This window comes from Lynx rufus, unplaced genomic scaffold (assembly GCF_022079265.1).
Source record: "Lynx rufus isolate CCGP_SWC_20201006 ecotype Redwood Valley unplaced genomic scaffold, mLynRuf1.p SCAF_16, whole genome shotgun sequence".
NCBI lineage: Eukaryota > Metazoa > Chordata > Mammalia > Carnivora > Felidae > Lynx > Lynx rufus.
The window spans coordinates 14296211-14365837 of record NW_025814830.1 but is presented as its reverse complement, the minus strand read 5'-3'; the positions used below and the strand labels follow the sequence as shown (position 1 = coordinate 14365837).

The 69627-nt window shown below is 50.3% G+C and overlaps 5 protein-coding genes and 1 long non-coding RNA gene across 6 annotated transcripts in view; 4 read left to right on the top strand and 2 right to left on the bottom strand.

Moving 5' to 3' along the window:
- The window catches only part of LOC124511243 (uncharacterized), a 13450-nt gene extending 2577 nt beyond the window's left edge, over positions 1-10873 (top strand). Inside the window, exons 2-3 of the long non-coding RNA XR_006961846.1 lie at positions 4500-4669; positions 8684-10873. This is a non-coding gene — a long non-coding RNA (uncharacterized LOC124511243). The remainder of the gene's footprint in view (positions 1-4499; positions 4670-8683) is intronic.
- On the bottom strand, positions 9597-13802 carry LOC124511242 (protein FAM187B-like). Its single transcript, XM_047078257.1, has 2 exons — positions 12801-13802; positions 9597-10041 (listed from the first exon to the last, which is right to left on the bottom strand). The coding sequence occupies exons 1-2, from the start codon at positions 13568-13570 to the stop codon at positions 9654-9656; spliced, it is 1158 nt and encodes a 385-aa protein (XP_046934213.1). The 5' UTR covers positions 13571-13802; the 3' UTR covers positions 9597-9653.
- A 15972-nt stretch (positions 13803-29774) lies between these two features.
- LOC124511758 (protein FAM187B-like) lies at positions 29775-30487 on the bottom strand. The gene is given in 2 exon segments (XM_047079126.1): positions 29775-30085; positions 30088-30487. Coding segments are annotated over 2 exon segments (711 nt in total).
- Positions 30488-40891: 10404 nt separating this feature from the next.
- LSR (lipolysis stimulated lipoprotein receptor) lies at positions 40892-54460 on the top strand. The gene is given in 10 exon segments (XM_047078255.1): positions 40892-41009; positions 42201-42349; positions 42351-42546; positions 47795-47914; positions 50251-50397; positions 52671-52832; positions 52998-53057; positions 53157-53288; positions 53599-54224; positions 54315-54460. Coding segments are annotated over 10 exon segments (1737 nt in total). The 5' UTR covers positions 40892-40900; the 3' UTR covers positions 54351-54460.
- Positions 54461-55591: 1131 nt separating this feature from the next.
- On the top strand, positions 55592-64839 carry USF2 (upstream transcription factor 2, c-fos interacting). The gene is made up of 10 exons (XM_047078253.1): positions 55592-55678; positions 55943-55989; positions 56097-56215; positions 56351-56551; positions 56975-57125; positions 57248-57335; positions 57627-57685; positions 63716-63810; positions 63964-64092; positions 64189-64839. The coding sequence occupies exons 1-10, from the start codon at positions 55617-55619 to the stop codon at positions 64276-64278; spliced, it is 1041 nt and encodes a 346-aa protein (XP_046934209.1). The 5' UTR covers positions 55592-55616; the 3' UTR covers positions 64279-64839.
- A 93-nt stretch (positions 64840-64932) lies between these two features.
- HAMP (hepcidin antimicrobial peptide) lies at positions 64933-68592 on the top strand. Its single transcript, XM_047078254.1, has 3 exons — positions 64933-67185; positions 68242-68301; positions 68386-68592. Exons 1-3 carry the CDS (start codon positions 67099-67101, stop codon positions 68488-68490), a joined length of 252 nt encoding a protein of 83 aa, XP_046934210.1. The 5' UTR covers positions 64933-67098; the 3' UTR covers positions 68491-68592.
- Positions 68593-69627: the final 1035 nt, after the last annotated feature.

Sequence of the window (69627 nt, the reverse complement as noted above, 5' to 3'; positions counted from 1 at the left end):
ATTCTCATAATTCAGTGTTGGGGGGGCGGCAAGGAAAGCCTATGGAGAGTCAGGAAATTGAGTCCACTGCTGTGGAAGATGCTCAAATCAATGGTGGCTCGGGGCATCTGGGTGGCCCGTCCGTCAAGAGTCCCATTCTTGTTACTGGCTCAGGTCGTGATCCTGCCGTTCTGTGTCAGACTCTTGATTTCAGCTCAGGTCATGATCTCAGGGTTCCTAAGATAGAGTCCCACAGCGGCTTTCAGCTGACAAGTGCGGAGCCTGCTTGGGATTCTCTCTCGTCCTCTCGCTCTGCCCCTGCCCCACCTCAAAATAAAGAAATAAACATTAAAAAAAATAATGTCGGCTCAAATCGGGCAGAAGCCTGGATCTTTCTTGGTGACGGTGCCCCTCTCTCCTGCTGGGGGGCCAGCCGAGGGTGTTGTCCTCAGTGGCTCACAGTCGCCAGGTCCAGGGAGGAAAGGCAGGAAGGGGAAATGGAGATCTGTCTGTGGTTGGGACTTACAAAGCTAACAGAGAAACCAAAAGGGATGACAATTATAATAACGACAATAGCCAGCATATACCCTTACAGGAGGAGCGGCCCTCTTCCAAGGGCGTTACAGGGTTCATCCCTGTGACCCTCACGACCTTGTGAGGTAGGTACCTGCTGTTGTTCTCATTTCCGGATGTGGAAGCTGAGGCCCAGGGACGTTGAGCCGAGTCATTATGTCAGGAAGGACACGGCATGAAACGAATCCCCATCCCCCGGGGCCGGAAGTCAATGGCTTTGCGGGTGACACTGACGAATCAAAACCCAGAGGCATAAACATCTTAAGAGTTGGGGAGATGGTGATGGAAGGGTGACAGGCCGCCGTGACTACTGCTTGTGTCTGGAGGGAGGAAGTGGTGGAGGGTGGGTGAGGGAGGGGGTGGCAGGCACGGAGGCCACAGCTGCTATGTCAGGAAATGAGGCCTGGGGGCGCCTGGGTGGCTCAGTCGGTTGCACATTCCAACTTGGTCTCAGGTCATGATCTCACGGCTCGTGAGTTCGAGCCCCACGTCGGGCTCTGCGCTGACAGCTCGGAGCCTGGAGCCTGCTTCGGGTTCTGTGTCTCCCTCTCTCTCTGCCCCTCCCCTGCTTGTGCTCTGTCTCTCTCTCTCTCAAATATAAACATTAAGTAAATAAATAAATATTTTACAATTTAAAAAAAAAAGGAAATGAGGCCCGAAGGCGTGAATCTGGGAGTCGGGCAGGTTCTGCGCGTGAGCTCCCCAGTGTCTGCCCGGCTCATTCACGTGAGCGTCCACACCCACTGTCGGCATCCGGGATGGGGGTCAGCAAGATCAGCGCCGATGAGCGAGGCCGGTGGAGCCGGACAGCCTGCCTGCAGGGAAGACCCCGGCTGGACGCACCAGACGAGGAGCGGCCCACAGGGGCACAGCCACAGGGGCCTCTCCCAGCATCAGGCCAGTTCCGCAAAAACCACCATTGAAGACAGCAGCACCAGCTGCCGCCACCAACATTCGGAAGCACGTTTCTAGCCAGGCGCTGCTCTAAGTGTTACAGGGCCGAGAACGGATTCCAAACTCGGGGTCGGCTGCTGGCCGCTCTAAAGCCAGACACAAGTGAGGGTGGGAAGGCAAGGTGGCTTTATTCAGGAAGCGGGCAACCCGGGAAGATGGTGGACTGATGTCTCAAAACCACCTGCCCTGTCCAGGGGGAGCCGGAGGGTTTTAACGCGGAAGGCACAGGAAGAGGGCAGGGGCTTGCGTGCGGGAGAAGCTGGCGGCCAGGCCATTCGGCGGAGGTCCACGCGGCCCTGAACAGACTCGGCATCAGGGACGGCTGTTTTCAGATGTGGTCATGCCTTCTCTTCTGGGGAGGTGTGGGCCTTCACTTCCCAAGGCCAGCGGTCTGCAAATCTCGAGGAAAGTTGCTTAGTTCTTCTACAGAACAAGGGACTTAGGTCCGCAAGCCAGGGGCTCGTGGACTTGAAGCAGGTTATCCCTTAAGACCTGCTGGAGCGCTGTTACGTAAGCACTACACATGCATTAAGTCACTCGATCCTCCCGGCGACAGGGACGGGGAGGGGACCCGGAGGCACAGGGCGGGAACCCATGAAAGGCCGTGGCACCGGGGATCCCCCGGGGGAACCTGCGGCCACGAAGGGTCACTGCAGCGTAACGTTGGTCAAACATCAGCTTGCCCGAACGTGGACAGTTACGTGGCTCACTTCCAGTGCCCTCGGCTTGAGTCTCAGCCGCAGGAGCCACATCGGCGCACAAGTGCAGAGCGAGCCACCGTGGAGGAGCCACCGGGCACGCGCCTGCATCGGTAAAATGGCAATAGTAGGAGCACTGCACAGAGAGTCCACTGAGGCCGGCGAGCTCCTCGTGTGGGGAACTCAGGGCCCCGCTGGCCCTAAGGCCAGTTAGCGTTAGCGCTGTGATTCTTGCCTTGATAGAAGGTCAGCGAAGGAAGAAGGAAGGAGGGGAAGAAGGCAGGAAAGAGACGAGAGAAGAGCACATCTTCACATTGAAGGGGAAAGAAGGCAGTGAGGAGGGAGGGGTGGGATGAGGGACAGAAGAAGAAATGTAAAGCGGGTGGAATGTTCCCGAAGGTTCCCACGAACAGCTAAGCTTTGTCCTCAGTGGGGTAGATGGGTCCCGACCACACAGCCGAGCAGGTTTTCTGAGCGGGTTAAGAGTCTTCCTGGGTCCATTTCCAGCTCTGCCATGTCCCAGCTGAGGCGACGAGCAAGTGACCTTCTCTCTCTGCGCCTCAGTTTCCCCGTGCCAGCAGGTTGGGAACCCGAGGAGCCCATGTAGCCAAGCATGCTTGCTGTCTTTGTTAAGGGGCGGGCGGTGACGCCCGGATTCTGCTCATGAGATGTCATTACATTCACCCAGTTCTCAGTCGGCTGACAAATCAAAAGCATATAAATAGCCACGTTCGGTTTCTCATAAATGCATTAAAAAATGACTTGGCGTGACTGTTTTGCAGAGATCTAACGGGTGTCAAGGTCACGGGCTCAGAAGGAACTGCAGCTGCCCGGTGGCACCAGGTGTCGTCCCTCTCAGCCCATGCCCTCCTTGGCACAGGCTCACGCCGCCACTCCGGGCCCTGGCAAGCCCTGCCCGGTGACTCAGGCCCGGCCACTGCCCGTTTGCCAGGACTCAACCCTCTGGCCCAGCCTGCATTAGGTCAGTCTGTTCACAAGCGGGTTCCGGGAAGGCTGTGCCAGGCCGTGGGTGGAGGGGAGAGCAGGGAGACACAGACACGGTGAGGGGAAAGACTGGGCTGTCCTGGGGCCCCCCCTCCACCTCCCTTCCTAAAGTTCTCGGAGGCTGACCTCACCCCTGGCTCAGAAGAGGGACGCTGGGGACAGCAGACACAGCTTCGGGACTCCACTGTCTGGATTCAGTTCCTCGCTGCCCCACACGTGACCTCAGGCTTATTCACCCTATCAGTGCCTCACCTTCCCCATCTGCAAAATGGACATAATAACAGTGCTACCCCACAGGGTTGCTGGAAGGTTTAAATGGTTCAATGGATATTATTACCGTTATGTCCTGATGTTCTCAACAATGTCAGGCACAGAGTATCTTCTCCGAATAAGGCTTGCTATTATGACTCCTTTTCTGTGAAGTAGTTAAGAGCAAGGAGTCTGGAGCAGCCTCGTTGGGTTCAGCTCCCGGCCTGGCCACTCATTACCTGCGAACCCTTAGACATGGATCTTAATCTCTGTGCCTCAGTTCCCTCATCTGTAAACTGGAGATGATGATAACCTCATGGGGTGTGAGGACTAAATAAGTTACCACCTGCCAAGTGCTTAGAACAGTGCCTGGCACACAGTGAGCACTCTGCCGTTGTCTCTGTCGTCGTGAGAGGTATGCTCTCCTTCCACTGCGATGTAATCCTGGAGCTGCCCTCATCTCTTGGGAAGCATCTGCCTGAGGATTAAGGCAATGCAGAAAAAAAGGGGAGTGAAGACAACGTGGGAGGACACTGTTTGAGCACCTGGATCTAACTGTGCCTGAAGCAGAACTACTCTTGGACTTCTCCACTCCAAGAGCCAATACACTCCTTCTGAGCTTGAACCACTTTGCCTGGATCTCTGGTACTTGCAGCCAAAGGTGTTCTGACTGATACAGAAGGCTATTGGAGGCTCAAACAACACAGAGGGGAAACACATGGGGTGGTGGGGAAGCTAAGGAAAGGAACACGAGTGATACAGCTGGGAAGACTTAGTTTCCTCCTCCTGGGTTAGAAGCCCAGCCGTGTTCCTTGCTGCCTACGTAAAGCGATTACAGAAAGGATGCAGCCCATCGCTCCTCCCTGTATGCATTCTGCCAGTGTGACTTTGCTCCTCTTCCCATCAAAAGATGGAGTCTATTTCCTCACGCTTACAATCTGGGCTGACCTTGTAACTTGCCGCGGCCAATAGAACACAGAGAAAGGGATGCTGTGCTACTTCTAAGCTTAGCCTGTGCAGCTTCTGCTTGCTTTCTTGCAGCCCTGCCATGACCTCGTGAACGTGTCCAGGCTAGCCTGCTGTGGGTAGGAGACCGAAGGCTCCCCAGCCAACTGCCACCCAGCCCCCTGAAGCAGAGCCATCTAGCTTCCGGTAGACCAGAAGAACTACCTAGCTGAGCCCAGCCTGTTACCGACCTACAGAATGGAGAGGTAAAGAAATAATCGTATCAAACCGCTGCATTTTGGATGGTTTCTCCTGCAGCAGTAGATAACAGATCTTATTTATTTATTTATTTATTTATTTTTCAACGTTTATTTATTTTTTTGGGACAGAGAGAGACAGAGCATGAACGGGGGAGGGGCAGAGAGAGAGGGAGACACAGAATCGGAAACAGGCTCCAGGCTCTGAGCCATCAGCCCAGAGCCCGACGCGGGGCTCGAACTCACGGACCGCGAGATCGTGACCTGGCTGAAGTCGGACGCTTAACCGACTGCGCCACCCAGGCGCCCCAACAGATCTTATTTAATCCAGCCTCGCCCAGGGGTCTTTCCCAAGCCTAACCTTCAAGGCACATGGATGGCAAGCCAAGGCCACTCTGCCCAAGTCCCTGGTCAAATGCTACCTCTGAGCTTGGGCCTCAAAAGGCCCTGCAGCTTCTGTCCACTTTCTTGGACCCTTCCCACCGCCTTGTGGACAAGCCTGGCTCTCTGCCTGCTGGAGGATGAGACCACGTGGAGAGCCCAGCTGCCCCAGCCCACTGCCGGCACCTGGTCCAGCCTGGACGGCCGACTCCTGCACACGTAAGGCACCTCAGCCAAGACTGGAGGGCCAACCCCAGGCCGCTGTTGATCAGAGAAGCACGAATAATCCCAGCTGAGACCCGAACTACCCAGCTGGTCGCTAGACTTGTAAGCAATCATAGACTCTTACTATTTTAAATCCCTGATTTGGGAGGATGTTTTTATTTTGCAGCCGTAATTGATACACTAAGTGTGTATCCATAGGCAAGTAGATTTACCCTTCTAGCCCTCAGTTTCCTCCTGTGGGGGAAAACAAATCACTTGGGATGGTCGTGAGGATGCTGTGCGCTCATGACCCTAAAGCTTTTGGCACAGTGCCTGGCAGAGACTAAGCACTCAACTAAGGGAAGTTGTTTTAAAAGAGGTAAAACGAAGGGCAGACAGCGGACAAACACCCCCTCACTTTGCATCTCCCCGCCTTGTCTGGCCAGCTGTGGCTCATTCCAGAGATGACCAGTGGTCCATAGATTCCCAAGCCTTTTGTCCTTTTTTTTTAAATTTTTTTTTAACGTTTATTTATTTTTGAGACAGAGAGAGAGCATGAACGGGGGAGGGGCAGAGAGAGAGGGAGACACAGAATCCGAAACAGGCTCCAGGCTCTGAGCGGTCAGCACAGAGCCCGACGCGGGGCTCGAACTCCCGGACCGCGAGATCATGACCTGAGCCGAAGTCGGCCGCTTAACCGACGGAGCCACCCAGGCGCCCCAAGCCTTTTGTCCTTTAATGTCACCAATGCAGATATTGGAGGTAGGGCTGAAAACCCTTGAGAAGGTAGTTTAACACCTAGCACCCCAAGGCCTTCCTGTCCAGGAAAGGTAGCCACACAGTACTCAGAACAAGTTTTGAACGGAGACCTAGGTTCTGATCCAATCGCTGCCATTTTCCTGCCATGTGTCACTGAGCAACCAATGCAACCATTCTGAGCTTCCATTTCATCCCCGTAAAATAGCGATAATTATACTGACCTCCTAGGATTATGGCTCATTGATTTCTTCCTTCAGTCAATTGACACTCTTGCTATGTTCCAGCTGTTTCAGGAGTAGGAGATACAGTGGGGAAACAACAACAAAAAATATCCCTGACCTCATGGAGCTCTCAGTTCAGTGGGTAAAGAAAAATATTAGCCCAACGGCGACAAAAGCAAGTGAAAAATCGCAGAAGTGACAAGTGTTTTGGAAGGAGTGTGTGTCAGTCAGGATAGGCTGCTTATGCTGTGGTAACAAACATCCCCCAAGCCTTACGGCTTATAATAACAAAAGTTTATTTCTAACTTATGTGCCATGTGTATTGTGAGTCAGCTGGAACTCTGCTCATACCTCGACCCAGGCTGGCAGAACACCCTCCATCTCAAGGGCCATGGGTTCTGCACAGAGGAAAGAGGACTCCAGAGTATTTTGCTCTGGAATTAAGTGCTCTAGCTTAGAAGTGACTTGGATTACTTCTGCCATGATCTCATGGTTCGTGGGTTCAAGCCCCACGTCGGGCTCTGTACTGACAGCTTGGAGTCCAGAGCCTGCTTCAATTCTCTGTCTCCCTCTCTCTCTCTGCCCCTCCCCTGCTCATGCTCTGTCTCTCTCTCAAAAGCAAACATTAAAAAAAGAAATTCTTGTTAAAAAGAAAGTATCAGCAAGGAGCTAGGAGGTCTGAACAACTAGATGGAAATTTGAGAACCAAAAAATACTTTAGCCAAAGGAAAAGGCTCACTGGACGGACGGAAGAACACAGCAGAGAGGACCCAGGGAGGTGACAGCAAACTTGATCAACAGACGTTCTCTGACCTGAAGAGAAGATGGGGGGGGGGGGCGGTGGGGAATCAACAGCCTCAGGGACCCGTGGGACAGCAGCAGGTCTAACATCCATGTCCCAGGAGACAAGAGGGGAACATGTGGCTGAGAAAATAGTTGCAGAATCTAATCTGGGGAAGCGGAAGTGAGGGAAAGCAAGGCCCGAGAGGGGCTCACCTGATGAACGGGCATGGATGGGCCGGTTGCCGCTGTGCCCACCTGAAGGTCGGTGTCACTGAAGAGCCTGAGGGAAGGTGTTGGATGCGCCCCAGACCTGTGGCTCCCACCGCCATCCCTCTTGGGTAAGGATTGCTCCCAGGGGCACCAGCTGCCCAGCTGCCGGCCTGGCTCCTGAGGGGAGGCAACTGTCTGCGTCACCGCTGAAGCTGCAGGGGACCTCAGGGGGACCGGGGGTTATGGGGGGGGGGAGTTTGTTGCCTATCGCTGCGTAACAAATGGCAGTACACTAAGTGGCTTAAAACCACACACGTGCATGATAGCCCAGTGTCCAGGGGTCAGGAGTCCGGATGCGGCTCCCTGGGGTCCTCTGCTCAGTCCAAGTGTCGGTCAGGCTGTGTTCTCATCCGGATGCTCGACAGAAGAACCTACCTCCCGCCTTACTCAAATTGTTGGCAGAGTTTATTTCCTGGGGACCGTGTGACTGAGGCCCGGGCTGTCACCTCCGGTCCTAAAGACTACTTGTGGCTCCTAGAGGCCGCTCACGGTTCGCACCAAGCGGGCTTCCGTGCCATGGCTGCTGACCTCACCCGGCCAGCGAGCCTCTCTCTGCATCCGGGAGGCTAAGACAGAGTCTCATACAACGTAGCCTCATCCAGGGGTGACATTCTGACCCCTTAACAGTAAGAATATGAATATGAATGTGGTTAGAAGCAAGTCACCGGTGCCATCCACACTGGACGGGAAGGGGAACCCCACAAAGCGTGGACACCAGGAGGTGAAAATCACTGGGGTCACCTTAGTGTCTGCCTGCCGCCGGGGGACGTGGACTGCCTTGGCTGTGGACTGTGGTCCTCAGGCCTGGGGGCAGCCTGTGCTTGGTGCTGGCTGTTCCACCCCCGGCTACCGCGCCATGTGCCGCCGCGGGTGCAGGAAACCGGGGGTTCTGGGGAGCTGGTCGGAGGGCCCCAAGGTCTTCCTTCACTCTCCCGTTGCTGGCCCCATCTCAAGTTTGCTGTGTGACCTCAGGCAGGGTGCTTGAGCCCTCTGTGCCTTGATGTCTTCAACTACAAAACGAGGTTTGGAGGCGCCTGGGTGGCTCCGTCGGTTAAGCGTCCGACTTTGGCTCAGGTCATGCTCTCAAGGTTCGTGGGTTCGAGCCCCGCGTGGGGCTCTGTGCTGACGGCTCGGGGCCTGGAGCCTGCCTCGGATTCTGGGTCTCCCTCTCTCTCTGCCCCTCCCCCGCTCGAACTCGGTCTCTCTCTGTCTCTCAAAAATAAATAAACGTTAAAAAACCATTTCAAAACAAGGTTGGGAGGAACCCCAGCCTCATGGGTGGCTGGCTGTGAGGACATAAAGTTCATGAAGGGTGTGAGTTCTGATCATGCCAGGAAGTTCACAAATATTTGCCATTGCTGTCATCATTATTCTCTGCCTCTGTTTCCCAACGGACCCTGTTTAGTTCTCCACGAATGTCCTCCCGATTCTGCAGGAACCTTTGTGTCTGTGGGCACCGTGAGAAGCCTTAAGTGTTTTGGCAACAGTGTCTGGTAAGCGAGGAGTGAGCTCTGCCCTCTGCTCAGGGGCAGAAGCTCCGTTCTGGAAGTTTCAGATTTGTCCAGTGGGATATCAGGGCAACGAGTTTTACGAGGCATTAATATTTTATTTCTCACTCTTGCACTCTGCGGAACAGTGTATATAATTTCTGGGAACAACTAGGCTTGGTGACTCCCGTGGGTCAGCTGGGCCAGGCCTGGCGCCTTGTCCTGGTAGAACGGGTCTGTCTCTCCTTCTTGGGGCTCTCTCTCCACTGCAAGAGCCAGGAGGGGTGACACAGGTCCGGCGGCCCGGGGCTACGACCCTGGGAACACCCTCTGCCTCGGACAGATATGGCTAAGCCTGAAAGCCCTCAGCACATCTGAGGGAGTGCGGGGCAAGGACGACCAAGGAAAGGCAGAGCCCAGTGCGGAACTGCAGGTCGGGGTGTGACACCCCCCCCCCCCCCCCGGCTACTCCCTCCCATCCTGTCTCAGCCCTTGTCCTCGGGGGAATGCAGTAAGCTGCCTAAGGTGGCTACAGTTTACCAACTCCCAGAGACTCGCCCTGAAAACGGTGAGTTCCATCTCTCTCATCCTCCCCGTGAGGAAAACAAGACTTGAGCTCAAACTGGAGCGCCCCCACCCCCCACCTTCCAATTACTGGACAGTAGTTGCCTCAGTTTCCTCATCTGCGGGATGGGGATTGCTAAGGGGTTAACAGAGCAGGACCTGGAACAGGGAAGAGCTCATCAGCCTTCGCTGCAGCCATGGGCCTGTTCTGCACCTGCGGGCACCGCCTCTGCCGCCCCCCACCCCCCCGGAAGTGCCTTGGGAAGGACAATTAAAGTGACGGAGACACAGGAGGCCAAGTGTCCTGGGCACAGAGGGCTTGCTTCATTTCACCAGCAGCACCCGGTCACTGCTTTTGCCCTGGGAAGGGTGGAAGATCTTGAGCAGCACCCCCAGCAGGCCCAGGACCGTGCCCAGCAGCAGCAGCAACTTGAGCCCCTTGAGGATGGAGCTGGCCTTCCCCTCCTGGGTCTTCCCTTTCCCCCGGTGTGGCCCGCCTTCCTCTTCCCTGAGAGTCTCCGCCGTGCCTGGAAAGGGCACGGGGTTGAACCGGGCCATGAGCTCCTGCTGCACGAAGCACTTGTAAATGGCCGGCTGGAAGACCCGCAGTTGCTTGCCGCCGTTGGAAGGTTCCAGAATGGTGTCCAAGTCCTGGCTGGAGAGCTGGCTCTGCCAGGTCAGGGGGATGTTGTCGGCTTCCCAGAGGATGGGCCTGCAAAGGAGGACAAGGTCAGCTGCTGTGGCCCCGGGGGGGTACGTGGGGGACTGGTGTCTGAGAGGAGATGGGGACAGCGGCGCCCTCCTCCCTGGGGAACAGCGCACAGGGCATGTCCTCCAAGAGTGCTACAGAGCAGGGGGAAGGTGGGGACGGGTGTCGGGGAGCTCAGAGCCCCACCCCCACTCGATCTGCGACAGGAAAATGCCTCTAGCTCTTCAAGCCTCCCATTGCTCATCTGAAAACCGGGGGGTGTGACTATACCTGCCTCTGAGGGTTACTTGGAGGAATCAGCAAGAACGCACACCCCCACTGCCCCCTGCCCCACTTTCCTGGCCGGGCCTCATTTTCCCCACTCTGTCTCTCACTTAGGCTGCCCCAGCCACATTGGCCTCCTAGGTGGTCCTCCAGCATGCACCTTCCTGCCTCAGGGCCATTGCCCTGGCTGTTCCCTCTGCCTTGAGGGCTGTGCCTCGGCACACAGGGCTGGCTCCCTCATCTCCTTTCAGTGCTGGCAACTTCTCAGCCCGTCGTGACCGAGGAACAGAAAGGAGACCCAACAGACGGCATTGACAGGGCCGGTCATCATGCAAGCGAAAACGAACACCCACTAGAGGGTGGGGCTTTGCGTCTGGACAGGCATTTGCCCCTTAGACATCACAATGAGCCCGTGAGGCCGGGACCACCAAGACCTCTGTACTGAGTTGGATCGTGTCCTCCCCAAATTCGTGTTCTAAACCTCAGGACGTGACCTTCTTTGGAAATTGGGGTGTTGCAGATGTAATTAGTGAAGACGAGGTCAGACTGGAGTAAATCCCTGGACCCTAAATGCAATACAACCTGTGTCCTTTTGAGAAAGGGAGAAGAGGGGCACCTGGGTGGCTCAGTGGGGTAAGCGTCCGACTTTGGCTCAGGTCATGATCTTGCAGTTCATGAGTTCGAGCCCTGCGTTGGGCTCTCTGCCGACTGACAGCCTGGAGCCTGCTTCGGATTCTGCGTCCCCCTCTCTCTCTGTCTCTCCCCCACTCACGCTCTGTCTCGAAAATAAACATTAAATAAATTTTAAAAAAAGAAAGGGAGAAGAGACACAGACCCAAACAGACAGGGAAAATGCCGAGTGATGACAGGGACAGATGGGGGGCGGGGGGATGCAGCTACAAGCCAAGGTAGGCCAAGGATTGCCTGCCACTCCCAGGAGCTAGGCAGAGGCAGGACAGATTCCACCCAGCATCTCACAGGGCGCGTGGCCCTGGTGACGCCTTGGCTTTGGACTTCTGGCCTCCAGAACTGCAAGAGAATACATTTACATTGCTGTAAGCCACCCAGTGTGTGGTACTGTGTTGTGACAGCCTTAGGAAATGAATGCAACCTGCATTCTACAGACAGGGAGACTGAGGCCCAGAGGGACACCACAGGCCCAAAGTCGCACAGCTGGAAAAGCGGCAGAGCTGGGATTGGAGCCCAGGTCTGGATGAATCCAGAGTCCAAGATGTAAACCTCACAGGAAATGCCACTCCACTCAGCTCCCTTGAGACCCGGCAACTCCTAAAGCCTCTGGGGACCTCCCTTGATTCTTATCTCAGGTCACCAGTGACTGGCAGCCAGGGACTCCTTGTCTGGCAAGCGGCGTGGAGTGGGTGGCCCAGTCCAGGTAAGAGGAGAGACTCGTGTGCCCTTTCCTGCACTTCTGAACTGGGTGGCGGGGGAGGGTTATAGGGAGTAGCTGTTACTTTTATACTTAAAGGAGGAGGGGAAAAGGAGGAAGGGACACCATGGAGAGAGGGTGAGAAGGAGAAGAGGTCAGAGGTCACAGCTGGAACAAGGGAGAGCAAACCAGATGGAGGTGGCGGGTTCACACTGACAGAGCCTGTGGCTACAGAGGCCCCAAGGGGTTGCTGGGGCCCCCACCTTGCAAGGGAGGGGCCATCCCTGGCACGCGGGGCTGGAGGCCACAGGGACTCTGCAGCCAAGCTTGCAGGATTTAGGGCCACCGTGGATCCCCCCCCCCCCCCCCCCCCGCTCCGGGCAAGGACTGTGCCTTCTGAGAGCTGCAGCTTCTTCATCTGTAAATGGCCCCCCTGGGGCCCACGGCTCTGGCTCTGGGGCTGGGATGCAGCCCGTGGCCAAAGTGCAGGGTTGTGAGTGGTTGTAATTCTTCTCACCGGGGTCAGGGTCATCAGTGCGGGTGGCTTAGGGAAGACAGGCCAAGGGGAGATTTCCCAGGGGCTCCAGGCAGGAATATAAGAACATGAGTGTGCGTTCTGCGAGGCAGACCCTGATGGGTACCCTCCCGGGGCAGCCTCCTCTCCTCGGGGCTCTCTGATCCTCCCCAATGAGCAGAGGTCTCAGGGTCCCCCAGCGTTCTGAGCTTCCCCCGGCATAGCCTCATTACTCACGTGGGCTTCTCCCATCCCAGCCCTGACCACCCCGGGCTGTCCACCCCCCATCCCCACCCCCAGGCTGGGGGCTTCCGCAGGGGTGTCTGATGAGCGCCACATCCACAGCATGGCCGACCACAGGAGCGGCCACAGAATCAGCCAAGCCTTCCCGAAGGGTCAGCGGTCCTGTTCTACCTGTGTGACTCAATTGTGTGTGGGCTCCAGGGGGCTCTTACCAAAGGCACATCTGAAGAGGCCGGCAGAGAGCAAGCTGACCATGTGGGCCCCCTCCCCTCTGCAGGAATTCATCATGAAGGCTCCCAGCCTGGGGGAACCTGGCTAGGAGCCAAGGGCAGGGCTGGTGCCTGTCTCCATCACCTGTAGACAGATCCCAGGGGGCAGGTGAGCCACACGGATCCCGACTCCTCAGTGATCTCAAAGTTGTCAAAGGGGACGTAATCCAACGTCAGTGCCGTGCACGGGACGTGGCAGGCGTCCACCTGCATCTCGGGCCGCATGCGGCTGGACCACACCTTCCTACCTCCCAGATACAGCCAGCAGGGCATGGGTTCCTGCAGGGGATCCTCGATGTAGCAGTACCCCAGGCGTTTCCGCTCGCCCAGCCCCCCACAGCGGTTACAGTCCTGCCAGGGCTCCCAGCGGGTGAAGACGATCCCTTTGCCACCCAGACTCAGGCTCTCGTTCCGCAGGGGCTTCTGACCCAGTCCCTTGTGTGTTATGTGCAGGGTGCTGACATCCTGGAAGTCAATCTCATACTGTACCACTTGGAGGCCGTCCTTGTCCTGGCAGTGGTAGAAACCCGTCTGGGAGGGCAACGGACTCCGAATGAGAACGCCGCTGTCAGGTATGATTTCTATGTTGGAAGCACTGGAGAGTGTGTGGGACCAGCTGGTCCCGTCTTGCAGGAAGAAGTACCACTGTGACCCAGAAGAGTTGCAGGGCAAGAAGACGTCATTGTCCGAGAGGAGGGCTCTTTGGCATTGTTTCTCGTTGGGACAGCTGAAGGAGACATAGAACCCTGGCAAGGGGACAGCAAAGCTGAGCAGCAGCCACAGGGTGGTTAGCATGGTGGACTGGGACTGTGGCGGTGGGCAGGGCACCACGCTGGCCATTGTGAAGTCACCCATGAAACCCAGGCCGGCCCTCGGCAGCAGGCTGAATTGTAGCTCACCTCATGGCTAAGTGAGGTCACAATCCCTGTTTGACTGGTGACAGTTTAACAACTCTAATATCTATTCCAAGCCCTCCACTCTGCTGGGATAGGAGGAAACTTAATTTGTCCATTCAGGATTTTCTCTACCATTCCCTGCTCTGGCATTAACGTGTCACATGTGAACGTTCAACACATTTTTCTTGAACACCTACAATGTTCTGTACACAGTTCTTAGTGCAGGGGGTGGAGAGGTGAATAAATTCTGTCTGGTTACCATTCTTATTTCCTACCCCTCTCCCCCAGCCTCTCCTCCCCAGACATGCTGGCCTCCCTGCCACCTTCTGAAAACATCAGGCAAGCAAAGGGCTCCTGCCCCAGGACCTTTGCATGTGCTGGTCCCAGACTCTTGCCACAGATATCTGCACGATTCAACTCATCTTAAACAAGCAAATATTTTTCTCAGTGGTCCCCTTTCCAAACCCTTTCCTAAACTCCTTCTCAGTACTGAAATTAAAAACAATTATTGTGCAGGCTTGATATGCCATCGCTCACTCACTTCACAAGTTTCCTGAATGCCTACCATGTGCCTTATTCTAATCACAGCCCCAAACAGGTTAGACAAAGCCTCTTCCCTCTTGGACTTACCTTCTAGTGGAACAGACAGATAATAAACAAATATATAATACACAATACCAGATACAGGTGATTCTCCTTATTCATGGTGGTTATGTTCTATAAAGTTGCTGAATTAGCAAATACTGAACATTGTTTGTAGGAGACATACAGACTTAAGCAAGGTCCTACGAGCCTTTGGTCATAACATTTTCTGTCAACTGCTCAACATACAACTTTGCTATATGTATATTTTTGTTTAAAGGCCTCTTAGTTAATATATATCGTTAATTAATTAACAATGAACTTGTATACAACAGCACTATTAACTCATGCCTGAACAATGCTTCTCTAACACATGTGTTTTCTTGACCAGACATGTCACAGCCTTCTCGTGCTTAGGGACACTGGCTAACATGTCAGCACTGCCTGGGAGCCATTTTAAATAGTGAAATCATCAACAAAAAGTACAAAAATGCAACAACAACAAAAAAAGTGGCACTAAGCAGACCATGAAAAAGGATACTTGTTAATAGTATGATAGCTGATGGGGCGCCTGGGTGACGCAGTCGGTTAAGCGTCCGACTTCAGCCAGGTCACGATCTCGCGGTCCGGGAGTTCGAGCCCCGCGTCGGGCTCTGGGCTGATGGCTCAGAGCCTGGAGCCTGTTTCCGATTCTGTGTCTCCCTCTCTCTCTGCCCCTCGCCTGTTCATGCTCTGTCTCTCTGTCCCAAAAATAAAATAAAAACGTTGAAAAAAAAAATTTTAAATAGTATGATAGCTGAAACCAGAAGGCAGTGTCTCCCTGTTCAACCTCAGCTGGGAATGTGCATTAAGTGATTCGACTGTTTCACTCCTCTTTGCATGTCCACAAATGACTTTGGAACCACTGTGGGGGTTGACCTGGGGCTACAAATAAATTTTAGCGAGCGGGTGAATTCACAATCATGGAACCCTCAGATGATAAGGACTAATAATCACTAAAGATAAGAGTAAAGCAGGGGATCGCTTCTCAGCCTTTTGGCTGAGATCAAGTGAAGAGTAAAGCAGGGAAATGGGCATAGAAAGTGAGGAGATGGACGTGAGCGCGAGCTGAGGGAGGTTGGTCAGGCCTGTCTGAACACTCACCGAGGAGGTGAAGTTGCACAAACACCTGAATAAATTGACATAAAGGGCCATGTGGGTTTCTGGAGGAAGAATATTCCCAAGAGATGGCTAGACCCTGACATGGCTGCCATATTTAAAGGGTGTAGAGGCCAGAGCGGCTAAGGAGCAGTGGACAAGGAGGAGAGTGGTGAGTGGGTGAGGTCAAAGTTCCATCCAAGTCTTTGCTAAGACATCCTGCCTTCCTCTACCTGGCTCCTTATGACCGGGGGCTCTCTCAGTCATGTCCCTGTCCCATGTGGAGACCTCTACAGGCTGTGTTTGGCATAAGCTGTACGCTTCGACTCTGGAACTGCTGCTTCCATACCATTTCACCACCACCACCTTCACCACAGGAGTGGGCCACACATCTCCTCTGTTCTCGGATCTGTAAAACTGTTCAGAGTTTTTGTCTGCTCCCCAGGACCTTCTAAAATCCCTCTCTCTGAGACACATTAACAGTCGTACTTGTGTTGTTTCCCCTCCAGCTCTCTCCCTCTCTGTCTCCTCAGCCCAGGGGATCTTTTCTAAACACGTAAGCGGGGATATGGGGCCACTGTGAGATAGCCCACTTCCGATTTTCACACGGTCTAGGTGAGAAGTAACAGACTGGCTGGATACAGCCTGAATAAATGTTTGAATTGGCCTCCCTGGTGGAGGGGGTTGGGTATTTAAATCAGTGGCCAACATGTAAAAGCCAAGAGATTTCACATGAGAATCCAGATTCCCTGCTATTCTTTAATAATGTGGGTGGGGTTTCCGCTTACTACTACAACCGAGAAGCTTAGATCAACACCCTTGCTAATAACAACTACAGATTTTAAGATAACCATGATTAATATGTTCAGGAGAGGACAAGAAGAGGATTTTGAACCGGTAGAAAAGAATCAAATGGAAATATTAGAACTAAAAAATAAAATTTGTGAAATTGAGGATTCTCTAGAAAGGATAGCAATCTATTAAACACAACAGAAAAGAAGATCAGGGAAATGAAAGATGGGACCACAGAAAAATATCTATACTGAAGTATACAAAGAAAAAGTGCAAGACACATATAAGACATAGCAAAAAGTTCTAACATTCATGTAAATGGAGACTCAGAAGCACATAAGTAATATTTTAAGGTACTGAATGAAAACTTTCCAAAACTGACAAAAAACATCAAGCAACAAATTCAAGATGGCCTTCAAATCCCATACAGGGTAAATATAAATGGAGCCACACCCAGGAACTTTATAGGAAAACACTGCTGAAAAGCAAAGAAGAAATAATAAAGATGGCCAGAGAAAGGGCGCCTGGGTGGCTCAGTCGGCCGGGCGTCTGATTTTGGCTCAGGTCATGATCTCACAGCTCATGAGTTCGAGCCCCACGTTGGGCTCTGTGCTGACAGCCCGGAGCCCAGAGCCTGGAGCCTGGATCCTGCTTCGGATTCTGTGTCTCTGTCTCTCTCTCTGCCCCTCCCTGGCTCATGCTCTCTCTCTCTCTCTCTCTCAAAAATAAATTTAAAAAATTAAAAAAAAATGTTTTTAAATGGCCAGAGAAGAAAAAGATACAAACTTTGAAAGTGATAATCCTAAGACCCTACACGGACTTTTAAAAAGAAATGATGGGAAAAAAAAAAAAGAAATGATGGAAGCTAGAAGACAATGCAATGCCACCTTCAAAGCACTAAAAGTAAACGACTGCCAATCTAGAATTCTATATATAGATTTCTATAGACCACAATTAAAATATCTTCTAAAGACGGAGGCAAAAAATAATGATATTTTCAGATGAAAACTGAGAGGATTTACCATAGCAGAGCATACTAAAAGTAATACCAAAGAGAATTCTCCAGGCAGCAGGAAACTGATCCCAAATGAAAGCAAGGCAACACAGGAATAAAAACTACCAGAAGAGTAAATATGTGGGCAAAATTAAATTAATATTTAGAGTATTTAAAAATAATGTCTTATGGGGTTTAAAATATATTTAAAATAAAAAATACTAAGCACAACAGACGGAAGCATAAATGGAGCTAAAAAGTTATAAGGTCTCCACATTGTCGAGGTAATGGTACAAGTACAAATTTATATTATATTATATTCTAATGAGTGAGAATTAATTTTGTAATCTCTAGCGAAATCATAAAAGAATGCATACCTAATAAGCTAATAGATGGGGAAATGGAATAATTAAAAAATACTGGGTAAAAAAAAAGTACTTGGTGAATCCAGTACTATGTTGAATGAAAGTGGCAAGAATGGACATCCTTATCTTTTTCTTGACCTTAAGGGGAAAGCTCTCAATTTTTCCCCACTGAATATAATGTTCACTGTGGGTTTTTCATATGTGGCCTTTGTTGAGGGCTTTTATCATGATTGGATGTTGTACTTTGTCAAATGCTTTTTCCGCATCTATTGAAAAGATCATATGGTTTTTATTATTTCTCTAATTAATGTAATGTACCATGTTGATTGATTTACAAATATTGAGCCACCTTTGTATACAAGGAATAAATCCCACCTGATTGTGGCAAACAGGATAGAAAACCCAGAAAAACCCCCACAATTATATGATCACTTAATCATCAAAAAAACAGGAAAGAATATCTAATAGGAAAAAGACACTCTCTTCGATAAATGGTGTTGGGAAAACTGGTCAGCGACATGCAAAAGAATAAAACTGGACCACTTTCTTACACCATACACAAAAATAAACTCGAAATGGATTAAAGACCTAAGTGTAAGACTGAAACCATAAAAATCCGAGAAGAGAGAACAGGCAATAGTGCCTCTGACATTGGCCTTAGAACGTTTTTCTAGATATGTCTCCTAAAGCAAGGGAAATAAAAGCAAAAATAAACTATTGAGACTACATCAAAACAAAAAGCTTCTACACGACAAAGGAAACAGTCAACAAAACTGAAAGGCAACCTACTGAATAGAAGAAGATATTTGCAAATGACATATCCAATAAAGGGTTAGTATCCAAAATATATAAATAACTGATACAACTCAACACCCCAAAAACAATAATCCAATTAAAAATGGCAAAAAGACATGAACGGACATTTCTCCAAAGAAGTCATCCGGATAACCAACAGACACATGAAAAGATGCTAATATCACTCATCATCAGGGAAATGCAAATCAAAACTGCAATAAGATATCACCTCACACCTATCAGAATGGCTAAAATAAAAAACCCAAGAAACAGCAAGTGTTGGCAAGGATATGGAGAAAATGAACACCCTTGCACTGTTGGTAGGAATACAAACTGGTGCAGCCACTGTGGAAAATGGTATGGAGGTTCCTCAAAATGTTAAAAATAGAACTTCCCTATGATCCAGTAATTGCACTATTGGGTATTCACTCTCAAAATACAAAAACCCTCATTCAAAAAGATATATGCACCCATATGTTTATAACAGCATTATTTAAAATAGTCAAATTATGGAAGCAGCCCAAGTGTCCACCAATAGATGAATGCATAAGGAAGATATGATATCTATACAATGGGATGTTATTCAGCCATAAAGAAGAACGAAAGTTTGCCATTTGCAACAACATGGATGGAGCTAGACAGTATAATGCTAAATGAAATAAGTCAGAGAAAGACAAATTATTTCATTCATAAGTGAAATTTAAGAAACAAAACAAATGAGTAAAGGAAAAAAAAAAAGGAGAGAAAGGGAGAGGAAAACCAAGAAACAGAATCTTAACTATAGAGAATTGATGGTTACCAGACGGGAGGTAGGTGGGGGGATGAGTTAAATAGGTGATGGAGATTAAGGAATGCATTTGTTGTGATAAGCACTGGGTGATGTATAGAACTGTTGAATCACGATATTGTACACCTGAAACTAATATAACATTGTATGTTAACTATATTGGAATTAAAATTTTTTTTTAAATTTTTTTTTCAATGTTTTTATTTATTTTTGGGACAGAGAGAGACAGAGCATGAACGGGGGAGGTGCAGAGAGAGAGGGAGACACAGAATCGGAAACAGGCTCCAGGCTCCGAGCCATCAGCCCCGAGCCTGACGCGGGGCTCGAACTCACGGACCGCGAGATCGTGACCTGGCTGAAGTCGGACGCTTAACCGACTGCGCCACCCAGGCACCCCGGAATTAAAATTTTTAAAAATACTTGGCAAATCCAAAAGTAAAACAAGACAAAAGAGCCAAAGAAGGGACAGAACATGTAACAAGCAAAGAGGAAGATGGTAAACTTAAACCCAACTATATCAGTAATTACATTAAATGTAAATGAACTAAATACTGCAATTAAAAGACAAAGATTTTCACACTGAATACCAAAACAAAAATCTAAATATATACTTCTTTTTTTTAATGTTTATTTTTTTTTAGAGAGAGAGAGGCAGAGCACAAGCTGTCGGGGGGTGGGAGGTAGAGAGAGAGGGAGACACAGAATCCGAAGCAGGCTCCAGTCTCTGAGCTGTCAGCACATCACCTGATGCAGGGCTCGAGTTCATGAGCCGTGAGATCATACCCGAGCCAAAGTCAGACGCTCAACCAACTGAGTCACCCAGGTGCCCCTAAATATCTACTTCTTAAGAGATTAATTTTAAGTAAAAAGTTATAGAAAAGTTGAAAGTAAAGACATGGAAAAATATCATGCAAACACTAAATAACAGAAAACTGGTATAGTGGTTATACTAATAACAGAAAGTAAACATTAAGGCCAAAAGTATTAATAGAGATTACAAGAGCCATTGTATAAGATGGTCAGTTCGATAGGAAGTTATAATGATCCTAAATTTGTGTGAAACTAAAAATATATGAAGCAAAACCATCTAGCACTAAATGTTGAAATAGACAAATCCACAAGGCAATATGCAAACAAAAATTTAGTAACAATAAAGAATATTTGAGCTATATGATATAAACTTGACTTAATCATATATGTAATGTAGAACACTGCACTCAACTTCAGATCACATATTTTTTCTAATTACATGAAATATTTGGCAAAATCGACCATATTTTAGATCATAAAACAAGTCTCAATAAATGTTAAAGGAACAGAATCACATTTTTGGTCAGTAGAATTAAGTTAGACTCAAATGACAAAAAGATAACAAGAACGTCACTAGATATTCGAAATTTGTACAGTGAAATGTCTAAATAACTAATGGATCAAAAGAGAAACCACAATTGAAAATATAAAGTATTTTTAACTGAATGAAGATAAAAATATAACATTAAAACTTGTAAGATGCAAGTAAGTTATATCTAGGGGGAAATTTCCAGCCTAAATACATATTTTGAGGGGGTGGGGGATAGAAACTAGAGATCTAGGCAAGTATCTCAAACACCAGAAATCAATTAGATAGAAAACAAAACCAACAAACCAAAAGTTGGTTCTTTAAAAGATGAATGAGATTGATAAAGCCCTAGCAAGATTGATCAAGAAAAAAACAGGAAGAAGGCCTAAATAACAAATACTAGTAATGAAAAAAAGAGATATTACTACTTTCAGGCATAAAAAGATAATCAGATGATATTAAAAACAACTTTTGGCCAAAACTTACACAAAAATTTAGATAAAATGGATAAATTCATTGAAAAGCTTAACGACACTGTCACAAGAAAAATTCTGAACTGTTCTATATTTTCTATTAAAGAAATTGAATTTGTAATTAAAAACCTATGCACAAAATCTTTCTAATTCCAGAAAGCTTTACCACTGAATTCTTGCAAACATTTCTTAATGATTAAGAAATGGGATCACTCTTTCAAAATCGCTCCAAAAATATAAAAAGATGAAACACTTCCAAACTTCTATGAGGCCTGCATCACCTTGACACCAAAACCTTATGAGGATATCACCACTAAGGAAAATATCAGGCCAATCTCTTTCATGAACAAGGACACAATATCCTAAACAAAATATTAGCAAATTTCTTCCAATGATAAGTAAAAAGAATAAACATCATGACCACACTGGGTTTATCCCAGGAAGGCAAGCTTGGGTTTACATATGAACATCAATCAATGTAATTCACCATAATAACACAACAAAGGAGAAAACCATATTATCCCCTTATTAGATGCAGAAAAATCATTTGATAAAATTCAACACTCATTCATGGCTCAAAACTCTTGGAAAACTAGGAATAAAGGGAATTTTACTAATTTGATAGTATTTCTACTAAAAACCTAGAGCAGTATTATATTTAATAGTGATAAGCATGTCTGCCATCAACCTCTCCACTCAGCATTTTACTAGAGGTAAGTGAATTTAGCAAAATAATTTGATACAAAGTCATATACAAATACCAAGTATATTTTTATATACCAACAACAAACAATTAGAAGATGAAACTTAGAAGATATAATTTGTCTCTTTAGCTGCCCCTCCAAAGTTGACAGGCATGTGTTTCAGCCCTCCACTCACCTGCACCCCTGCCAAAGCTAATGGATGCACCCAGGCCCTGTGCTCTCCTTCTGTCTCATGAAAACTGGCCGGTATGCCAACCAACCAGTTGACACAGGGGATTCCCCTTAATTGCCTGGTTCTGGTAGTTGGTTCTGGGGAGGGGGTGTAGGGCTTGTGTTTCTAGGCCCCAGTGGGACTGAAACAATTAGAGAGACAGTGCGGGTAGGCTACTATCCCTAGGGCACTCTACAGAAGACTGAAACACATCCCAGTCTTCCTGTGAAAAAGACCTATCTACCCATCCTAGAGTTTTGCCACACATCTAGAGGCTATGAAGGAGCTCTCAGAGAATGTAGGCCACGGGCACCATCTTTGTGTTCTCCCTTGGCCTTACTACAGTTCACTGTTACCTTCCAGAATGGAGCTTATAAACTCATCTGGAGCCCTAATTTTCACATCTGTCACACAAGGGACACCTACAGATCAACTAGTTTAGAAGCCAGCAGGGTTTATAACTGTTGTCTCATAGGACTGCATAAATTGGCATAATTTAAAAGCTGCTGCCAATCAGCCTGAAACTAGGTGTTGACTGAGATTCCTCCCTTTGAAACACTGAAAATTCTTGGCACACCCTCACCAAATGGGACCAAGCAAGAATAAGTCAGGCTCCTTGAACAATCAAAAAGGTATGAGAGAAAATCAAGAACTAGGGAACAGTTGAATGATAAAGGTTCATCTCCTACACAAAGTCACAAAGTCATTTCTTCAAGACTGGGAGAGGTAGCTATTTCACCTAAGATCTAGAAACAAACACATAAAGTTGAGCAAGTTGAGGAAACAGAGGAGTTTTTTTCCAAATGAAGGAACAAGATAAAATTTAGAAAAAAAATTAATAAAATGGAGATAAGTAACTTACCCAAGAGAGTAAGAGTTCAAAGTAATGGTCACAAAACGATACTCAGGAGAAAAATGAATGAACACAGTGAGAACTTCAACAAAAACAAATAAATAAAATCTAAGAAAGTACCAAACAGAAGCCACAGAACTGTAAACAATAACTGAGCTGAAAATGCACAACAGGAGTTCAACAGCAGACTAGATGAAACAGAATAAAGGATCACTGATCTGGAAGACAGGGCAGTGGAACTCACACAAACAGAGCAGCAAAAAGAGGAAAAAAGAATTTTAAAAAGTAAAGATAGCTTAAGGGACCTAGAATACAACATCAAGCAGGATAACATTCACATTATAGGAGACTCGGAAGGAGAAGAGAGAGAGAAGGGAGAAGAAAACTTATTTGAATAAATAATGGCTGAAAAATTCCCTAAACTGAAGAAGAAAACATACATCCAGATCCAGGAATCCCAGAGGGTTCCAAAAAAGATGAACTCAAAGAGATCCGTACACCAAGACACATATATAACTAAAATGTCAAGAGATAGAGATAAAGATAACGAGAGAATCTTAAAAGCGGTGAGAGAAAAGCAACTTATTACATACAAGGGAACCCCCATAAGACTATCAGTAGAGTTTTCAGCAGACATGTTGCAGGAAGAAGGAAGTTGGCATAATATATTCAAAATGCTGAAATGAAAAACTTCCAACCAAAATACTCTACCTGGAAAGGTTATCATTTATAATTGAAAGAGAAAAAGAATTTTCCAGGCAAACAGAAGCTAAAGAAGTTCATCATCACTAAACCAGCCTTATGAGAAATGTTAAAGGAACTTACATATGCCAAAAAGAAAGGACACTAATTAGTAACAAGAAATGTATGAAAGTAAAAATATCACTGGTAAAGATAAATATACAGTAAAGATAATGGATTAATCACAAAGCTAGTGTGAAGGTTAAAAGACAAAATTAGGGGCACCTGGGTGCTCAGTCTGTTAAGCATCTGATTCTGGATTTTGGCCCAGGTCATGATCTCACAGTCATGAGATCAGCCCTGCGTTGGGCTCTGCACTGGCTGTGGAGCCTGCTTGGGATTCTCTCCCTCCCTCTCCCTCCACTCCTGGTGCTGCTGCTCGTGCACATGCTTGCAATCAATCAATCAATCAATCAATCAAAACTATACCCACAATAATTAGTTAAGGGATACACAAAAATAAAAAGATGTAAAATGTGACATCAAAAACATAAAACAGAAGGGTGGAAGTAAAAATGTAGAGTTTTAGAATGTGCTCAAACTCAGCTGGCTATCAATTTAAAATAGACTATTATATATAAGGCCATTATATGTGAGACTCATGGTAACCACAAAACAAAAACCTATAGCAGATACACAAAAGATGAGAAAGGAATCTAATCATAAAACTAAAGAAAGTCACCAAACAACAAGGGAAGAGAGCAAGAGAAGAATAAAGGAACAAAGAGAAACTACAAAACAGCCAGAAACCAATTAATAAAATGGGAATAAGTATATACCTATTAATAATTACTTTAAATGTAAATGAACTAAATTCTCCAATCAAAAGACATAGAGTGGCTGCATGGATTTAAAAACAAAAAACAAAAAACAAAACCCAGGTCCATTAATATGCTGCCTAAAAGAGACTCACTTCAGATGTAAAATTACACAGAAACTGAAAGTGCTAGAAAAAGATGTTTCATGCAAATGAAAACAAACAAAAGGCTGAAACCTAACTTATACCAGGTAAAATAGACTTTAAAATAAATTCTGTAATTAAAGACAAAGATGGGCATTACATAAAGAATTCAACCCAACAAGCTATAACATCTGTAAACATTAATGCACCCAACACAGAAGCACCTAAATATGTAAAGGAAATATTAACAGGGAGAAACTGATAGCAAAACAATAGTAGGGGACTTTAGTACACTACTTACATCAATGGATAGATCATCCAGACAGAAAATCAATAAGGAAATAACAGCATTAAATGACACATTAGGTAAGATGGACTTAATAGGTATTCACAGAACACCCTATCCAAAGCAGTAGATGCACATTATTCTCAAGTGCACATGGAACATTCTCTAAGATAGATCATATGTTAGGCCACAAAACAAGTCTCAGTAAATTAAAGAAGATTGAAATCATATTGGGCATCTTTTCCAACCCCAATAGTATGAAATTAGAAATCAATTACAAGAAGAAAACTGGAAAAATCACAAATATGTGGAGATTAAACAACATGCTCCTGAACAGCCAATGTGTCAGTAAAGAAATGAAAGGAGAAATCAAAGGATACCTGAGACAAATGAAAATGGAAATACAACATACCATATTCTATGATATAGAAAAAGTAGTTTTAAGAGGGAAGTCCATAGTGATACAGACCTCAAGAAACCAGAAAATCTCAAATAAGCAATCTAACTTTACACCCAAAGAAACTAAAAAAAGAACAAATGAAACCCAAAGTTAGTAGAAGGAAAAAAATAATAAAGGTCAGAGCGGAAATAAATGAAATGGAAACTAAAATGACAATGGAAAAGATCAACATAACTAAGAGTTGGTTCCTTGAAAAGATAAACAAAGTTGGCAAACCTTTAGCTAGACTCACTAAAGGAGAAAGAGAGAGAGGTGGGGAGAAAGGGCCCAAACAAATAAAATCAGACATGAATGAGAAGTTACAATCGATATCACAAAAATATAAAGGAACATAAGAGACTACTGTGAATAATTATACATCAACAAATTGGACAACCAAAAAGAAATGGATAAACTTCTAGAAATATAAAATTTTCCAAGACTGAATCATAAAGAAACAGAAAACCCCAAAAGACATTACTAGTATAGAGATTGAATCAATAATCTAAAACCTCCCAACAAACAAAAGTCCAGGACCAGACAGTTTCACTGGTGAATTCCACCAAACATTCAAAGAAGATTTAATACTTATCCTTCTCAAACTCTTCCAAAAAAATTCAAGAGGAGGCAAACTCATCTTTTTAGACCAGCATTACCCTGATGCCAAAACTAGACAAGGATGCAGAAGAAGAAGAAGAAGGGGAAGAGGAAGAGGAAGAGGAAGGAGGAAGAGAAGGAAGAGAAGCGGGAAGAGGAGGAGGAGGGGGAAGAGGGAAGGAAGGGAGGGGTAGAAGAAGAAGAAGGAGAAATAGGGGGCAGAGGGAAGGGAAGAAGGAAGGAAGGGAGGGAGGAAGAAAGAAGGAAGGAAGGAGGGAGGAGAGAGAAGGAAAAAGGAAAGGAAAGAAGGAAGGAAGGTGGAGAGGGAGGGAGGGATGAAAAGAGGAAGGAAGGGAGGGAGGGAGGGAGGAAGGGAGGGAGAGAAAGGAGGAAAGGAAAGGAAGGGAAAGGAAAGGAAAGGAAAGGAAAGGAAAGGAAAGGAAAGGAAAGGAAAGGAAAGGAAAGGAAAGGAAATAATTACAGGCCAACATCCCCAATGAACACAGATGCAGAAATCCTCAAGAAAATATTAGCAAACCAAATTCAACAATACATTAAAAGGCTCATAAGCCATGACCAAGTGAGATTTATTCCAGGAATGCAAGAATGATTCAACATCCACAAATCAACCAATGAATGTGATACACCATGTCAACAGAATGAAGGATAAAAGTCATATGATTATCTCAGTAGATACAGAAAAAGCATTTTACAAAATTCAACATCCATTTATAAGAAAAATTCTCAAAAGTAGTTATAGAGGGAATGTACCTCAACATAACAAAGACCATATATGACAAGCCCACAGTTAACGTTATAGTTAATGGTGAAAACCTGGAAGCTTTTCCTCTAACGTCAGGAACAAGACAAAGATGCCCACTCTCACCACTTTTATTCAACATAGTACTGGAAATCCTAGACATAGCAATTAGACAAGACAAAGAAATAAGACATCCAACTTGGAAAGGAAGTAGTAAAACGATCACTATTTGTGGACAATATGGTTTTATATGTAGAAAACCCTAAGGACTTCACCAAAAAATTGTTTAAATAAACAAAGCCAATAAAGTGGTAGTGTACAAAATCAATGTACAAAAATAAGTTGCCTTTCCATACATCAACTATAGTTAGAAAGAGAAATTAAGATAATAATCTCATTTACATCAAAAAGAATAAAATACCTAGGAATAAATTTAACCCACAAGGTGAAAGACTTATATACTGAAAACTGTAGTCAATGATGAAAGAAATTGAAGGAGACACCAATAAATAGAAAGATATTCTGTGCTCATGAATTGGAAGAATTAATATTATTAAATGTCCATATTACCCATATTACCTATAGATTCAAGACAATCCCTATCAAAACTCTGATAGCATTCTTTACAGAAATAGAACAAATAATCCTAAAATTTGTATGGAACCCCAAAGATTCCAAATAACCAAAGCAATTTTGAGAAATAACAAAGCTGGAGGCATCACACCCCAAGATTTCAAACTATATTACACAGCTATAATAATCAAAATAGTGTGGAATTAGCATAAAAATAGACACATAGATCAATAGAACAGAACAGAGAACGCAGAAGTAAATTCACACATATATGGTCAATTTATGACAAAGTATCCAAGAATATATAATTAGGAAAGGACAGTCTCTTTAATAAATGGTGTTGGGAAAAACTGGATGCTACATGCAAAGGAATGAAACTAGACCTTCATGTTACATTATACACAAAAATTAACTCAAATGGATTAAATGCTTAAATATAAGACCTGAAACCATAAAACTCCTAGAAGAAAACATAAGCAGTTAGCTCTTTGACATTGGTCTTGGCAACATATCTTTGGATTTGACCCCAAAAGCAATGCCAACAAAAGTAAAAATAAAAAAATGGGACATTAAACTAAAAAGATTCTACACAGCAAAGAAAATCATCAACAAAATGAAAAGGAAACCTACTGAATGGGAGAAAACATTTGAAAATTATTTTTCCAAGAAGGGGTTAATATCCAAAATACATGAAGAACTTATACAACTCAATAGCAAAAACCCAAATCATCGAATTTAAAAATGGACAGAGCATCTGAATACATGTTTTTCCAAAGAAGACATATAGCTAACAGGCACATGAACAGGCACAGGCTCAACATCACTCATCATCAGGGAAATTTAAATCAAAACCACAATGAGATATCACATCACACCTGTTAGAACGGCTATTATTTAAAAGATAAGAAATAACAAGTGTTGGTGAGAATGTGGAGAAAAATGAACCCTCATGTACTGATGGTGGGAATGTAAATTTGTACAGCCACAATGGAAAACGGTTTGGAGGTTCCTCCAAAAACTAAAAATAGAACTACTACATGATCCAGCAAGTCCATTTCTGGGAACTTACCTCAAGAAAATGAAAACGCTGATTTGAAATGATATACACACCCTTATGTTCACTGAAGCATTATTTACAATGACCAAGATACAGAAACAATCTAAATGTCCATCAGTGGATGAATGGCTAAAGAAGATGGAGTGTAAATTCACGGTGGAATACTACTCAGCCATAAAAAAGAATGGAATATTGACATTTACGACAATATGGGTGGACCTTGAAGGCATTATACTAGGTGAAATAAGTCAGACAGAGAAAGACAAATACCATGATTTTACTTGTATGTGGAATCTAAAAAACTCAACAAACTAAAATTTATAGAAATAAAAAACAGATTGGTTGCTAGAGGGGAGGAACGTTGAGGAGTGGGTGAAATTAGTGATGGGAGTCAAGAAGTACAAAATTCCAGTTATAAAATAAACAAATCATGGAGATGTAATGTACAACATGGTGACAATGGTCAATAATATTTTATTGCATATTTGAAAGTTATTAAGAGAATAAATCTTAAAAATTCTTATTACAAGAAAAAAATTTTGTATGATGATGGATGGTAATTAGATTTATCACGGTGATTATTTCACAGTGTATACAAATATCGAATCACTATGTTGTACACCTGAAACTAATATAACATTATATTTCAGTTAAACCTGTCTCTCTATAGAGGGATGATAATTGAAGAGGGGTTTGAACAGGGATAATTAAAATAGAAGGTTATATTAGTTTCAGGTGTACAACATAATATAATACTGTATATAATATATATTTTATGTATGTTGTACATTACAATAATATGTATAATATATTTGTTATGTGTATGTATATATATAATATATACCTGTGACTTGAATCAGATCTTAATATCAGGTATATTAAAATTTTGTCAATAGTCAAAACACTGTTTACAACCTTGGATTATTTTATTTCATGTACCAACTTATTAAATCATGCCTTATAAATCCATAAAAAAGACACATTTGTAATTGCATGAAAATCAAGTATTTAGAAATAAATATAATAAAACATGTAAAATCTCTACATTAATAGCTGTACATTACTGGGAGAAATTTAACAAATCCTAAATAAAAGAAATATTTATGATGTTAATGGATCAGAAGTCTAAATATTGTAATATATTGATTCTACCCAAATTTATCTTTCAATTCAATGAAGTCCCCATTTATTAAAACATAGGGTTTTGGCAGGGATGGAAACTACAAGCTGATTCCAAAATTTTTATACAAATGGCTAAGACTAATCAAGACAGTCTTGAAGGACGAAGTTGGAAAATCTATACTACCAGATATCATGACTTATTACAAAGGGACAGTAATAAAAATACCACGGCATTGATGCAAGGATGCGTAAACAAATTGTATTCATCAGAGTTCAGTGAGGAGACAGAAACAACACTAGTGATGATGTTGACATGAATATGGGCCAAAGTGCTTGGTCTCTAGGTTTTACATTTGGTCACTCCTGAATATCAGGAGCCTATGAAGGCAGGGACTAAACTTTTTTGGTCACCCCTGTGTCCCCAGTAGCACCCTACCCAGGGCCTGGCTCAGAAGGAGCAAAAGTAGTTCCTACTGAATGAACATCTACCTGAACAAGCCAGTGAAGAGACCCCTTCCTGGACAGACTGACCATGAAGGCTTATGGGTGGGAGACAGAGCCTGCTTTTCCACTGGAAGGCAAACCCCTGGCCCAGGTGGGCTTAGGAAACAAAGCCTAGGTGAGGGTCAGGTGCAGGGCTGATGCCCTGGTCCAGTCACCTGTAGATGGAGGCCAAGGGGCAGGTAAGCCACATGTTGTTGGTCAACTTGCCCAACTGATATATGTCAAAGATGAAGTATGGCTGGTTGATTTCCTTAACGTGGTCACAGGGTACAAGACAGGCTTCCACCTGCAATTCGGGCCGCATACGGCTGTGTCGTGCCTTCTCCGCTCTCAGATAGAGCCAACAGGGCATGGGTTTTTCCTGGGGCTCCCCAATGTAGCAATACCCCAGGCGTTTCCGCTCACCAGGCCCCCCACAGCGGTTACAGTCCTGCCAGGGCTCCCAGTGGGTGAAGACGAGTGGCCACCCAGTCTCAGGGTCTCATTTTGCAGGGGCTCTTGGCCCAGGCTTTCGTGCGTAACATGCAAGGCGGTGGCATCTTGGAAATCAATCTCATACTCTACCACAAGGGTGTTGTCATTGTCCTGGCAGTGATAGAGGCCTGTCTGGGAGGGCTGAGGGTTGGTCAGTTGAAGGCTGCCCCCAGGCAGTTTCTTTATGTGAGGCATTGAAGAGAGCAGGAAGGGATCTTCCCCTAGAATGGAAGAGAAGTACCAGAGTGCTTTGGGATAGTCACACTGCAGGACGACATCATTGCCTGAGACTAGGGCCTGCTGGCAGAGACTCTTATAGGCACAACTGATTAATATCTGGGCCCACAGAGTGGGGAGAGAAAGGCTAAGCAGCCACAGGGTGGCCAACATGGTAACCTGAGACTACAAAAGAATGCTGGGAACCATCTTGGGCATTGTGAAGTCACCCACAGAACTTGGGCATCAGCCCTGGGCAGTAGAATGAAACTTGGTCTGCTGCACTTCTAGGAGTATACAGACATCACTGGTCTGTACCATTTCTAAAATCCACTGAGTAAACACTGCAAGGGCCTGTCTTGTAACTGGGGAGGACTGCTTAATTAGCACCAGATCTGCTAATTGAGGTGGGGTGGGGGTGCTTTCTAAATCTTTGTTCCCTGGGCTCCTGTCCCCACTCTCCAGAGAAATATCTTCTTTGCCATTATCATCCTTGGTTACATCTGAGGTGACACTGAAAGAGGTGCCCTCCTTTCCACATGAACAGTTTCCTTGGCCTGCTTCCTGCCTTCCAAAGTTTGGGACCTAAGGATTCTAAGAGGCTCCAGCCAACTCCATTTGCAAAAAAACCCACACCCACAGTTCTGTGCAAGGTGTGCCCCATCTCTTTCCCACTCTCTCCCTCTCTGTCTCTCTGTCACTGCAGAGGCACCATATCAGGCATGCATCGGGAGCCATATTCTTCATTTCTCTTTCACTGAGCACTTTTGCCTACCTGGGGGTATCTTAAGGATTTTCTGGGAGTATCTGAATTCATTCAGAGTCTTTAACAATGGGTAATAAAGATTTAACTAGCTAATTGGATTTTGCCTCTCAAAGGCCTTCCCAAATTTTGGCCAACTTTAGTGAACTTTCACGCACACTCTTCTGTATTCCAGCTGCTTCCACTAAAGCTGCAAGTTCATGAAGTATATCATTTGCCTTTAAAAGTATCTCAGGCAGGGGTGCCTGGGTGGCTCAGTCCGTTAAGCACCCGACTTCTGGTTTCGGCTCAGGTCATGATCTCAAGGTTCATGAGTTTGATCCCTGCCTTGGGCTCTACGCTGACAGTGCGGAGCCTTCTTGGGATTCTTTCTCTCCCTCTCTCTGCCCCTCCCATGTGCTCTCTCTCTCTCAAAATAAATAAATAAACCTAAAAAAAAAAGTAGCTCAGCCAACAGCCTCCATCCTGCTGGTTTCAAATACATTTCTTGTTCCTTTTGTTGTGTTTGAAGCCAGTGCCATGTGTTTTTATTTTTGGTTACAGCAACACCTCACTCCTGATACTAATTTCTGTATCACTCAAGATAGGCTATTTGCTTGTACAGCAAATGTAGCAATACCTCAGGCTTACACATCTCAATGACTTACAAAAACAAAGGTTTATTTCTCACTCAAGCTCCACATCCATTGTGGGTTGGTATTATAATCACTCAGGGACCGAGGATGATGGAGCAAAACTACCCCAAACATTTCCAGTTTCATATCAGAGGAGGAAAAAAGAGAGCTCTGTAGGATTTCATATCCATAATTAAATGCTCTGGACTGAAATGACACCTGTCACTTGCTCACAAACCACTGGCCAGAAATGGTTACATGGTACCACCAGTTCACCAATCCAACAAAGGAAATGGAATTCTACTATGCCCAGAAAACATTTAGTAGAAGGAAGTCAGTTTAGTAGAAGGAAGTCAGTTAAAACATTTAGTAGAAGGAAGTCAGATTACCACAGTTGATAGTTACCACAAGGAGTGTTCTTTTACATCAGAAAGTTAAAATCATTTGCAAAATCATCCCATCAGATCTCCTAAGGTTCCATTAGCCAAGATTAGGTCCCATGTGCAGACCCAAACCAATCCCTGAGAGAAAAGAGAATTCCCATGATTGGCTTAAGACAATCAGAATTTGTTTTCTAGGACTGAGGAAGTATAACCCTCTCTGACTACAGAAGTCATTGAAGACAAACAAAATCCGGGCGTTGTATACAGAAGAGATGTAGAAGAGAATGCTTATTTGGGGGGAGTAATTCTATACTATCTAGAAGATCAGAAGAATGCAGTGTAGCTAAAGTGGCAGTCACTCATATGACCTGGGAGAGGGGGAGGACATTTGGTATTTTGTGGCTTGGACAATGTTCCTGTCATGTCTGTTCAGACATGATTATAGCGTGATGTTGTTTTTGTCTTGGTTCATCACAGTCACAGAGAGGCTTTGTGTGATACTAGTATTCTGTTAGATTGTTTCTGTTCTATAGCATACCATGACTTAGCTGTGAGTTACAGGCCACCTCCTAGTAACACCAACACTGTGATTAGTGTCAGGTCAGCTACCAGCTATCAGGGGCTGCTTTTTCTCTTTCTTACAATTTAAGGAACTGCAATGAAGTCTCTTCCTGCAATGGAGGCCTGATCAAATGGCTTTCTCTTTGTAAACCTGTTTCCTCATTTTCAAACAGGGATTTTAATGGTACTGGCAATAAAGGGCACTTATGAAGATTTGATGAGATGTTGTAAATAAAGTGCTCAGCCACTGTTGTTATTGGGGAATGTGCAACAAGGACTTTGCCCTCTAAATATCAAGGTTCTGTGTTCTGACTGCAGATTACTGCTTCTGATCACAGAAGTGCAGACACAGAGGCAGGCCACCATTGTTTCGACCCCCGCTGGCTGAAGCAGCTTCCGGGAAATTTAAAAGGGCAGCCTCTGGGCTTTCTCCCCTTTCACCCCTTTTGGAAGCCAGACATTTATGGATTAGGACATTTGCAAGCAACCATACACACAGAATGTAGGGGAATTTAGAAAGTCATTGCACAAGTCCAGGGGAAAATGCAAACTCAGAAAAGATCTGAGATGACCCTAAACTTACACTTTGGGCTGATCCCCAGCACAGAGATACCTTAAAACGACAACAACTACCAGCAAGCCCTGGGGAGAGGGGGATATATGATATCCAGAGTTACCACATTATAAGATTCAAATGTCCATTTGAAACAAACAAACAAAAAGGGGCGCCTGGGTGGCACAGTCGGCTAAGCGTCCGACTTCAGCCAGGTCACGATCTCGCGGTCCGTGAGTTCGAGCCCCGCTCTGATGGCTCAGAGCCTGGAGCCTGTTTCCGATTCTGTGTCTCCCTCTCTCTCTGCCCCTCCCCCATTCATGCTCTGTCTCTCTCTGTCCCAAAAATAAATAAACGTTGAAAAAAAAAATTAAAAAAAAAAACAAAAAAAAAGTAATAAGGCATTAAAGAAACAGAAAAGTATAGCCCATTCAAAGAAAAAATTATCCCCAAGGAAGCCCAGGTGGCAGACTACTAGACAAAGACTTAAACAATAGTCTTAATATGTTAAAAGAGCTTAAGAAGACATGGTGAAAAACAGGACAATGATGTATGAACAAAATGAGAATATCAATAGGGAGATCGAAAATATTACAAATAGACATTCTGGAGCTGAATAATACAATTACTGAGATGAAAAATTCATTCGAGGAGTTCAAAACAGATGTGAGGAGGCAGAAGACAAAATCAGTGAACTTGAAGATAGGACAACTGCCAGTATTGAGTCTGAGGAATAGAAGGGAAGAAGATTGAAGAAGAGTGAACAGAACCTCAGGGACCTATGAAACACCATCAGGCAGACCAACATATGTATTGTTGGAGTCCCAGAAGAAGACAGAGAGAAAGCTACTACAAAACTATTTGAAGAAATATTGGCCAGAAACCTCCCAAGTTTTAAGAAAGACATGAATCTATAAATCAAAGAAGCTCACCAAACTTCAACAGCATTAACCTCAAAAGAGGCACGCCAAGACACATTGTAACCAAACTGGCAAAAGCCAAAGAGAAAGAGACAATCTTGAAAGCAGCAAAAGAGAAGCAACTTGTTACATAAAGTGGTTCCCAGTAAGAGTTTCAGCTGATTTCTTGTCAGAAACCCTGGAGGCCAGAAGGCAATGGGTTGAAATATTCAAAGTTCTGAGAGAAAAGAATTTTTTCAACCAGGAATTCTATAAGTAGCAAAATTATCCTTCAACAATGAGAGGAAAATTAAAGCATGCCCAGATAAGCAAAAGCTGAGAGATGTTGTTGCCATTAGATCTGCCCTGAAAGAAATGATAAAGGGAGTCCTCCTAATTGAAATGAAAGGATGCTGGACAGTAACCAGAAGCTATAGGAAGAAATAGAGCTCTGCAGCAGAGGTAAATACATGGGCAATTATTAAAGCTAATATTATTATATTAAAATCCACTTTTAATTGTCTACATGACTTAGAAGAAAATCCATAAAAATAATTATTAATCTTTGCTATTGGGAAAACACTTTATGAAGATGTAATTTGAGACACCAATAATGGAAGGAGGTGATAGAGATGTACAGGAGCCCAGTTTTTATATGATATTGAAGTTAATTAAGCTGGTATAAATTCAAACTGAAGTGTTATAACTTCAGGAGATTTTATATGTAATGTAATTCCCAGGGTTACCACAAAGAAAATTGCCATAGGATATATATATATATAATTGGAAATGAGAAGGGAGTCAAAACATTTTACTGTAAAAACATGAACTAAACACAGAATAAGGCAGTAATGGAGTAAATGAAAGGCACAAAGAGAAGGCTTTGAGGCATACAGAAAATGAATAGCAAAGTGGCAAAAATAAGTCCCTCCTCATCAGTAATTACTTTAAGTCAAAAGATGGGAGATTGGTGGAATAGATAAAGAAAACATGATCCAACCGTAGGCTGTCTGCAAGAGACTCACTTTAGACTCAAAGACACAAACAGGATGAAAGTGAAAGGACAGAAAAGAATATTCCATGCAAATCATAACCAAAAGAGAGCTGGAATGGCTATGTTAATATCAGACAAATTGAAAATAGGTTTCAAGAGACAAAGAAAGACAGTATCTATTAATAACAGTTTCAGCACAGCAAGAAACCATAACCTATACATTTATGTACCTTAAAATATGAAGCAAATGTGAACAGAACTGCACAGAGAAATAGACAGTTCTACAATAATTGTTGGAGGCTTCAATATTCCGCTTTCAATAATGCATAGAACAAACAAGTAGTAAGTAAGGAATAAAAGACCTGAACAACACAATAAAACAACTAGCACTGACAGACATATACAGAACACTCTACCCAACAACAAATACAAGTATGCATGAGTCATTTTCCAGGATATACCATGTGTTAGGCCACCAACTAAATCTCAGCAGATTTAAAAAAAATAAAAAATAGGTATCCTACAAACCATCTTCTCTGGTCACAGTGAGCTTAAGTAAGAAATCAATAACAGAAAGAAAAACAGAAAATTTACAACTGTGGAAAATAAACACTCTAAAACAGTGAGTCAAAAGAAATCACAAGGGAAATTAGAAAATACTTAGAGATAAATTAAAATGCAATATACCAAAACTTAAACTAGTAGAAGGAAGGAAATAATGAAAAGTAGACCAGAATGAAATAAAATAGAGAAGTGGGGGGAAGAGAAACAATGAAACCAAAAGGTTTTTTTTTAATATCAACAAAAATGACAAACCTTTGGCTAGACTGATAAAACAAAAGATAGAAGACACAAATAACTGAAATCAGAAATGAAAGTGAGGACACTACTACTGACCCTACAGAAATAAAAAGAATTACAAGAGAATACTAGGAATAACTATCTGCCAAGAAATTAGATAACCTAGAAGAAATGGACAAATTCCTTGAAACATACATCTACCTAAACTAACTCAAAAAGAAACAGAAAATCTCAACAGACCTATAATAAGTAAAGAGACTGAATCAGTGATCTAAAACCTCCCAGCAAAGAAAAGCCAGGGACAGATGATTTCACAGATTAACAAAACATTTAAAGAAGAATTAACGGGGCGCCTGGGTGGCGCAGTCGGTTAAGCGTCCGACTTCAGCCAGGTCACGATCTCGCGGTCCGGGAGTTCGAGCCCCGCGTCGGGCTCTGGGCTGATGGCTCAGAGCCTGGAGCCTGTTTCCCATTCTGTGTCTCCCTCTCTCTCTCTGGCCCTCCCCCGTTCATGCTCTGTCTCTCTCTCTGTCCCAAAAATAAATAAACGTTGAAAAAAAAATTTTTAAAAAAAAAAAAAATAAAAAAGAAGAATTAACATCAATCCTTCTCAAGTTCTTCCAAAAAATTGAAGGGGGGGGGGGGAAACACTTCATAATTCATTCTATGTAGCCAACATTACCCTGATACCAAAGCCAGACAAAGACATGACAAGAAAAGAAAATTACAGTTCATTGTCCCTTATGCATATAGATGCAAAAATCACAAGAAAATATTAGCAATGCAAAACCAACAGCATATTAAAAGATACTAACTAGAATTTATCCAAGAATGTAAGGGGGGTGGTTCAACATAAGAAAACTAATCAAAGTAATACATCACATTAATAGAATGAAAGGAAAAGAAACGCATGATTATCTCGATGGAGAAAAGGCATTTGACAAAATCAAATAAACTCTATTGACAAAAACCCTCTGAAAACTAAGAATAGAGGGAAAATTCTCAACCTGATAAAGAGTATTATGGAAATCCACAGCTACAACATACTCAATGGTGAAAGATTGAATATTTTCCTTCTAAGGTCAAGAACAAGACAAGCATGCCTACTTTCACTGCCTCTATTCAATACTAGAAATCCTAACATAGCAATCAGACAAGAAAAAGAAGTAAAAAGCATTCAAATTGGAGAGAGATAAAATTACCCCTACTCACAAATGACATGATCCTGTATAGAAAAAGTCCAAGAGAATGCACAAGAAAGCCACCAGAGTTAATAAATAAATGAATTCAAGAAACTTTCAAGGTATAAGACTAACACAAAAGTCAGTTGTGTTTCAATACAACAGCATTAAACAACCAAAGAAGAAATAAAAAAACAATTCCATTTAATTTACAGTAGCATCTAAAAGAATTGAATACTTAAGTAAATCTAATCAAGGAAGTGAGAGGTACCTGGGTGACTTACTTAGTTGAGCGTCTGACTCTTGTTTCAGTTGAGGTCATGACCCCAGGGTCGTGGGATTGAGCCCCATGTTGGGCTCTGCACTGAACATGGAGCCTGCTTAAGATCCTCTCTCTCTTCTCTCTCTGCTCCTCTCTTCCACTTGTGTGCGGCACACCTGCTCTATCAAATTAAAAAAAAAAAAAAAGGAGGTGAAAGACTTGGAAGCTGAAACTATAAAAGATTGTTGAAAGAAGTTAAAGAATATCTAAAGAAATGGAAAGACATTCAGTGTTCATAGATGGGAAGACTTAACATGTCAATACTACCCAGAGTGATCTACAAATTCAATGCAATGCCTATCGAAGTTCCAACAGCCTATTTCAAAGAAATAGAAGCAAATCTTCACATTCATATGGAATTTCCCTGAACCTGAATAGCCAAAACAACCTTGGGGAGAAAAAGAACAAAGTCAGAGGACTCACACTTCAAATCTTACTACAAAGCTACAGAAATTGAAACAGTATGGTACTGTCATAAGGGCAGATATAGAGACCAATGGAATAGAACAGAGAACCCAGAAATAAACCCTCATATATGTGGTCAATTGAGTTTTGACAAAGGTGCCCAAATCATTCAACGGTTAAAGGACAGTCTTTTCCACAAATGGTGCTGGGAAAACTGGATGACCACATGCAGAAGAATGAAGTTGGGACTCTTACCTTGTCCCATGTACAAAAATTAATTCAAAATACATCAAAGATCTAACTTAAGAGCCGAAACTATAAAACTCTTAGAAGAAAATATTGGGAAAAATATTCATGACCTTGGATTTGGCAACAATTTCATGGATATGACACCAAAAGCGTAGGCAACAAAAGAAAAAAAAAAACAGATAAACAGAACTGCATCAAATTAAGAACCTTTGTTAAGAACTTAATAGTGTCAAAGACCACTGTTAAGAAAGTGAAAAGACAACCTACAGAATGGGGAAAATATTTGCAGATTATATATCTGACGAGGGATTGATATTTAGAATATAGAAAGAATTTCAACTCAATAACAACGACAACAACAACAAAACAACCCAATTCAAAAATGGGTAAATATTTGAACAGACATTTCTCCAAAGAAGATGTACAAATGGCCAATAAGTACAAGAAAAGGTGCTCACCATCCCTAGTCATTAGGGAAATGGAAAGCAAAACTATGATGAGATGCTACTTCACACCAACTAGTATGGCTATAATCGGGAAGATGGGAAATAATAAATGTCAGTGAGGCCGTGGAGAGGTTGGAACCATCCTGGGTTAGTGGTGGGAATGTAAAAGGTGCAGCTGATGTGATCTTGGCAGTTACTCAAGATTAGGAACTACCATATGACCTAGAAATCCTACTCCTGGATATATATCCTAATGAACTGAAAGCAGGTCTCTATACACCAATGTTCACAGCAGCATTAGGTACAATAATCAAAAGGTGGAAAAGAACACAAGGGTCTAACAATAGATAAGTGGACAAAATGTGGCATACATTGGATACTTTAAATGGAAGCCATAAAATGGAAGGAAATTTTCGGTGTGATATATCCTACGACATCGACAGACCTTGAAAACATTATGCTTAGTGAATAAGCCAGACATAGAAGGACAAATGTTGTATGATTCCACTTACATGAGTTACTCAGAATAGACGAGTTTGACAAAGAAAGTAGAGAAAAGGTTACCAGGGGTTGGGGGCAGGTAGGAATGGGGAGTTATGGTTGAATTGATAGAGTTTATTGGGGATGATGAAAAAAGGGTATAGATAGTGGCGATGAGAAGGTATCGCTATGAATGTAATTAATGCCACTGAACTGGACACTTACAAATAGGCTGGGGCACCTCGGTGGCTCTTGATTTTGGCTCAGGTCATGGTCTCTCCATTGGTGGGATCGAGGCCTATGTCAGGCTCCTTGCTGACGGCAAAGGAGCCTGCTTGGGATTCTCTCCCTCTCTCTCTCTCTCTCTCAAAATAAACAACTAAACTTTAAAAAATAAATGCAAATGGCTAAAATGGTATGTATATTTTATCACAGATACACAAAAAATAAAGAGGCGAGGGAGGGTTGAAATTTTATAAGAAATGACCTTTCTGTAGAGCCGTAAAGGAGGCGGAAAGCCAAGTGGCCATCTGCAGGAAGGGGGTTCGGCCAGAGGGAGTAGTACAACAGGTCTGAGTGGGAGTGGGAGAGACACATTCCAGTATCGGGCGGGAGCCCGTGTGGCTGGAGTTGAGTGAGCCTGGAGGAGAGTGGAAGGAGGGGAAGCCAGAGAGAGCTCAGGCCGCGGTAAGTATTTTGGTTTCTTCTGGGAAGGGGAGCCACAGCAAGTTTTTGAACAGCTGTACGTGATCCGACTTGAATTTTAACAGGATGCAGTGGAACAAAACATCCGAGGCCGCTGCACCGGCCACCGGCCAGCCAGTGGCCAGTTCGCTACCTCCAGGGAGTCTGTCGAGTAAGCGCCTAGTGCTCCCCAGGAGGCGCTTCCCCGAGCCGCCTTCGGGGGGCAGAAGAGCCGCGCTGAACGCCTCGCGTTCGGGTGCCTCGACACACCCCACCCTCGGGCGCAGGTGGCCCAGACCCTGGGAATCCTTACGCCGAAACCTATCCGTAGTTGCGCGCTTCCGCTCGGCCCTTTAAGAGCGAGCGTGTCCGGAGGCCTAACCTGGGGCGATGGCTGCCCGGGGACTGAACCGCGACTTGGGAAGGGAGGCGGAGAAAACTTCCCAAAAAGAATTCCAACTTTTCCTGGGCCTGATTCCCCTCGGGCGTCCCTAAGAGCGCAGAGCTTCCTTTCCGGAATCTTCACTCGGTTCTTTCAATTATCTAAGTGGAGGGCACAACAGGCCTGCAACGCCTCCGTTCTCCCTGGACGGGAGCCTCCCCCAGCCCAAAGCTCGCTAAGACTCGCCCCTCCCCGCAGGGTGTACCTAGGCGGGTCCATCGCCAGCCGGGCAGAGGGGTGTGGGCAGAGAGGGAACAGGTGCAGGGAGGGACCCGCCCCCCTCAACAGGTGAATCACCCCAGTTAAGCGTCGGTTCTCGTGAGTTACACTCTGCGCGGCTTCGCCAGGGCAGGAGAGGGCCGGACAGGATCCCCAGTCCGCAGGCGCCCTCCCGGCGGGCTGGTCACTTGGTTCCGACCCTCGGGGCCGGAGCGTACCTGGGTCAGCCCACTTCCGGGGAGGGAGGTGGAGGAGCCCCTCCCCACCGCCCACCCCCTGGCCCAGCCCTCTGCTCTCACCCAGTGTACCTGGGCTGATCCATTCCCCAGAGCGCGCAGGGGGTGGAGTGGCTCGGGGAGCCACAGTGGGTCCGGCGAGTTTCTCCCCGAAAGCTGAAGCGTGCTCCTCATCCACGTTATTTCCGCTAATTAAAGTCCTGGAACAGGGCAGGGTGGGCTTGGAATAGGGACAAGGAACGGAAGCGGGAAGGGGAGGAGCAAGCACCCCTCCCAGGTTTGGTGCGCGCCGCGCCCCCTACCCTCTCGGTACCAAGTAGGGGACGCGCGGGCCAGACGCGCCCAGACGGCCGCGATGGCGCCAGTGGCTCGCGGGCTCTCCTGGGGGATGGGCCCTCACCTAGCCTTTCGGGGCTGGGGCGCGGTCGTCTTCGTGTGGCTTTTTCTCAGCACCTTGTGCACAGGTATGGAGAGCGGGGCCTCTGGTCGGCGGAGCGGCGGGACGGCACTGTAGAAGGGGGATGGATGGAGTTCTACACAGCCGAGCGGGCTGGAGAGCTGGGGGAGGGGGAGCGCCGAGACCAGGATCTCTGGATCCCCAGGGTCTCGGGAAATCTGGGTGCCAGGGTGAAGGGAATTCCCCATTCGAGCCAAGGAACGCTCCCCCGCCCTAGTTCAGAGATAGCAGGAAGTGAAACTCCCTGGACCGCGAATCCTGGAGCGGCAAGGAGAAGGGGACCTTTTGTGATGTCGGGGTGAAGGACCACCCGATCACTGGCAAAGGCCGGGATGGGGATTTGGGCGCACCCCAAGATTTCTAAGACTTGGGGTAACGGAGAGCGGACACTCGAGGGCTGGATCAGACGCCGCCTGGAGAAAGAGTTCAAGAAACAGAGCCCAGGCTTTGGGTGGATGTAGGACTAGGGACTCCCCAGGCCCCAGCCCCATCCATGTTGCGAAGTATCTGCTTAAGGGTCTGGTGGGATGGACTTACGGACTTGGTGTGAAACCATCTTCTGCTGGCGAGCTTTCACCTGGATCAGATGTTTGGGTGGGGATGTGGAGGGGACTTTATCTTTACCCAAGCGCTTTTGGTGTGTTCGTTTGAGATGGATTAGGGTCGGGTGAGGTGGGAGGCTGATGGAGACACTATGGGGGCTTTAGCTACTCCATGGCAAAAGAGTTCAGTGAAACAACTCCAAAATTCCACTCCCCTCCCTCGCCCCCCAGTCACAAGACCCCATGGAACTTGGAACCTTTAGTGGTTGTTTTTGCAGTAGGGCCTTGAGTGCAGTGGCCTTGGGGTGGTCTTTGCGCCTTCCTGCTTAGGCCACAGAGAGAGGTCCTTCCCATGAGAGAATGGCTAAGGGAAGAGGGAGCCAAGGCCACACTCTAGGAAGAGGGATGGACAGGACGTTCCAAGAAATCTGGCTGTGTGACCTTGCACTTGCCACTTTAGCCCCACGGGTCTAGGAAATGGGCATGATTATCTGAGCAGCCTCTCTGGTCCCAGGGATTAAGGAACAATGTGTGCTAGGGATTCTGTAAAACCATTACACTTGCAAGTGTCCCACTGGTGACCAGTGATGTTGCTCAGTCCTGAGGCACTTCCCTGAGCTCACAGAAGCCCTTGCTGACTCTCCCCTTGCCCTCAGCTCCTGCCAGCGCCATCCAGGTGACTGTGTCAGACCCCTACCACGTGGTGATCCTCTTCCAGCCTGTGACCCTGCCCTGCACCTACCAAGCCACCACGACTCCCACGGCACCCATTGTGATCTGGAAGTACAAGTCTTTCTGCCGGGACCCGCATCGCCGATGCCTTCTCCCCAGCCAGTGTGGACAACCAGCTCAATGCCCAACTGGCAGCCGGTAACCCAGGCTACAATCCCTACGTGGAGTGCCAGGACAGCATGCGCACTGTCAGGGTTGTAGCCACCAAGCAGGGCAATGCCGTGACCCTGGGAGACTACTACCAGGGCCGAAGGATCACCATCACAGGAAGTATGTTGGGCTGGGCAGGGCAGGGGACGGGGCGGGGCTTGCTTGGGTGGCAGTGTTGGCTCCCTTGTGCCCAACCTGGTGTCGCCCCCCCTGGAAGCTCTTGAGCACCAGTGTCTAAAAGGCTTGATGAAGGGAGGGATCCTTCCTTCCATCCATCCATTCATCCGTCTGTGCTTTATTTAACAACAAAGATTTATTGAGCACCTAACGTATACAGGTGCTGTTTGATGCTGGAAGTTCATCAAATCCTTTCCCTTGTGGAGACCACATTCCAGTGAGGGAGACCAATGAGATAACATGTAGTGTCAAGTGCTTGGAACATAAAATTGGGTAATGAAGAGAAGCAGCGGTTCTAGAATGATACTAATACTAGCAACAGTATGTAAAAATGTATATAAGTATGTGCCAAGGCCCTCATCTGGGTTTGTATGGATTAACTCATTTAGACCACACAGTAATTGTGTGAGATTCTATTCTCATTGTATAGAGGTCCAGAGAGGTAAAGCAGCTTACACGGGGTCACAGAGCTGCGATTCTAAGGCGGCCACTTTGGGTCTCATCTCCAAGCTTGTAATCCCTTTACTTGCCCAGGGTGGTCAGCAAAGGGCTCACCAAGGCAGTAACATGAGTAAGCTGATGGGGTGAGAGATTTTCATGGATAAAGCCTATGACTTGCCAGGCACCTTACATACTTTCTCCTATGCAGTCCTCGTGACCACATTTTACACTCTTGGCTTTGAGGCTCAGAGAGGTTAGAGTGGCTGTCTAGACACACAGCTAAGAAGGGGCTGGAGCTGGGATTTGAAACCAGGCAGACTTCAGAAGCCTGGTCTTTAACCATAATGCTGCCAGCTAATAGGAAATGCCTTTTGGGACTAAGTAAGGAGCAGGTAGGAAGTCATCCATTCATTCTTTCGGTATTTATCGAGCATCTGCTAAATGTTAGGTGCTGATGTAGGTGCTGTGGATGTAAGTGGCGATCAGGACAGCCAAGGTCTCTGTGCTCAAGGAGGTGACATTCTAGTGGGGTGAGACTGGCAGTAAACAAGCAGAGAAAGAGAATTTCAGGGAGTACTAAGTGCTACAGAGCAAGCCAGCTAGGGCCACCTACTATATGGAATGAGTCAGGGGCACACCCCTTAAGACGTTTAGTGAGTGTGATTTTCGAAGGACCAGACCCTAGGGGTGCCTGGGTGGCTCAGTCGGTTAAGCGTCCGACTTGGCCAGGTCATGATCTCACAGTTTGTGAGTTGGAGCCCCCGCATCGGGCTCTGTGCTGACAGCTTAGAGCCTGGAGCCTGCTTCGCATTCTGTCTCCCTCTCTCTCTGCCCCTCCCCAGCTCGCACTCTGTCTCTGTCTCTCTCTCTCAAAAATAAATAAACATTAAAATAAGAGATAGAAGGACCAGACCCTAAAGAATCTAGGGGAAGGTGATGGGGCTATAGTGGGCGAGGGGTGAACGCTCAACCCATGTAATGGATTTACCCTTTCACTGTCTTAAATAAGGATTAGAGGTTTAATCTTGGGCATGGGGACAGAGCAGGGAAGGGAGCGTCCCTTTGCAGACCCCGAGAGACCAGGCAGGTCGTGGAGCACACTCCCTCGCTCTGTCTAGACCATGGACAGAAGGCAAGGTTCCAGAGACCCAGTCTGTCAGCAGTGCTTGGGGGAGGGACCCGAACAGCTTGCCCTGACTTTTCATGAGCGTCCTGCTGTTCTTGAGGTCAGAGAGCTTCTTGGGGGTTCAACCTGTACAGGCCCCTCCCCTATAACCCAGGGCCGTCTATGGCCTGGACCAGGCGTGACTACCCAGCAGCCCTGTCCGGATACTCCCAAACTGAGAGTGTCCTTGAAGGCTGGCTGGAATCACGCCTCCTCTGCTGAGGCTAAAACTCCAGAGTGACCCTCAGACTCTCCTGGGGTAGACTCTTCTTGTTCCAGAGGCCTAAGGTGCCTTGACGCGGGGGTTTCAAGCTGCCTTGACGCGCTCTGTGTCGTGTTTGATACAGGCAGTAATGTGTAAATATCCATTGTGTGTATGTCCTCTCAGGAAATCTGGGAGCCGCGGGAGCTTCCTCCATTTCAGCTTTGAGGATGGAGAAAAGCGGACCCCCTTTTGGTGTTCCGAGGGCCACCAGCTGTCCAGGTTTTAACTGGAAGTTGTCCTTGGCAAACCATAATGGTGTGTCCCTCAGCTCAGGGTGCCTCTGGCTACCCCTCCATTCCTCCTTGCTTTGGGTGATGTGGAGCACCGGGATGCGAGCCTTGTTTCTACCTCGCCAGGCTGCCTGGGCACGTGTGCCCCCCACCACCCCTACCCAGTAGCACTAGAAAGCCCATGGGACCCCTGGGGTGAGGGCTCCTTCTGCCTGATGCAGATAAGGAACCAGAGGCCCAGAGATGTGGAAGAGGCCCTGCTCTGTTCTCAACTGGAGACCCAGCACCTCCTCCTGGCACCTAAAACAATGAGGGCAATGCCCAGCCCGAGTGATGTCAGGACCACACATAGACCGGGAACAGGGTGCGCCCTGCAGGAAGGAGGTGGGCCTGGGCCTTAGAATTGATCAAAAGCAGCTGGAAAGCCATATTTTGTGTGGGTTTTGAAAACGTTATACAGCCTCAAAGAAAACATTGAGCCTGGGATCCGGCCCAGAGGAGCCAGGGGATTTCAACTCCTGGCCTGTGAACTTTTGCTGTAGCCGGGGGTTCCCATCCACCTCTGCAGCACAGGGTAGGGACCCGCCCCTCAGCTCTGGTTTTGGAGACTTGGTTGGAGTCTGATTTAAGGACACAGGTGGAAAAATGATGGGCCGAGAGGGTGTTCCGGAGAATCAGGAAGATTTGGGAGCACGTAGTTCAGCGTTTTATGAGGATTCAGTGAGAATACATGGAAAGGGACCCAGCACAGAGGAAGAGCTCAATAATCAGTGGCTAGATGTGTGATTGTGGAGGGGAGTTGTGTCCTCTACTCCCTCACAGCTGCTCGGAAGGTCACCTTACGTGTAAGGCTTCCCTGGGCACCCCTTAAATTTACACAACTCCCACCTCTGGCACTTTCCATCTGCCTTCTCTGGTCGGGTTTCTCCATACTCCTTATCACCATCTGATACGTGGTATATTTAAGTTTATTTGTCTTTCTTTCCCAGTTAGGATCTGAGCTCCGTCAGAGCGGGGATTTATATCTGCTGTAGGTAGCAGTGGTTCTCAAACTTGTCGGTTGTAGGGCCTCTCCACTCTTAAATACTTCAGAGGACTTTGCTTTTATGACTAGCAAACAGAGGAGTTTAAAAAATATTTAAAATGACAATAACCAATTTGTTACAGGTTAATATAAATAACGTGCTTTTTTATGGAAAAAGAACCATATTTTCCAAACCCAAGCAAAAACCTTTAACCAAGAGTATGGCATTGTTTTAGTTTTATATTTTTGCACATCTCCTGCAAGTCTGCCCGAGCAGAAGAAGCTGGCTTCTCAGAGCTGCTGTTGCATTCAGTATACTGTGACAGCACAGGCTTTATAGCCTCTGGAAAACTTCCTGGCAATGCACGAGAGATTGAGTGAGAAAGGCAGATTAACACCTTAGTATTATTATGATGATAACTTTGACCTCAAGGACACCTCTGAAAAGATCTGGGGGAACCCCGGGGTCTGTAGATCACACTTGGAGGACTGCCTTTCTAGCACGCCAGTCGCCTCAGGTATGTCCGGAACATAGGGTGCATTTGGTGATTATGTGTTGAATATTGAATGAGTGTATCAAGTGCCTATTTGAATACAGCCATGTGCCCAGGATGTTGGAACAGACAGCAGGTGCTAAGGAAGGTGGGCATGAAGAGGGAAGGGGTTCATTTCCCGGTCCTGGCCAAGGCCCCGCGCCAAGCACTGGGGACTCAGTAGTGGCCGAGACAGGCCGGGTTCTGCCTGCATGGAGCCCACATTCCCTTGGGCATGGGGTCACGGAGGGTCAGCCCCTGAGCTGGCTGATACAATTCAGCAGTCAGGTGGAGGTTACGCTTGCAGGATGGACCCAGCCCTGTGAGCGTCTGGGAACCCAGTGCCAGGCAGGTATGGGCCCAGCATCTTGGGGGACGGTGAGGAGGCCAGTGTGTCTGGAGTCTAGTGAGCAAAGGAGAACAGTGGGTTTGAAGCTAGTGTGGTAACCAGTGGCCAGATCTTGCCAAGGGCCTTGTGGGCTGGGGTAAGGTGCTTGGAGGGGCGTAGGAGGACCTCGGCAGGAGGGTTTCCTATAGGCGCGAGGCCTTTTGAAAAAGGAAGAGGGATCAGCTCTTTCATTACTTCATCAGTGGACTGATGCCCTGCTGGGTCCCAGGTGGTGCAGACTGGGGCACACACTTCGTGCCCTCGGGGCCCACATGGGGAAGGGCGTTGGGTGTGCGGGTCAGGGAGGTAGGCAGGTCAGCAGGAGCCAGAGAGCCAGAGCAGCTGCGGAGAAAGCGGCCTGGACTCCTGGGGTGGGAGAGGGGGGTGCTCATTTCTGGCCTGTTCCTGTCTCCCATCCTCCAAGGGCCTCCTGGGGAGTCGCCCGGGGTCCCACCCCATCCCACGTGGGTGAATGGCCGAAGGGGTTTCACTAATTAGGGCCCGAGGAGTAGGGAGGACACCGGATGTGCTGAAAGACTTTCATTACCCCTGTAATTGACGGGCTCCTGGCCCGTGTGAGCGTCCCAAGCCCTGGGCCTGACCTGGAATGTGGGGCTGGCGACTCGGGAACTGGGGGCGGCCCTAGTGTCTCTCACAGCCACTCTTTCCCAGGCCTGGGCGGCTCCCAATTCCTGGAATCTGGCCTATTTCTCTGCCTCGCCACCCCAGCCTCCTGCCCCTGGGTCTATCCCAGGCACTATGGTGGTTCTTGTCGGGGGAGTCCCCTTTGCTGTGAGAGGTGGTAAGACAACGGCTATAAATCTGCTGCAGCCCAGGCTCTGGAGTCAGACCATCCAGCTCCACTGCTGACGACTCTTATGACCTGGGTCAGATTAGGTGATCTCGCCAGACCTCTTTTCTCATCTACCGAACAGGAAAGGTAACAGGACCCACCTCACAGACTAGTTGAAATACCCCATGTTAAGTAGTTACAACAGAGCCTAAAAGTAGCACACCCTTGGTACGAGTCATTTACTGTTCCCGTGGTCCGTGTGTAGGCCTGCTCTCTTACCCTCTTCCTGACATGCTCTCGGGGAGGCCCCGATGCCCTCCCCCGAGGCTCCCTCACCGGTCTCCTGTTGCAGATGCTGACCTGACCTTTGACCAGACGGGTTGGGGGGACAGCGGTGTATATTACTGCTCCGTGGTCTCAGCGCAGGACCTCCAGGGGAACAACGAGGCCTATGCAGAGCTCATCGTTCTGGGTGAGTGGGCTTGGGCCCTGCGGGCCCGGGAAGGGGGTGGGAACCGGGACCGGGGCCCCTTCTTCAGCCACTTGTGTATGTCTGCCGTCTGCCCTCCGCCCTCCAGCTCGCTCTCTGGACTCTGTCGCCTGCTTCGCTCTCCCCTCATGGCACCACCAGTCACTGGGGCTTCTCTTTGCCCTGCACCCCAGGCAGGGACCCCTCCCCCCAACAATTCAGATAAGCCAGAGCCACACTGAGAGTGGAGAGCGCTGGGGATTCTACCTCTTCCTGGTCTCCGTTTTTAAAAATCTCGAAATTCTCAGAGTTAATTGGCAGTGAGTGAGGAGGGAAGGTGGTGTGTCTAACTGAGGGAAGGCTGGATCCTGCTGCCATGCGTGGAAGGGACGCTGCCATTAGCCAGATGCTCTGTTACCGGCCAACACATATAGTCATGTGTGGCGCGTGCTATATGTGAGGCGTGTGCTGTACGTGTGGCGCTGCTGGGCTGGACGTTGCCATCATCACACGTGTGATGCAAGGAAACGCATGTGTGAATGAGCACACACATGATGGGGGACGTGCTCCAGGGTGTTCAGATCACAGCAGAGCTCAGGTGTGGGTGACCCAGAGAACGCTGGCCTTTGGTCAAATGCACATTCTACATCAGCATTTCCCAAAATGTAGTGTTAGGACCTGCTTAACGCATTAAACAACTATCGAGGCTCACAAAGAGTTTTTGTGGACGGTTTTGTGGATTATTACAAATTGAAAGCAGGAGGTTTTTTTTAAGCACGAGGCACGTGGGCACCCGCTCCATTATCCTCAAAGCGATGAGGTCATCGCCCGGCACGGAGCCTCTGGAAAACCCCTGCGCACCTGCGGGAGATGGGGTGCGAAAAAGGCGAATGATGGCGTGGTGTCATTCTGAGAGTTGTAGCCTCGCGGGCAGGACCACACTTTGGGAACCGCTGGCTTGCGTGCTAGAACCTCCTCGTCGGGGCAGGTGGCACGGAGTATGTGAGGTCTGTTGGGGAGAGCTTTGTTGACACAGAGCTGGTGTGTGGGTGCCCCGGCGGTACGATGCTAGTGGGACACAGAGCAACCGGTGGCACCAGCTGGGCCATGGAATGTGCGTATGGGACAGTGTGTGAAATGAGATGGAACTCAGGGCCACGCTATGATTTTGATGGCCTGTTGGCACTTTTGCCTTCATGGGCCTCTTCCTTCGTATTAAAAATACGTGTTTTATGATTGCATTGCTGTAAATTCATTATTATATATTCAGTGTTACTATATTTTTTCTTCAGATTTTAAAATAAAATTAAAACATTTTCATGGGCCCTCGGGCACTGTGCCTCCTCTGCCTGATGGAACAGGACTGTCCCTGTCACATGACATGGAGCCCTTTGGGGCGATAGGACCCGTGTATGTGGAAAAGATGGAGTGTCCACACGGAGGTTGAACCTTCAGAACCACGGGACCCTTTGGGGCAAGAGAATTCCCCATGGCATGAGAGAGTGGGTAAATTATGTGGTTGGAAGCCTTCTGGAAAATAGCACTCAACTGGTGGGGGGCGCGTGGCAGGAACTGTGTGCCAGGACCCTCCTGGGCTACCAGCCCGTCTGCTTCAGGACACCTTCACCCTGATGAGCCTGGAGCTTGGCTTCAGGGTAGGGGCGGGCTGGGCTGGCCCCTGCCAGCATAATCTGTCTTTCTTTTGTCCCTCCAGGCAGGACCTCGGGGGTGGCAGAGCTCTTACCTGGTTTTCAGGCGGGGCCCATGGAAGGTACGGGGTGGCGCCCCCCCCCCCGCCCCCGACACCACTTACCGCTGCTAAGTATTCTCCCCCACCCTAAACACTGCTCTCTGTGGACCCCCACTAACCTCACCTGACTCCAACTCCGTGGCATCAGGTGACCTGGCCCTGGGATTTGGGGTGGGCTGGGCTGGCTGAGCAGGGGCCTGGGGTGCAGGCAGGGGGCTCCTGTTGACTGGTGCCTGCCTTACTCTTCTAGAGACGAGGATCTGGGCAGCTCGCTCTCTGTCCCTTCTCTGAGGCTCCATCCTGTTCTTGCTCCAGCCAGGTCACCCCTCATTCTGTGCCTTCCCTGATGAGCCCAGTGCAAGCTCCCTAAATTCAGGACTGGCCTGGGTCGTAGAGGGCGGGCATCCCTCTGCTGCTGCGCCCCGGCGTCTGGCACGGAGAATCCAGCAGGGGGCTGCAACGTCCCCAGCAAGTTTCACAAACAGCTTCGCCCCACCCGTGACTCTGCACTGCCCCGCTGTGCCTGTGTCCGCGTGTCCCCATGTCCTCCCAGGCCTCCCGCTCATGGCCTTTTCTCCTCCCTCCGCAGACTGGCTATTTGTGGTCGTGGTCTGCTTGGCTGCCTTCCTCGTCTTCCTCCTCCTGGGCATCTGCTGGTGTCAGTGCTGCCCCCACACGTGCTGCTGTTATGTCAGGTGTCCCTGCTGCCCGGAGAAGTGCTGCTGTCCGGAGGCCTGTAAGTGCCCCTCACACGCCCACCCCTGCAGGCCTCTCTCCTGGCTTCCAGGGGAGGAGGTAGCCCTCTGCCCGCTTCCCAGGACACTGTCACTGTTCTGGAGGGTTTGAGCAATCTGGGACAAAGTGGGCCAAGGAGGATCTGCTGTCTTCAATGCTCATTTAGATTTTCACTTATTTGGAGTTGTTTGTTTTGAAAGCATAATTTATGCACATGGTTAAAAAAAAAAAGGATTCAAATAGTGCAAAATGCCATTCACTGGGAAGAAAAGCTGCCTTGAAAAACAAAATCTGCAATGAAAAAGTAAGACACCAGACAAGGTTTACAGCACTGTATAATTTACAAAATTTTAAAAGCCCACGTCCACAAAAGCACTCTGGGATTGACGCGGATGCCGTGTTTAAGGCCATCTCTAGCACATCAGAGTAGGTATGGCTGGGGACGGAAGGGGAAAGAGCAAACAAAACAGGAAGGGGGAAGCAAAGAGAGGGAGTCTCCCTCTTGCCACTGGCCCAGCTCCTCTCCTCAGAGACGTGAGCGCTGCCAGTTCCTTCTAGAGCGTCCAGGTACGGCGGTGCCCCTCCGCACTTCACGGTGAAGTGGCAGGCGGCTGTTGTGGGCTTAGGCAGGTGGAGATGTAAGGCCTGGCTGGACAGGTCACCCGCTTGGAAGCCTAATGAGCCACCTCCCCATGTGTGTCCGGTACTTAGCGCGGGGCTCAGCCTACAGAAAATGTTCCTCACCCGCTAGCTGTCGGACATGTTGCTGTCAGCACTGGTAATGACTAAGGGCCAGGAAGCACCTTGGAGCCCTGGCAGTGAAACTGTGTGACCTCACACAAGCAGCACCCACTCTCCCGGATGGTTTCCTTCTTTGCCAGGTCCCCGCAGAAGGTGTTTGAACATGAAGGGAAGAGTGCGTGTGAGCACCCAGCACAGGGCTGCGGCTCAGTCCACACTGGCTAATTTTATGACATCGAACTCGGCAGTGAGCAACCCGGTTCCTCAAAGTATTGCTGCCCTGAGGAAAATCCGCTGCTCTCTGGAGGCTGCTGGCCATCCTGTTTCTCTTGTCATTTTTAGTTGAGAGCTTCGTATTCAGGCAGGGGGTGCTAGCCCACATCACAGGTGATGAGAGATGCCCCCAACCCCCCCTGCCGGGGCTGCATCCAGGTTTGCAATTACCCCACGAACTAAGGCTGGGGCCACAATGGCAAATGCCTGTCCCCAGGCCATGTTCTTTCCATCCTGAGACCCTGATACCTCAGAGAACCCATGAACTCACTGCCAGGGGCCCCGTTCCTTTGGTCCACAACTCCCATCTAGTAAGAAGTCGGTCCAGTTCCCACGGTTAGTTAGGGAGCTGCCAGATCACCTGAGCTACCGAGGGGCTTCTCCTGGGGGTGCTGAGTGCTGAGCTTTCTGTTTCCAAACTGAATCAGAGGAGGGAGCTTTCTGTGCCTCCCATTTCCCTGTCCCAGTCCCAGGGAGGAAGCAGCCTCCTGGGGCCCAGTGACTGACACAAGAGCAGCCACCAGAACTCAGCCTCTTGCCTGGGGAGGAAGGCAGCAAAGAGGATGTGCCCTTGAGCTCTCCAGCCTAGAACCAGGTGGGGGTAGGGTGGGAGTGGATGTGGCCCTCGGTCACCGGAGGAGGTACTTGGTTCGCTGCTTGGCTGAGGCAAGTGAACGCTGAGGCTCCCACGCTCTTGCCTCAGACTGATTCCCGTTGCATGTGGGCCTGGAGGACCCAGCAGCCATGCGAGGGGAGTGGGCATGGGATTCCTCCCCAGATGATGCATTTTCTGGAATGGTCAAGGGAATACTTGAATCCAGCTAGAGAATCTAGCACATGGGCTTTACCTACAGGGGCTCCTTTGCGCCCTACTGCTCTGTAAGGACACAGGCCCAGGGTGGCCACATCTCCTGACAAGGTGGTTAGAGAGCTGGGATTTTATGTAAAACCTTGTCAAATGTTGGCAAACCATCATACAAACATGCTGGCTTGCCAGATGGGGGCCCCCCATCTGGTAGCACATGCTACCAGTGCACACCCCCTGCCCAAAACCTTTGTGAAGAAACACAAAGGGGGTATGGATTCAACGATGATGTCCTGAGTCTCAGGGGCGCTGCAGAAACCAATCCAAGTGCCTAGGGAAGCCCCATGGCTGGGGGATCGGGAAGAAGGTCCAGGCATATGTTCCTCCAGACCCTCTAACACAGCAAAAAGCGGCATGGCTCCTGGCCACCTTCTCATCTTGTGTGTCCTTCCCAGTGTATGCTGCCGGCAAAGCCGCCACCTCAGGCGTCCCAAGCATCTACGCCCCAAGCACCTATGCTCACCTCTCCCCTGCCAAGACCCCGCCCCCACCAGCCATGATTCCCATGGGCCCCATCTACAATGGGTACCCTGGAGACTTCGACAGGAATAGCTCAGGTGAGGCCTGGGGGAGCCAGGAGCAGCTGGGCAGGGGGTAGGCTGGACATTTGGGTCCTAAGGGGTCTGGGGCTGGAAGGAAGAGGGGATTGGAGGCAGGGGAGAGGAGGCTGGATATGGGTTGCTCCAGGTAGACAGCCACTGACAGTCATCTATCTCCCTCAGTTGGTGGCCACAGCTCCCAGGTACCCCTGCTTCGTGACACAGACAGCAGTGTGACCTCTGGTAAGAACCAACCGTTAAAAGATCGGACATGCCTTTAGGGGAGGGAGCTGGGTCTACATCTGCTCTTCTAAACTGATCACCTCCATCTCCTGCCCTTAGAAGTCCGCAGTGGCTACAGAATTCAGGCCAGCCAGCAGGACGACTCCATGCGGGTCCTGTACTACATGGAAAAAGAGCTGGCCAACTTTGACCCTTCTCGACCTGGTGCCCCCAATGGCCGCGTAGAGCGGGGTGAGTGGGAGCCTTGGGGTTTGAGGGGTTCCTGAGTGGGGAGGGAGAACCAAGTCTCCCTGACACCTGCCCTGTGTATGCTTGTGGCAAATCCTGGGCACAGTCCCTCCTTCCCTGCCACAGCCACAGCCACAGCCACAGCCACAGCCACAGCGAGAAGTGTACGGGACCCTGCATGTCAATACTTAAAAAGATGAGAAGTTTAGGGTCTTCTAGAAAGTGTATGAGCCAAGTGGGTGACACTGCTGGGCCCTGGAGTTCCTGACCTCCCAGCAGTCAGTGACACACCCCCACCCCCCCTTCCCTACAGCCATGAGTGAAGTCACCTCCCTCCATGAGGACGACTGGAGATCCCGGCCATCCCGGGGTCCTGCCCTTACCCCAATCCGAGATGAAGAATGGAGTCACCACTCCCCTCAGAGTCCCAGGCGGTGGGAGCAAGAGGCCCCCACGGAGCGGCCAGGGAGTGGCTGGGGGGCCGGGCGGCCCCGTGCACGATCTGTGGATGCTCTGGATGACCTTACCCGGCCAAGCTCTGCTGAATCTGGGAGGAGGTCTCCCCCAAGTAGGGGGAGGAGAGGCCAAGCGTATGGACCTCCCAGAAGCCGAAGCCGGGATGATCTCTATGACCAAGATGTCCCAAGGGAATTTCCACACTCCCGGGATCCCCACTATGATGACTTCAGGTCTAGAGACCGCCCTTATGCTGACCCTAGGTCCCGCTACCACCGCTCCCGGGACCCTCGGGAAGATAGCTCCAGGTCTGGGGACCCCCAATATGATGGGCGGCTACTGGAAGAGGCCTTGAGGAAAAAGGGGCCAGCTGAGAGGAGGAGACCTTACAGGGAGGAAGATGAGGAGGCCTACTACCCTCCAGCGCCTCCCCCTTACTCTGAGACCGACTCCCAGGCTTCAAGGGAGAGGAGGCTTAAGAAGGTGAGTGAACAGCCCTCCCTGGCTTTAAGACCCTTCCTGGACTCTCCTCCAGAGTCCCCAGCTCACACCCTCTTTTTTTCTCCCTTGCAGAACTTGGCCCTGAGTCGAGAAAGTTTAGTCGTCTGATCTCACGTTTTGTATGTACCTTTTGTACTGTTTTTGTTTTTTGTTTTTTAATTTGAGGGACTATTGATTATCTTGCCCTCCTAAGTCTAATAAAACTTATCATTACAAGGCCTGTGTCTAGAGGGAAGTGTTTGTTTTGCTGCACGAAGTGGGTAGCCGGGGAGCTGCTGCGTCTGTGTGTGCGTGCCTGCGAGTGTGCAAAAGGCCATGTGTCCAGTTTTCTCTCAGGACTTGCCTCCTGGGCCGAGAGGAAAGAACCGGGTCTGCCTTCCTCCCCAGGCCGGGAGTACGTGCCCCACGCAGGCTCCGCCTGGCCTTGCGTGCGCGCCCCGGCCCCGCCCAGACGTGCGCATGCGCCCCAGTCCTCCGCCTTCGCGCACCTCCGCCCGGCCGCCGGGAGCGCGCGCGCGCGCTCCTCTCCCCTTCAACCCCGTTCACCTCCCCGCCCCCCCCCGACCTACTTTACTTCTCCAAACCCCGCAGCCTGCCTCGTCCCGGGCGACCAGAGCCCCTCCTCCGGGTCCCCTGGCGTTCCATCTGGGCCCGCGTTCCACCGGGCGGCCTGTCGGCGGGTGCCAGGCGGAGGCGGCGACGGCGACCTCGCGCCCCGCCGAGACCCGGGCCCGCGCGCGCCCGCCCGCCATCCGAGACACACAGCGCGCGCGCTCCCCGGGGGCTGCCCTCCCCCCGCGCGCGTCGGCCCCGGGCTCGCGCCGCCGCCGCCGCCGCCGCGCGCGCGCAGCTCAAGTAAAGGAGGAAAAAAAGGGGGAAAAAATAGAAAGCAGCGGCGGCTGCAGCAGCGATCCGCCGCCGGACTGGGCCAGGCCGGGCGGCGGACGCGCGAGCCGGCGATCCAGGGGACAGGCGGCAGCCATCCAGGGCGGGCCGGGTTAAAAAAAAAGTCGCGGCGGCGGCGGCGGCTGCTCAGGGAAGGAGGCCTGAGGGCCGCGTGCAGCGGGCGGGGGGCGGCCGCGCTGCGTCCCGGAGCCGGGAGCCGCCGGGAGCCGGAGGGCGGGCGGGCGGAGGCGGCGGCGGCGGCTGCAGGAGCAGCGGCGGCGGCGGCGGCGGCGGCATCTCCTCCTCACATGACCCCACTGTTTGTCCCCGTGATCAGCGCGAGCGGCTCCCGTGTCTCCTCCGTCCCCTCCTGCCGCGCGGCGTGAGCGCCGGGCTCGGGGCCCCCCCGGCCGCCCGCCCCCTCCCCTCCCTCCCCTCCCCTCCCCTCCCCCCCCCGGGCCCCGCGCCCCCCCCGCCCCCACCCCCCCCATGGACATGCTGGACCCGGGTCTGGATCCCGCTGCCTCGGCCACCGCTGCTGCCGCCGCCAGGTAAGAATGCCGGACCGGTCCGTGCCCCCGCGCGCCCCGGTCCCGGCCCTTCGGCCTGGCGACCGGGCCGCCATGATCCCGAGCGGCCGCCGGGCCCAGCTCAAAATGGAGGCCGCGAGGGAGGGGGGCCCCGCGCTAATACCCTGGGTCCCGGGTCCTAGCGGTATCCCAGCTCCAGACCGGGCTGGGCGGGACGGGGGCCGTGCACCTGGGCAAAGGGGCGGGGGCGGCCCTGACCCCCTCTCCTTCCCGTCCTCCTCGCAGTCACGACAAGGGACCCGAGGCAGAGGAGGGCGTCGAGCTGCAGGAAGGTGAGTACTCGAGGGGCCCACCGGGTCTGCGGCCTGAGCTCGGGGAGGGGACTGGGGGCGCCTAGGCCGCGTGACCACTGACCATCCCCCCCCCCCCCCGACCGCAGGCGGGGACGGCCCTGGGGCGGAGGAGCAGACGGCGGTGGCCATCGCCAGCGTCCAGCAGGCGGCGTTTGGCGACCACAACATCCAGTACCAGTTCCGCACAGAGAATAATGGAGGACAGGTGAGGCTCCGGGCCGGCAGCCCGCGGGCAGGTGGAGTGTTGAGCTGAGGGTCCAGAGGGCGAGCTGGGAGGGGCGCGGACCTGGCCCCTGCCGGGACCCTAGAACCCATCTCGCCGCTTTGCTGCCCCCTGCAGGTGACGTACCGCGTAGTCCAGGTGACTGATGGTCAGCTGGATGGCCAGGGCGACACGGCTGGCGCCGTCAGCGTTGTGTCTACGGCTGCCTTCGCTGGGGGTCAGCAGGCTGTGACCCAGGTGGGTGTGGATGGGGCAGCCCAACGTCCTGGCCCCACTGCTGCATCTGTGCCCCCAGGTCCCGCAGCACCCTTCCCACTGGTAGGTGCCCACAACCCCTGGGGGGATGGAGAGGGGACAGTAACTCTCTTCTCGGGGATCCCCAGGGAGTGGGGCAGGTGGGACACAGATGCTGCCTTTAGACCCGTTGCATTGTGTGGGTCATATCCCTGTTCTGCAAGGTGAAATTTGGGTCAGGAGTTTTGAAATGTCATTTTTGTTGTTGTTGTTTTCTGTAAAAGGGGGATGAGAGTAACAGGAAAGACTCTTAGAGGTAAAAATGAATCAACCCATCAGGTGATCACTGAGTATCTGCTGAGTTCCGGGGCTAGGAGACAGAGTGGAGTGGCGCACAGGGGTTTTCCGTTCGCCATAGAATGCAGTGAATGTCAGACATAGCAACACGGGAGCGGGTTGGGGAACAAAGATGGCTAAGGGTGGCCTCTGTGTCCTCCTACTCCCCAGGCCGTAATCCAAAATCCCTTCAGCAATGGCGGCAGCCCTGCAGCTGAGGCTGTCAGTGGGGAGGCACGCTTTGCCTATTTCCCAGCATCCAGTGTGGGAGATACCACAGCTGTATCCGTACAGACCACAGACCAGAGCTTGCAGGCCGGAGGTAAAGGGAGGAAGGGGCCAGGGCGGAAGGCAGGGGAGGCAGCAGGCCTAGCAGGGAGGGAAGCCCCCTAACCAGTTCTCGCTGCCCCCCAGTTTTTGCACTAACCCCTGCTTTCGCTGCAGGCCAGTTCTATGTCATGATGACGCCACAGGACGTGCTTCAGACAGGAACACAGAGGACAATTGCACCTCGGACACACCCCTACTCCCCGTACGTGCAGGAGACCTGTTCCCAGGAGCAGGGGACCCTGGGAGGGCCTGGTGTGAGAGGGCCAAAGGAAGGGAAGGTTTTCTGGAATGGGAGCCAGGCAGTTGAGCACACGGCAGGCAGTCAGTATGTGTTTTTGGTCTGTTTCTGCTTCTTGAGTATAAGGGAATTACCGTTTTTCTATTTCTGCATAAGAGTTTATTTTACACAGCTGATTCTCAAGTCTGACTCTTTAGTAGACGTTTAGGCAAACGGTACCTGAGATACTACGTGCCCATCTTTTTCCTTTTCTAGGAAAATTGACGGAACCAGAACACCACGGGATGAAAGAAGGAGGGCCCAGCACAACGAAGGTAAGGCCGAGGTGGAGTTTCTGGGTCTCACGGGCATGGCCAGGCCTGGTGCTTGGTGTCACAGATCAGCGACGTGCTAGAAGTGCCCAAAAGGTGTTCGTTGAATGCCGGAAGAGTAGAAACGGGTGGAAGTTCGTTGTCAGGAACAGACAGGCAGGAGGTGTGAATTGGAATGTGTTTTGTCATCTTGGTTAGTGATCTCGAATTAATGGTCAGCATCTGAAATGGCGTGTTTCACATTCACATACGGATTTCCTGCCTGTTGAAAACTCGAGTTGATTTGATGCCCCTAGAACTATCTTTCCATTGGTGGCTGTCATTGACCTCAAGTCCCTCATTCCCCTGCCTACCTGACTTCCAGAAGCTGTGCCTCTGGCTGGCCAAGGCTGGGGCATCGTGCCTTTTGTAAACACCAGAGCCCACCCTACGGTCATTTTGGCCCTTCATGATGTCCCCTAGTTCCCCACCCCGAGCCCTGCCTGCCCCCAGTCCGTAGCCACTGTCGTGGATGTGGTCACATGCAAGTCCAGGGGAACATTTATGTCTTGACGGTTGTCTCTCAGCAAATGTTTCCTGAAGGTGGATTCTGGGCTGGGTGGCAAGCACGTCCCCCCTGCCCCCCACCCTGTGCCAGGTCTGGAGCCCGGTCTGCAGTGTCAAGGAGGCTGGATGGAGTTCAGGCTGGTTTCTTCCCCAGAGAGATGGCCTTTAGGAGTGCGTGTCAGGCAGAGGGGAACACAGGCTGGAGGGCAGGCAGAGTGGCCTGCAGCTGCTTCGGGGAGTGCTGGTGTGGTCATAGCAGAGGTTCCATGCGGAGTGCTTGGGGGCGGGGGACCGGGGAGGACTAAGGAGGGCCTTGAATGTCAGGCGAGGCCCTGAGACTCCCCATGGTGTTCAGCTGGGTTTGGGCCTTTGTACCTGTGATCGGAGCAGCTCATTGAGCTTGGCGTTGAGCATATCTGTACCACGTATATGCCTGTGTTTTAGGCCCTCGGGTACAGTGGATGATAGAACAGATGAGGTCTTGGCTCTCCCGGTGTCTGTTCTGGTGGGAGAGACAGAAGTCACCCAAAGCTGCGGTGTGCCGTGAAGTAGCGTAAATCACGACTAGGAACATAAAGCTGCATGGGAGGTTGGAGGGTAACGGAGACAGCATGCTCCGTAGGCCCCTCTGAGAGGTGACATTTGAGCAGAGGCCTGAATGGGCCGGCCAGGTGCCTGAGGATGCTTAAGTGCAGATGCCCAGGCCGAAGCCAGAACAGACTTGGTGTCTTTGAAGAAGAGCAGGAGTCCGAGAAGGAAAGAGGAAGTTGGAGTTTCAGGAGGGCTGTCCGGGACCGGGGTCACACAGGGCCTTGTAAGAGGCCCTCCCAGCATCCCTGCTCCCGGGTTTTTATTCCAGCCAGCAGAGGGGTTTGTGTATGGACGCTGGATGGCAAGGGTGATGGGACACCGGGGGCTGGGAGCATAGGAGGTAATTGCAGATGTTGGCTCGGGATAGGACAGGGCATGAGGTAGGGGAGCGCGTCGGGGAGATGATTCCAAGGCTGGAGAGTCAGGGCTTCACGATGGCATCAGGTCGCTTTGTAGGGAAGGGGCAGGTCTGAGCTTGGTTTGGGCTGCGGTGTGTCTGAGGGGCCTCCAGTAGGATCCCAGGCAGTCGTGGCCCTGCTACTTACTGGCTGCGTGACGCGAGGCTGCTTCTCAGTGTCTGTGCCTGTTCGGTGTTGTGTAGAATGGTGCCCGCGCGGCTCCCCCGGACACTCATGGTGACTTCAGCCAGTACAGACACACGAGCCCCCCCAGCAGCGCGGTGTGCCGCCTGGTAAGGCTGCACCAGTGACTCGGGGATACCATCCAGCCACCCTCCACCCCACTCGTCACTCTCTGCCTCTCACTAGGTTGGTCTAGCTGCAAAGTCGTGAATCTTTCTCGTCCTACGAGATAACCGTCTCTCTCATAACCCTGTCTTTGTCCAGCTGCATCCTGTTCTCTCCTGACCTGCACGGTATTTGACCCACCCTCTGCCCATCCTCCCTGTACCCTTGGCAGTCTGGCTCATTTCTCTACCAAAAGACGTCCATCTAAGGTCACTCAGGATGACCTCATTGCCAAATCCACTGGCTTCCTTTCCTGTCTGTGCTCCAAGCATCTGACCCTGCCTGTTCTTCTTTCGGGAATGTTCCCTTCTGCTGTACCCGCTCTGGTTTTTCTGCACTCTCTGCTTTTCCTTCCCAGCCTGTTCCTCAGAGCATAGCATCCCAATAGCTCCGGGAAGCATGTTAACGGTCTCTATCTCCAGGGCTGTCCTCTCAAGGTTCTGAACAAGTGGGTCAGAGGGAGGCCCAGGAGTCTGTATTTCAACAAGTTACCCAGGTGATTCTTCCCATTGGGCAGGGGTGGGAAACTGCTTTGACTGATGGTTTCCGTTGAGGTCTCGCCCCTCTTCTGTTGGCCTCAGGAGAGTTGAAACATTAGGCCCAGGGATGGTCAATATCCCCAAAGCCTTATCCCCTATTGTAGGTGTCGATCGTTTCTCCAGAAAAGAGTATGTGACTTGGACAAGATGAGAACCACTCTTCAGTGTCCTCCCAGCCTCCCCACCACTCCCCCGCCAACGCCCTGGCCCTGGCTGTGTGCCAAGCTGTCTCTATTCCATTCTTCTCTCTTGATCTCCAGACCCATAGTTTGAGCTGCCCATTCAAAATCTTCATTTCTGGATGTCCTAGAGACCCCTTCGTACTCAACTTGTCCAAAACAGAGCCTGCCGTCTCCCCTCCCCAAAGGCTCCCAGGCAACATTTCTCTTTCCAGAGCGGCATAAGGCTCCCCTGTGGTAATTACCCAAGCTGGAACCAAATGCCAGGGCCACTGTCCACTCTGCCCCCTTCTCCTTCCCTCTGCGAACCCCGAGATCCTGTGCCAAAGCGGACTTCAAATCAGATTCTCTTTCTCCTTTTTCCCTCTTTTCCCCCGTTTCTTGGAACCACAGGAGCCTGTCTCCAGGCCCCACGGGAAACTGGGTCCTGCGGGTCCTGCCTGAGGGTGGCCCGTGCAGCGCCAGCCCACTGCAGCCATGTCAGACTTTGGGTCCCCTGTTGCCCGGATCCTCTGAGGAGCCAGAAATCCAGATCTCTGTGTGAAATCTGGTTTTTAAATGCCGGATGGGATTGCTTTTTTTTATTTCATTAGTTCCTACTCTTAATGTTGTTAATTCGTTCCATCTATTTACTTTGGATTTAATTTGTTTGGGGGTTTTTCCGTAGCCCTTTAAGATGATTTAAACCTTTCTTTTTTCCTAGCACAGGCCCTTCTGGTTGCAAATTTCACTCCACTGCTGCTTCAGCTGCATCCCATTTGGATATATTGGTTTTCATTATCGTTCAGTTTAAAATATTTTCCAGTTTTCTTAACGATTTCTTCTTCCAATCATGTGGGTTTTCTGGGTAATTTTTTTGTTTCTGATTTCTAATTTAGTTCTGTTCTCATTAGAAACATACTCTTATTATACAATTTCAGTGCCCTGAAATTTGTCGAGCCTTACTTTATGGTCCTGAACGTGGTCTGTCTTGTGAAAGTTTGCATGTGCACTTGAAGAGAATGTATCTGCTGCTGTTGTGTGGAGTGTTTCCTCGGTCAGCGAGGTCAAGTTGGCTGACACTGCTCAGGTTTTCTGTGCTGACTTTTTTGTCTACTTGTTCTGTCAGTTACTGAGAGAGGAGTGTTAGCGTCTCCAATTGTATCTGTGAATTTGCCCAATTCTCCCCCCAGTCCTGGCAGGTTTTTCTCCTGAATTGTTTTCAACGTTGTATGGGCGTAACTTCCGTAGAACGGATGTGGCCTTGGTCTTAACGGTCTTCCACCATTTTAAATGTGCCAGGATGGTCTTCCTGAGCCACAGGCCTGACCACCTCACCACCTGCTTGATGAAGGGGCCTACACTCAAGGGCCTGGGCCCATAAACAGGGCATTCAAGGCCTTACAACCTGGCCTTTCCTACACCCTGCCCCACCGTATCTGCCCCCCCCCCCAAGTATTGCCGTGTCGCCATTTCTGAATTTTTCACACCTGTCTGCCTAATGCCCCTGTCCTCAGAAACCAGCCCAAACGTTCCCTCTCCGAGTCTTTTCTCTAAAGGTCCACCACGCCCCACCCCCATGCAGAGATCGTTGCCTCAGGCTGGCGTTCCCCAGGCCCTCGGTACGATCCTCGATGCCAGCACATCCACGGTGTCAGTACCCCCCCGTTGACGCACATCTCAGGGATGCTGTGGGCGCCAGCAGGGCAGAGATGGAGTCCACCGTAGCCTCTGGCCTCGCAGGGCACCCTGCACACGGTCGGGCAAGCAGGACGATTTAAAGAAGGAAACGCAAACTGGAAAAGCTGTGCCTGGCCCCCCATCCCTGCCCCCTGGTGGCTGGAAGGGGGGAGTCCACGTGAGGTAGGGCCGCGGCAAGGTGCCCGGGCTCGAGCTCGCCAGGCTGCACGAGGGGAGACCAGGAGGCGGAGGAGCCACCTGCTGTGGAGTGGAGCGCGCTGCGGGGGGCCGGGGGGCAGGGGGCGGCGCCACCAGGCCCGGGCTGGACCCTGGGCTCCGCTGTGGTCTTTTGGCCACGGAGTTCCCAGGCCATAGGACACGGCCATCCTCCGTGGGGAGGTGCAGGTCTCTCCCTGGGACCCAGGTATTGTGCACTCACGCCAGAGCCGGGGTGGGGCAGGGTGCGGTGCCGGGCACGTTCTCAGCAAGGCGTTGGGGAACTCTTGTGGAAAGACGGGAGAGTCCACGTAGGAGGGCGTCCTCACCCAGGCTAGGGTGGGGAGCTCTCGGACGTAGGGAAAGGCTGGTTGGCAGTGGGCAGACAAAGCCAAGAGCCGGCGGTGGGATTTGTCTGTTCGTGGCCGGGCGTGTTCTTTGAGAGAACAGCAGGGTCAAGGGGAGGAACCAGCCTCAGAGGCTGTGAGGAGTAAGGGGCGTGATTCCGGCCCACCCTCCTTTCTCATTCCCCCCCCCGCCCCCCCCCCCACCCCCTCTGTAAACGCCTGTCAGCACCGCCCAGCCTGGAGACCATACTCCTTTGCCTTCCTCTCCAAATCCCTCCTCCAGGCTTCATCTCCTCAGCAAACACCGACGGCTTTTGTCTGTGGTCTGTCCTGGCAGGAGGGATGAGGGTGTGTGATAGTTGTGGGTTGACGGAGGCTTTCTTGTGTGTCCACACCAGTGCCTAGTATTGTGCTTGGAAGGTAAGGAAGATTCTGGCACAGCTTTGCTTCGGGAGGCCCTGAAGTGGGGTCTCGGGCTTCAGCGCAGGCCGCCCCCAGGCAGCTGTTATAGAAGGCCCTGAAGTGAGCCAGAGGGAGGAACTGGAGAGAAGGCGCGGGCCCCAGCTGAATGGGGTAGCTGCCGCTCAAGTCAGCTGACAGCTTGGGTGAGGTTGCCCAGTTTTATAGAGTAAAAATCACGAATCTGGAATTTTTCAGGTGAAACCTTCCATTAGTTTGCCAGCCCTGGCCTTCGAGGTAGGGTTCACATCCTTTGCAGGCCCCTGCGAGCCGCTCATGCCAGCTGGGGGGGCTTGGGACTCGCTGCCAGGGCTCTGGAGAAGGATTTTAGCCGGGGGTGGGATATGGTCGGACTGATTGTAGAGATGAAGAGAAAACAAAATTACGGAGCCCAAAGCTCTAGGGAGTATGGAAAAATCAAACGCCCCTGCTCTGGGGGACCCGCGAGGGGTACTTGGGTCCCGCGTAAAGGAGCTCTGGCCCATTCTTGCCTCCCAGGCACACAAGCCACAACTCCCATTTCTCAAGATGCCAACTAGTACGTGAAATTTCTTAATTTGAATCTTGGCTCAGATTTTTAGAATCTGCCGGGCGGGGGGGGGCGGGGGGCGGGTGGGTAGAGGGGAGACTCTGTTCCTCTTGAGAAGCGGGGCGCGGGTGCCTGCGTTCGGGTCTCGGAACATCAGCGTCAGGGAGTGAGCCGCCCGAAGCTCCGCTGGCACGGCCGTGGACACTGCTGTTGCTCTTACAGTGGAGCGGAGGCGGAGGGACAAGATCAACAACTGGATCGTCCAGCTTTCAAAAATCATTCCAGATTGTAATGCGGACAACAGCAAGACGGGAGCGGTGAGTGCCCCCCGGCCCTCCAGCTCCCCGCGCTGCCGTGGGCCAGGCCCCCAGCCCCTGCGACGAAGTCTGCCCGACCTGGCCCCCGGGCACAGGCCCTGTCCCGGGTGAGCCGGGGCGCGGCGCTCACCGGCGCTCTCGCCCACCCCCCAGAGTAAAGGAGGGATCCTGTCAAAGGCCTGTGACTACATCCGGGAGCTGCGCCAGACCAACCAGCGCATGCAGGAGACCTTCAAGGAGGCCGAGAGGCTGCAGATGGACAATGAGCTCCTGAGGCAACAGGTGAGGGCCGGGCCGGGGCAGGGGGCGGGGGTGGGGGAGCCGGGGCAGGGGCGGGGAGCCAGCCCCTGGCTCCTCGTGCCCTGTCGTGTGTGCCAGATCGAGGAGCTGAAGAACGAGAACGCCGTGCTTCGTGCCCAGCTGCAGCAGCACAACCTGGAGATGGTGGGCGAGAGCACGCGGCAGTGACACCCGCCCCGCCGCGCGGCGGGGGCTCCTCCGGCCGCCGCCGCCCCTTCCCCAGCCCTTAGCACAGAGAGGGACAGACGCCCCTCCCCCAGCTGCGTTTTTTTATAGTAGATTTTTAACAAAACGGGGAGAAATAATGCATTTCTGTGGATAAGCGCCCACCGCTCTCCTCAACTTGGGAAATGATCTCCTCCCTCCCCCTCCTGTCTGTCTCCCTCCTCCGGCCCCCACGGAGCCCCAGCACTTCTAGTAGTCTCGCCTGGAGGCAAGAGGGAGGAGGACGGAGCCCTGCCATATCCCGCTGCCTCCTTGGTCTCTAGAGGTACTGAGACAGGGTGCTTTCGGGAAGGAGGGGAGACTTTAGGGGGGCCAGCCCCGGGGCCTGGACCTAAGCAGGGAGGCCATGTCCCACCCCACCTCTTGTTTCTGGATCCCTGCTCCCCTTTGAGTGTGTGTGTGTGTTTTAATTTTCTTTATGGAAAAGTGGACAAAAAAATAGAGAGAGAGAGAGAGAGAGGTATTTAACTGCAATAAACTGGCCCCATGTGGCCCCGCCTTGTCTGTTTGTCTATCTGTCCATCTCGGGTTTGGGGAGGGGGGCCTGGGGTCTGCAGAACTCCATGTTGTGTTCGTGGCTGTGTGCCCATCCCTGCCATCCTGTACCCCCTGGTACCCAGTCTGTCGGCTGGATGGTGGAGAAATTAAGGAACGGATATCCTCTTTGAGGCCCCAGGTGTGCATATGTGGTGTGAAGGCAGGAGGTGCCAGGGTCAAGGACACGTCCCATGTTTTTGGAGGAGAGGCTGGGGTCTCTCCTGTCATCCGTTCTAAAAATAGGACTGGCTCCTGACCCTGCCCTTAGGGGTTGAAGCCCTCCCCTCTGCACCAGCCAATGGTGGGGCCTGGCCTTGAGCCCCCCACCCCCAGGAAGGGCAGATGGCCAGGAAGCCAGGCTTGGCCCGTCAGCCTGTCGCCTCACACTGTGGCTCTGGCGCCTGTACTGTGACCCCTGCCCCGGCTGATGACGAAACCTGGCCTGAGCGGAGACGCGGCGATGCCTGGCGGTGCCGGGGGACGCTGCCATGTCTCCCTGTGGGTGGCCGCACAGCCCTTGACTCCGCTTCGGCCCCACCCCCCACGCCGCTCCAGGGAGCCGGGCCTGCCAGCCTCGTCACCTCACCGAGCTCTCCGGTCCCATCCTGAATGTTCCTACTTGGTGTTCCCCCTGACGGGGTTCCCTCTGACAGCCCCGTCCCCTCGGCCGAGTGAAGGCGTGTGGGGCAGGAAGAGCCTAACGTGGACCGAATCGGGGGGCAGGTGGCAGGGAGCAGCCTTTGCCTCCCGGCCCCCACACGCCCCACTTTTGTGGTTTTGAGTGGGCCTCAGCGGCAGCTCAGACCCAGCAAGGGTGTCCGTTCCTTGGCAGCGTCGTCTGTAGGCTCTTCTGCCGGAGTTGACCCTGAACGGTCCTAGAGTGAGTCAGGGAGGCGGCATGGCTAAAGGCCCGTCTGCCGAGTCAAGGTGGGTAGTTCCCAGGGCCGTATGCCCGCAAAGACGGCCCAAGTGAGTAGGAGGGAGGTGGCCCCAGGCAGGCACCCAGGCTCGTCTCCATCCGGTGACATGCTGGAGGACCCGCTCGCCCAAAAAAGGCCCAGCTGTGCAGCGTCGGCCACCGTCTGTGGTTTGGCTGCTCCCACCGCGGCCGGTTTCAAGGTGCCAGGGGGATGTCCCGCGGCAGAGCTGGCATGAGATGCGCACCCTTCGCTCCGTGGAGCCGGTGTGAGCCGGGTCTAGCACGTCCCACCGTGGCCTGTGCTCGTGGGGAGGCAGGAAGGCCAAATGGTGAGAGCACGGGCCCCAGAGTCCGGCCGCTCAGGCCGGCCTAGCTCTTCTGACCGGGTGCGCTCGGGCACTGCCCCGAGTCCGCCCTCGGTTCCCCCTACAGAATGAAGAAAAGCAGCCTTGGGGTGGCCGTGGGCTCCTAGGAGGGAGCAGGGCCTGGGAAGCCAGGCCGCCGGGACCGGTGGCTAAGAAGGCAACGAGGGCCCCAGAGCACAGAGCAGAGCCCGACATGGGGCAGGCGGGAGCCGCGGGGGGCGGGCGGCAGAGGCCGAATGCAAAAGTGGGTCAGTACATCTGCTGGCGCGTTGGATGCAGGCGTCTGATGGCAGCCGTTACTATCACTGCTGTCTCGAGGCCCAAAATTCTCGGGGACGTTCTGCAGATACATTTCCCAAGATTCAGAAAACCACATGCCTGCTGGGGGCTGGAGCCGACACAGATTCCTGCGTCTGGCCACCCCAGCGTTTCCTGCCAGAACCCGTGCACGTGTGAAGACCGCCTGAAGCGGTAGGAATTCTGCTGGACACCCGAGGGGACCATAGTGACAGCCGGCCTCCCTGTGGATGAGGATATCGGGAAAGGGTGGAGAATAAGAGGTCACCTTCCTCCTACTCATCGAACTGTTCAACTTTGGGGGCAAAAGGAATTTTTTCTGAAGTCAACAGGGTGATGATGCTGTGTCAGGGAAAGTGTCTCCCAGGTGGCTGGCTAGAGGCGTGGGTCTGTGGCCCCGTCTGCCCCACCCCCTGGACACACCTCCGCTGGCTCAGGGTGACATAACACTGTTCCCTGTCGCTCTGTTCCCGCTTATCTCCCGTCTTGTCGGCGCCACCACCTTCTTGGAAATGAGTTGGGACAAAGGGGAGGGGGCTTAGTACCCCCGCCTCCCCCAGAAGGGCCCATAAAAGCAGCTGAAACGGGACCCCAGACACCACAGCAAGTCCCAAACCCGACAGCGGGACACAGCCAGACAACACGATGGCACTGAGCACACAGGTCCAGGCCGCCTGCCTCCTGCTCCTCCTCCTGGCCAGCCTGGCCAGTGGCTCAGCTCTCCGGCAAGAGGTGAGAGCCCAGGGGGCCTGGGCCCGGCACGGTGGCCGGGACCGGAGAGCCAGGCCCTGGGGTGGTGGGGGGACTGCTGAGGGCAGCTGGTCCCCTTAGCACCGGGCAGAGCTCGGGGCAGGGACCGGGATGGGGACGGCCGGCCGCCTGAAGTACAGAGATCGTGGCCTGAGGATCGGACTGGGGGCCCGAACTAGTTCCACAGTTACAGAGCACCTGCTCTGTGACAAGTCCTTTTCTAGTCAGTGGGGATCACGCAGCGAACAAGGTAGATGAGAGAAGAGTTTTGCTCTCGTGGAGCTTACGTCCCGGCCGGGGAATTCATCTGTGAACAGTTAAAACATAACCAGGATAACTGTCTCGTCAATGGGATCCTGAATAACAAGATGGTGACGGCAGCAGAGTGGCCACGAGGGGTGAGGGGAGGACTTCCGACGGACCAGGGGCCGGGAGTCGAGCGGGATGGTTTGTGAGAAATGAAATTCGACCTGGGCCTGGGTGACCTGGACCCTAAGAGAAGGGGGCGGTGAGCGAAGCCCCGGGCAGAGGGCAGACGGGTGTCCGAGGATCGAAGGCTGTAGTAAGTGGAGAGGACGCTGCTTGGAGAGGAGACTGAGGGGCGGACTCCAAGTACTGACTTTCCTCCGCCTGTGAGCGCAGCTCTGCAGGCTAGTTTCTTTTAGCACACGCGCAGGCACTGGGGAGAGGGGCGGAGGGAGAGACTCTCGAGCGGGCGCCACGCTTTTAATCCGACCGATAAGGCGTGAGGAACGAACGGGATGGACGGGGCGAGACGCAGGGAGACTTGCTACAGGCGGGGGTGGCATCCAGGCCAGGGAGGGTGATGTCCCCAAGAAGAGAGAGAGGGAGACGGATCCGGGATGTCTGCAGGAAGAGCTGCCCGAGGGCGGGGGAGAAAAGGCCAGACAGCAAGGCCACTCCTGGGATACCAGCTGAGCCCCAGGACACGGACCACGCGGGGAGAAGCTGGTCTTTGGGGGCGAGTCTGAGAGCTCCACGTCCCCACCACCCTCACCACCCCTTCTGCTCTCACAGACGGGACAGCTCACGGACCTCCAACCCCAGGACACAGCGGCAGCCGAGGCGGGCTTGAAGGTGAGAGCACCTGCGAGTCCCTTCTGAGCCTCCCCGTCCCTTCCCTGCGCCCAAGCTCCACTCACTCTCCCTTCCTCCCCGCAGCCCGTGCTCCAGAGGCTAAGGAGGCGAGACACCCACTTCCCCATCTGCATGTTCTGCTGCGGCTGCTGTAAAAAAGCAAAGTGTGGGATGTGCTGCAAGACGTAGAGCCTCCCCAGCCTGCCCCCGGACCTCCCTCCCCTCCGTATTTATTCCTGCTGCCCCCTGACTCTCAGTGAATGGACTTGGAATAAAATGGCTCGTTCTGTCTGTTGTTTTCCATCCCAGAGTGTCTGTTGCCCTTTCTCCCTGCCCCAGGCCAATGCCAGAGGCTGGTTCTGGCCCCTGTCTTGTAAGGGCCGGTACCCCGTGGGGTGTACGGGGTTCGTGCGTGCTGGGTTTGGCAAGGAGGCTTGGTGAGGGAAGTTTCTTCCCTGTTCTTCCCTCCCTTCCCCTCTTCAGAGGACCTAGAATTTACGTTGCTACAGCAGGGGCTGGAAGTTAAGCCAAGCTCTTCTCCTTGAAGTCTTCTTGAAACAGGGGTTACAACTTCAGATTCCCCACAAGGGTTCTCAAAGCAAGGTCTGGGGACTCCTCGCAGGGCTCCACAAGGTGGAAACTACGAAAACGTCACTTGTTTTTTTCTTTCACCTTCTTTGCGTCCCGGGCGTACAAGCTCTGTGACACGGGATGACCCCATGGCTCTGACGGTAATGAGCTGTGCGTTCGTGTGCCCCCGTGCTTTAAAAGTGCCCCAGTCTCGATTTCTCATACATTGAGCAGCCATAGATACCACCCATGTAAACAAGAGTTGTTTTGGAGTCCTCGAAGATTTTGCAGAGTAGAAAGGGATTCTGACACCAAAGAGTTTGAGAAAAACCGACGACCTTCCGGACAGGCACGGCGAACGAGTGAGGGGTGGTGGGCTTGTCTCAGAGGAGCACGTGGGAGGCTCTGTGATCTCAGTAAGGACACGCGGCACGTGACCCACGTGGGAGAACGCCGTCCACCTCCATGAGGAACTGAGTTTCCTCCCGTTGTTCTTGGGACCATATCCCCCTCGCTTTATCCCATTTCCCCACTGATAGAAACAGAGAAGATGCATTTCACTACCTTCCCAGCCTCTAAGAAAACATCAGCGCTAGCATGGTGATAAGGGGCCTTGGCCATTTGGGCCCAATGTTTCGTATCCATGGGGAGGCCCGGGTATCCAACGGGGGACCGGGAGATGGCTGTTGTGCCCAAAGATGGGCCAAGCATGGCGAAATCTTCTTTTCGAGAGAAGGTGGCCATGCTTATTTTTAT

Coding starts and splice junctions, on each gene's coding strand:
- LOC124511242 (XM_047078257.1), bottom strand. CDS start 13,570: ATGGGTGACTTCACAATGGCCAGCGTGGTGCCCTGCCCACCGCCACAG. Junction 10,042..12,800: donor CCCCTGGGATCTGTCTACAG/GTGATGGAGACA, acceptor CCTCCTTTGCAG/GCCCATCCTCTGGGAAGCCG.
- USF2 (XM_047078253.1), top strand. CDS start 55,617: ATGGACATGCTGGACCCGGGTCTGGATCCCGCTGCCTCGGCCACCGCT. Junction 56,552..56,974: donor CCGCAGCACCCTTCCCACTG/GTAGGTGCCCAC, acceptor CCTACTCCCCAG/GCCGTAATCCAAAATCCCTT. Junction 57,686..63,715: donor GAGGGCCCAGCACAACGAAG/GTAAGGCCGAGG, acceptor TTGCTCTTACAG/TGGAGCGGAGGCGGAGGGAC.
- HAMP (XM_047078254.1), top strand. CDS start 67,099: ATGGCACTGAGCACACAGGTCCAGGCCGCCTGCCTCCTGCTCCTCCTC. Junction 67,186..68,241: donor GCTCAGCTCTCCGGCAAGAG/GTGAGAGCCCAG, acceptor CTGCTCTCACAG/ACGGGACAGCTCACGGACCT. Junction 68,302..68,385: donor CAGCCGAGGCGGGCTTGAAG/GTGAGAGCACCT, acceptor TCCTCCCCGCAG/CCCGTGCTCCAGAGGCTAAG.